The sequence below is a fragment of the Epinephelus lanceolatus genome, chromosome 1 (genome assembly GCF_041903045.1).
Source record: "Epinephelus lanceolatus isolate andai-2023 chromosome 1, ASM4190304v1, whole genome shotgun sequence".
Classification (NCBI taxonomy): domain Eukaryota; kingdom Metazoa; phylum Chordata; class Actinopteri; order Perciformes; family Serranidae; genus Epinephelus; species Epinephelus lanceolatus.
In genome coordinates this window covers 33391117-33454544 of record NC_135734.1, presented here as the reverse complement: position 1 = coordinate 33454544, position 63428 = coordinate 33391117, and the positions used below count along the sequence as shown (strand labels likewise).

At 40.2% G+C, this 63428-nt stretch overlaps 2 protein-coding genes across 6 annotated transcripts in view; one reads left to right on the top strand and one right to left on the bottom strand.

The window, feature by feature from the left end:
- Nucleotides 1–9808: 9808 nt before the first annotated feature.
- Nucleotides 9809–40999, top strand: soat2 (sterol O-acyltransferase 2). The gene is made up of 16 exons (XM_033626872.2): nucleotides 9809–9958; nucleotides 13721–13860; nucleotides 15409–15467; nucleotides 15644–15783; nucleotides 16274–16327; nucleotides 17765–17872; nucleotides 22081–22363; nucleotides 25743–25818; nucleotides 27658–27742; nucleotides 30015–30060; nucleotides 30353–30482; nucleotides 30914–31011; nucleotides 33780–33878; nucleotides 35175–35310; nucleotides 35772–35917; nucleotides 38275–40999. The coding sequence occupies exons 2-16, from the start codon at nucleotides 13782–13784 to the stop codon at nucleotides 38329–38331; spliced, it is 1596 nt and encodes a 531-aa protein (XP_033482763.2). The 5' UTR covers nucleotides 9809–9958; nucleotides 13721–13781; the 3' UTR covers nucleotides 38332–40999.
- Nucleotides 41000–45155: 4156 nt separating this feature from the next.
- Nucleotides 45156–63428, bottom strand: part of igsf8 (immunoglobulin superfamily, member 8) — a 19056-nt gene continuing 783 nt past the window's right edge. For 4 of the 5 annotated variants that reach the window (XM_033627286.2, XM_033627285.2, XM_033627287.2 and 1 more), the window contains exons 3-8: nucleotides 59386–59766; nucleotides 56569–57030; nucleotides 52799–52977; nucleotides 51346–51598; nucleotides 49723–50181; nucleotides 45156–48669 (exon numbers count right to left, since the gene is read on the bottom strand). In XM_033627286.2, coding sequence (XP_033483177.1) covers nucleotides 48542–48669; nucleotides 49723–50181; nucleotides 51346–51598; nucleotides 52799–52977; nucleotides 56569–57030; nucleotides 59386–59766 — 1862 coding nt within the window. In that variant the 3' untranslated portion in view covers nucleotides 45156–48541. The remainder of the gene's footprint in view (nucleotides 48670–49722; nucleotides 50182–51345; nucleotides 51599–52798; nucleotides 52978–56568; nucleotides 57031–59385; nucleotides 59767–63428) is intronic. The other variant, XM_078169676.1, reaches the window with a different exon arrangement.

Below are 63428 nucleotides of genomic sequence, written 5' to 3'. Positions count from 1 at the left end.
TTCTCTGAAAATAAATGAAAGAGGGAAGAAAGCGTGGGAGGCAACATTACCGTGAAACTGTCTCAGTCTAAAATTACACTCTAAGTCAATATAAATGGGGAAATTAGTCTTAAAAATGTGTTGTGTTTGAAAGATAAGGCTGCCATTATTCAGTGTTTTTGTTATTGTCCACAAATCTTATGAAAAGACCAAAACCAACAATGCGTTGCTCTGTCTCAGTGTTCCCGACTTGATCAGCCTGCCTGTGGCTCTCAGTTTAACTGAAAACGTATAATAAATCTTTAAAAACAGGGCTTGAATATATTGTTTCATTTGCTCACTAATTTCCCCAAAACAACACAACACTGCAGTTTTACTTCTATAACAGGAGTAAACAGCACATTTGTTTGGGACTATGTTCAGCCAAGGATTTACACACATTTGGTGTGCTAGTGAGGTTGCATTGTCACCTCACAGGTTTCTAGTTCGAACCCTGGGGTGGGGGAGCCCTTCTGTGCGGAGTCTGCATGTTCTCTCCTTGTCAGTGTGGGTTTTCTCCCACAGTCCAAAAACATGCAGGTTAGACTGTAGGTGTGAATGTGAGCGTCAATAGTTGCCTCTCTCTGTGTTAGTTCTGGTGACCTGTCCAGGTACACCACCTCTCGCCCAGTGTTGGCTGGGATAGGCTCTAACGCCCACACGACCCCTAACAGGATAAGCGGTTAAGATAAATGAATGAATGAAGGTAAAAAAAATGGAAATAACCACCATGATGTCATCCATTGGTTTATGTACTCCCATTCTGAAGCCTTTGGATTTGGTATTATGTGCATCGCCATCTTGTGTTTTTTTGGTGCCAGAAGCGATGAGAAGTGAGAATATTCGGACACAAGGGTGGGGATAACCATAACGCTAGCTGCTAGCTTGGTTAGCACAGCACATTTACAGCTATGGTTAACTGTGATAAAGCTAATGCCATGTTGTAAAAGTGATTTTGCCAGTGAAAAACAACCACCAAATCATTCATACAAAATGTACTCACCAGAAAAACTGAACATCCGACTGTTTAGAGGGTCGACCAAAACTTTCATGGACTGAAAACACACTGAAATGGGGACATCTACTGTTACATCTATACTCTCTGAATCTGGGGTTACACTATGGTTACCTTACCTTACTAACGTTATCACCATGGTGGCAACTTGTCAGCAGGTGTCACCCACCACGGCCGTGCCACATTAATAAAATTTAAACATTTATAAAAATTAACCCCAGCGCAGTTGTCATCAATGTTTAAACTAGCTATAGACACCAAAATGTTTTCTGCACCAGACTGTTGTAAAGTTGGCCATTTTAGCATGGGGATCTATGGGGATTGACTCGCTCTTGGAGCCAGCCTCAAGTGGCCGTTATAGGAACTGCAGTTTTTGATGCTCCTGCATTGGCCTCATTTTTCAGCCCTGCAGGTTGCTGCTTGGGTTTTACAGCAGCAGAATGGTGAACGAGGAACGACTCAAAATAAACTGCAGTGCCCATATTCATGGTAATGAAGAAATGTGTCAGCCAATGCAGCTGTGTGACTCACTGATGTGTTTTTGGAAACAATGGCGGTTGCTGGCACAGAGAAACAAGCTTCTATATATATCAGGTTTTACATACCATACCTGCATTGTTGGTTTGTGTCTTTTCGCAGGATTTTGTTGACAACAAAATAAAGAATATCACCAGACTTTACCCTTAAAGTGATACACTGGAAAGTTTCAACTTAAATTAAATATTGTTAATCTGCAAATGTTTCCCTTCCATCCCAAAAACATCAGGCTAATTACAATACTGTATGAATTTTTAGAAATAGTGTCAGTAGTCATAGTAACAATATAGCCCATAATGTTTTCTCAAATCTAGGCTACTGTTGCCACGTAGGTAGACCAACCACACTAAACTAAAATACACACACACACACACACACACACACACACCTGCCACAGTTAAAACTTGGCCAAGCCTTAATTTAGACAATAGATGATTTCTCACATTTGACATTTTTTTTTACTCAAATTAAGCAAAGAAAAATTAAGTTTATACAGGACTATCTTTAACTCCTCAAGACTCTTCAGGACACTACAGTTTTATATTTTGGTACCCTTGGAAGATATATTTCAGATCCTTACATTCCACAATGACAAAGTTTCTCTCTTGTTAGATTAAGATAAGTAGTCAAACAAATAACCCCTTAACCTATAAACAACTAGCAACTTTTAGATGACACTTTCACATCAAGACATTTTCAATCTTAAAGCTTCAGATGGCTCTGGTATCGCCACTATCTCACCAAGTGCAGGAAGAACCACAGCGCTAAAAGAGGAAGTTGGTTACAGCATTGATTAAAATAAAACATTCAAATATTCAGTGGTTAAAATCAGTCTGACTCACACTGATTTAAACCAGTCTGACAAGCAAACTTTGTCTGAGCCCCAAGTGAAGTGTAAAACACATGATAGCTGATTGTTTTTAAAAGACTGGCTGTGTCATAGCAGAGAGACTTAAAGCTGTAAATCATCCCTACTAAAAAACTGCCTGTCAGGGATCGTCTGTGAGACATTCAGTCATTGTCATGTCAGCCAAAAGCATGGCAGAGTGAAGAAAAAAAGAATTGTGTAGCAACTATTTTTATACTGCTAGTTCTAATTTAAAAGAAATATATATTATTTATCATTTGCTCTATTTTAAATGTATTTATTTGCTGTTTATTCCTAATTCACAGCAGTTGTTGAATGTGAAGCGTTTGCATTTGTTTTGTGCTTTGAATGTTCTGGGTTATAGATTTCCAATGTTTTGTCACTGAATGAAAATGCGTGCACGTGAGCAGCTGCCGTTCCAATATGAATTTGTTCAGGAGAGGACTAATCCTACGGCTCTTTATGAACCACCTCAAATTGAAACCAAAGCCCTGATTGTAGTGAGTCATTTAAAGACGTCTATATAAGCTCTGACGGAGGCATATACCAAGGGTTATTGTAGGTTATCAGCTGATACAGCCCTGTCTTATCCCTCTGACACACACACTCACACACACACACACAGATATCGCACCTCATCAGCTAATGAGGTGTTGGATCTTTGACCCCCCCCAAATACAGATATATTGCGTATACTGTGTTACTTGGGTGCAGCCTGAGGTATCTGATTGACTGTCAACACACACACACTGATGATCACGCCGCTCTTCAAACTCCCGTTGACCTCCTGATCAGCCAGTCAGGATGAGAGAGTCAAGGGTGACAGTGGATGGACTCTATGTATGTGTGTGTGTGTGTGTTTTGGGAAAGAACAGGAGCTGTATCCTCTTGGCGGGGTCTTTCACTCTTTGACTTTCTGCAATCCTATTAAGAAAACAGATCAGTAACACTTCAGATTACCGCCTGCAAATTACAGTCTAGATATTTTTTTAATACTGATGGAGTATTACAGGGTATGCATGAGGGAAGAAGTGTGCAAGGTTACAAATTTGTGTTTAGGGTGGACCTTAAAAGTGCAATATATGACATCTGAGTGTCTCTGTTTGTTGTTTTGGTAGATGGTCTGGCTGTGTGTGCAATGTTGGAACATGTAAGTCTCTCCTTTCATGTCCCGCTGGCTAGCTAATGGCTGCCACTCTGCACTGCGCTCATATGAAGCTGATAAAACCTTCCCGACCCACATTGGTAAACTAGCATTGTTACGGAAATAACGTCCACCCTCTGCCCCCCCTCCAGTGAACACTGTTGAAAACACTGTTAACTCAATCAACACTGTTGCCATTGTTAGCACTGTTGACGGTGTTAGCACTGCGTGCATGGCCATTGCAGTTCATCGCTGCCACTTCGGCTCAGCAACCCCCATGTTTGTCATATCGTGCACCTTTAAAGTACTGATTTAATTCACTGGTACAGACAGGGGATCTTAACGTACAGTCCAATTCAATTTGAATAGTAATGCCCAATAAAAACTCCCAAAAAAACACCTCTATAAGGGTAAAAACAGTAGAAATGTTTGAAATATATGAAAAGGAGCTTAATAAGGATGACTATAATAAATGATATGGTACACTTTAATAGTTCACACATCTGAAGAGAGAGAGAAAAGCTCATCAGGCTGTACAGTACTTTATACTGTTTGTTGTCCAATAAAATTCAAGAGTTGAGATTATTTCTGATTGAATATGCATGTATTTGGCTCCACAGTTGTTTTTGTTGAAGTTGTAATTGTCAGTCGGATTCCAAAACAATATTACTGTTCTTCAGTATTTTATCGGAAAATTAAAAACATGCACCTAAATATTTTACAGCTACAGATGTAATGGCTGTAAGGCATATGTTTCAGTGCCCATCGACATATAATGCACGGCATATAGTAAATAATAAAAGAAGACAAAGATATATTTTATTAATCCCCAAGGAGATTAATTCAATTCAATTCAATAATTCATTTGTTTTTCAAACACAGGCCTGAAATACCCACACATGCACAAACAGGACCTATTGCATTAAATGGAGAGATGTCAGAGTGAGGGGGGGGGCCCATGGACGGTCACGTTGAGCAGTTGGGGGTTTGGTGCCTTGCTCAAGAGCACTTCGGCAGTGCCCAGGAGGCAAACTGGCACCTCTCCAGCCACCAGTCCATGCTCATATTTGGTCTGGACAGGGACTTGAACCGACAACCCTCTGGTTCTACTCTGTATTTGAAATATCACAATATAATTTCCCAAACCAAATTTTTTTCAGATATACCATCATCACAAACCTGCCAGGTATTTCAGGATTAATCAAATTAATCATTTTGTCCATAAAATGTAAAAAAATTATAAAAAATGCTCATCACAATTTTTCCATAGCCAAAAGTGACATCCACAAATCACTTTGTTTGTCCAACCAGCAGTTTAAAACCTGAAAACTGAACTGAAAACATTTACGATCATAAATGACAAAGACAAGCAGCAAATTCTCACATTTAAGAAGCTGGACCCAGCTAATGTTAGACATTTTTCCTTAAAATATGACTGAAACTGTTAATTATAAAATTATCTGGCACTGTTACTCCTGCTTTCCCTCTTAAACATGAAGTGTTACCCCTTTATACCTTAACATCTTGTCTTCTTCCCTGTGCCTCCATATGTTTCCCCATATAGTTACCCAGTAAGTATTTCACTGAAATGATTACAATACATAAATTGTGGGCTGTAATCTGAAGCATTACTGACAGACCTGCTCTTCTCATTGTATTGAGGCTTATCAGAAATGCATGAAGCACTTTATCACATTATTTTCTTTGTGCTTTCTGTCTCTGTTCCTCTTCACAAGACTTTACACTTGGTATCTAACACCGCAGTTGGACTTTCTCCAAAGGGTCAAAAAAGCTTATTGAACTTGAAAAACATTATCATCGAAGTTGCGTGTGTTTGCATAACCTATAGAAACCATGTGTTGAATGTGAATGGCTTTTTTTTTGGTCAGTTTGCTGTGAAATCAATGAAAACCACAAAGAAAACAACATTTCTCCCGACATGCACTATGGTTGTTTACTGAGCTGTAAATGTTTGGATGACTGAGTGTAGAATTTATTTTCAGTCTTATTGTTCTGTTTGTCTGACAGTAATTGTAACCAGACTAAAAAAAATATTCTGGCAAGGTAAAAAATATGTGATACTGTAGCCTAAATATGCAGAAATATAACTATGACAAGAATGGTAAGGTGGTTTTAAAAAAATAATAACAACAGATGCAAAATGTCTGTGTTTGTTTGTACACGTGTGCGTTGGTTGGCTTGTTTATAGCGTGTGATTTAGTGCATGCAGTACTTTCTTCTGTAGCTGCTGAGAAACAGTACTGTTATCTCATGAGACTCCTTTCAATAAAGATGATCCTGTGTACATATCATTATCACACTGTCTTCTTATTGCGCTGCTGCTCTAATTATGTAAGATATTTGCCACTGAAGCGCTTTAGAGAGGCACATTAAACAAATGTTGCTGATTCTGTTATACAATAAATAAATAAATAAATAAATACAGACACACTGAAATTCCAATTTAATATGCGAAATTGAGTGTCTGTATTTTCACCAGTTTGTTGTGTTTGCCATGAATATATTGACTTAAAGGGTAACGTCCCTATTTTTCAACCTGGACCTGAACAGTGTTTAGAAATTGGACCAGTATTAAATGAGGTGGCAACAGCGAAACAGACTGCGGTAGAACCACAACCATCAGTTTACATCCACTAGAAGTGCTTGTTTTTGCCACTGACAGGCTCAGATTGTTACTTTAAGAGTCTGACGACATTATGGAAAGTATCCCTAAAGAGACCTTTATGATAAAGTGTAAGATCCTTCTTGTTCAACCAAAAACAGCCCTGATATTGCCATTGTCAAACCCACCAAGCTACATTTAATAAACAGTAATTTAATCATAGTAGCACACAAAATGAAACTTGCAGAAAACTGTTGCGGTTCATCTTTCCATTGTTCCAACAATCACCAACTCTGGTTTGATTGAAATAAACCCTTAGTTCACCCACTTAGATGTGAAATATGCTGGTTCTATGCACACTAAAGTTACTGTTTATTTAAATGGAGTCTGGTGGGTTTGGCGGTGGCGTATTTGGGGCTGTTTCTAGTTAAACAAACAAGATGTTACTGTTTAACAAAAAGGTCTGTCTCCATAGGGATCCTTTCTATGATGTTATCAGACACTTGTTATAATAATCAGAGACTGTCAGTGGCAAAAACAGCACTTTAAGTGGACGAACAGTGACAGTGTGTCATTGCCTCAAAGTCCTAAGTGCTACATCATTGCTTGAGTTTCCTGAAGCCATTTCACCGCTCTTCTAAGAGCCTTAAAAACTGAAGAAGCCTCTTGGATGAGAGGTGAAATGTCTTCAAGAAACTCAAGCAAATCCAGTTGCCAAAGATATAGCACTTAAGATTACTGAGACCTGGATGACTGAGAATCTTCACCCTGAAGGATTACACTACAACCTGTTTCATGGCTGCCGGCTGCAGCTGACTCACTCAATGCTGGACCAATTTTAAGAATGTTTTTTTTTCCCCATTTTCCACAAACACATGGAAAAGTATGGTTAAGATTGAAAAATACCACACTTTCAAGTGAGGACACCTTTGAAAATATTCAGGGATTGTGTTGCAGTTTTTTCTTTCTTCTACTGTTGCTCAGTAGTTTTTTTCTGAATAAAATATAAACCATTCATCTCCTACAGTTTCTTACCAAAGGAAAAAAAAACATGCATATTGTACAGTTTGCTATCAATAAATCCAGGTATACTAACAGGTTGATAAAGAACCAGCAGAGTAAAGGTATTTAGTATTTATGTGTTAGGATAATCTCTGGATATGAAACTATTTTTCTTCTGTGCTCTTCTTTGATGTAGTAAGTATAGTGTATTGTGAGTTGTAGGCTCTGAATTGTGAGAAGGAGAAAAAAAACAAACACAAGCCAACAGGGACATTCAACCAAAACAAATCAATAAGCAGAGCAGCACAGGACACAGAGGGGGGAGTATTTTCGGTCAACTCTCTGAAATAAGCTCCCAAAGAGGAGGATTTGTTTATCTTTCATACGTTGCTTTCTGCTGTGGCTTTGATTTTATAAAATCCAGTTGCATAATCGGTATAACCATATAGTTTTGTACAAATGACAAAGATCAAGACTGATGTGCTGTTATGTATTTTGAATTTGAGACCACTTTCCCACTTATACATTTCCATGGAAAATTCGTATGCAGGTGGCTCATTAGTTAACGTGCTGTTCACTGAAACACCCCATAAAGACTTAAAGACACATAAAGACAGAAAAGATTTTCTAAGTACAGCGTGACCTGTAATCTCTGACACTACATTTGCTTTGAGCTTACTGTGTTCAAACTACTGTCCAATTTAAACACGTTTTTAGAACAAGGACACAAAGCAAACTGATTGTACAGCCTGTTATTTTTTTTAGTCAAACTGTGAAAAGCATTTACTTATGTTTTAATCAAATTGTGTCATCTGTAGCTGTCAAATTGAGTATCTAGAAGTGTGTCAAACACTGTGTGGTGTTATCTGGCCACAGGGTAAATGACCTTTGCCATCAGTCTGCTCATCTAGTCTTCATTTCGTCATGCATGGCTGGTTTTGGTCGAAGCTGTGGCTTTATGGGGTGCAAACTATGCTGTGATGAACAAGTGGTTTCACACTTTATTTTCTCATCAGCTACGGCTATGTTTTTGAGACATGTTTGCACAAAGAGGAGAGTTTAAAATGTGTTTATTTCCACTGGATGGTGATCTTTTAATATCCCCTCTGGACATGTTTTAAAACAGTGGTTCGCAACTGGTGCTTAGCCGTCCAAAAGTGGGTCCTGGGTCCATTCTGAATGGATCGCACGTGACTCGGGAATGTGTCAAGTTTGTAAAAAATACACTTGATTCTTTAAGTACAGTGAATTTCATGTCACACTATCCAGGCACAGCTGCAATACGAGGTAACCTGCCAGACAGTGAAGCACAAAGGCTCTGGAGAAGAAGTCGAGTTAATGACATGCAGTAGAGCCAAGTTAGCGAGTTGCAGTAACAGGACATGAGTGTTAGCAAAGGAGAGAGAGAGAAGGAGAGAAGGTGCTCGGTGTATTATAGGAGGTGTAAGGAGGTCCCCCAGCATACTAGGCCTATGTCAGCTTACCTAGGGGCTGGTCCAAAACAAGCCTGAGCCGGCTCTAACTATAAGCTTTATCAAAAAGGAAACTCTTAAGTCTAGTCTTAAATGTGGAGATGGTGTCTGCCTCCCGGACCACAACAGGAAGATGATTCCACAGGAGAGGAGCCTGATAGCTGAAGGCTCTGGCTCCTGATCTACTTTTGGAGACTTTAGGGACCACGAGTAACCCTGCGTTCTCAGAGCGCAGTGTTCTGGTGGGATAATATGGCACTATGAGCTCTCTAAGATATGATGGAGCCTGACCATTTAGAGCTTTGTAAGTTAGGAGTAGGATTTTAAATTCAATTCTGGATTTTACAGAGAGCCAGTGCAGAGAAGCTAAAACAGGAGAAATGTGATCTTGTTTCTTAGGCGCAAAGCTTTTACTTTGAAGTGCTGTTTCCTGCTGTAGAGCCAGTGACTAATGGACAGCTACTTGGCAGAGACAGCAAACTAGCTTGACAACACGGCCAAACCCAAGTATGACACTAAATGTATTAAACTGTATGGACCCTGCACTAAGGACTAAGAAGAAATATGGACCCTGTGGCTGGACCATTGTTTTAAAACATACAGAAATACTCTGATTTAAATAATAATTTGTGTTTTTACATCTTATCCTTCTCCCTCCCTGAAAAAGCCAGAATCTGTGAATAACACAAGATATCTCGTATGTTTTCATCCAAAACTGAGATTTAAGGTGAGCACAGAAAAAACTTTTCTCCATCAGCAGAAACATTTGCAGACAGGCTTCTATTGTCATACTCTGCAGATGCATCGTTCTCCACAGGTCAAATATTCAAGTGAAGTGACTTTTGAAGTGCGGAGTAAAAGCAGCTAGATTTTATATTTTTGACCCACTTCTTGTTGAAAACCTTTGACCTAAAGAACCTAACCCTTACTTTTACAGCTATGCCAGGTGGAGAGTGCATAAAAAATCAATAATAAAATACATGCTATAAATACATTGTGCAATAAAAGTCCATCTCTTTGATCAGATGAGAGGTCAGGACAAACTTCACTGTTTTGTTGCATGACCTAATGCATCCAGTGGAGGAGGTGAAGGGGAGGACCTGTCCTACCCAGGGCCAGGAGCCAGAAGGGCAAAGTGCAACATAGCAGCAGAGGAAAGGAGAGGACACAGATCACAAGACCTGTGACGCAGGCTGACTTAAAAACGCTCCAGCAACTCGCTCTCAGCAGGAGTCTTTGATTGAATCTGCCTCCACTGAGCTCAAGGCTAGAAGACTGTGTGAGTATAAATCTGACACGATGACAAATGTTTGTCGCCCTTGTCTGCCTGATGTGTATCTGACATCTGTCTTTTGTGTGATTTTAATTCCACAGCCGTTTTAAAAACGACAAAAATGAAGAACAGAGTGATGGCTGAAAATTCTTAGGAGTTTAGTGGTAGTTTGTTCTGTAAATGTAGACACTGAAAACAGAGGGTGATAAAATAAAAGTTGCGAACTTACAGGGTGTGTGCAGGTCTTAAACAAGATGTCTTCAATTTAATAAATATTTATAAAAAATAAATATTAGGCCCTAAATATGATTTTGTGAGGGCTTAATTGTCAGAAACATTTTATGTAATTTCATTTATCCATTTTTAATTAATGTCAAAATGAGTCAAGTCCACATTTCTGATGTTACAAATCTTCAAACCTACCACTGAACCTTAAACTTTTCTTTTACTGTATACTTGCCCTTACCTGATGACACAATGTAGATTAACCAAACCTAACTTTAATAGCCATAATCCTATATAAAACATACCTCTGCATCTGACGACATATATACTTCTTACCTTTATACTTGCCTGAAATCTTTGAATGAGAAAAAGATTATTTGATGAAAAATCAGTTTTAAATTTGATTAAAAAGCATCTTAAAAAGGTCTTAAAAACCATTAAATTTAAGTGCCAGATACGTGTAAACACCCTGACCCATATATGAATTTCTATATACATATAAGAGTTAGGTTTATATACTTGTTTGATCAGTTTCTCAGTGTTTGTTCTCTGATGACATTAAAAGCTCTGAAGGAAAATGGTGATTTAATCAATTGATGTTGGGGAATATACAACAACACTGACCTTACAGTCATTACAGATAATGAACCAGTCAACTAAAAACAAAATATTAGGAAGTGACTCGAAGGGTTAAACATGACCTCAAACACATTTTATTCCCCTACAACAAACCTCGAGGATGTGTTTCTCAGCCAATCCTCACTTGATCCCAAAATGACTGATAACATTCATCGACATCATTAATTATAACTATTTAATTAATGCTTCAATACGGCTGTGACATCTTATTTGCATAATATGATTAAATTTGTCCTTTCTTTGATCTTTTTTACTGACTAAATGAATTTGGGTCATTATAGCTTTTATTTCCCTAGTAATCCATCTGCAATAGTGATGTGTTCGTCATCATCTACATTATGTTAGTTTAACAAGCTGTAATTAAGGAGGCAGTGATTGAGAAAGGGGTGTTATTGTGCTAATTTACTGATTAAAGCTTATAATCATAATTTCAAACCTGTTCAGTCCCCCTAAACAGCTCAGTGCTGTGTCACAATCTCTGTTGTTAGATGAAGATTGATCAAAAATAACAACAGCCTCAAGTTTTAAAACCTCCTCAAAATCAACAGTATACATCTTATACGCGTGTGGTAGAGTTAAGTTACTGAAATACTGAGGAGCCTGAAGCTATCATACCTCTGATCTCAGCTATTACCACATGTGCATCCTCCACTTTGTCCAAAATTGGATTTTTTGGCTCTTTTATCTGCCAAAGGAGGTGGAGATGGAGGTGAGCCATAAACCCAAGTTTCACAACCCAAGTTTAAAAATAACTCTGCAGGTGATGCACCCACATTCTGTTTTTCTAACAGGTCGGATGAGATTCAGTAATATTAAAGGCCTTGAAAATATATTCTAAATTCTCTTTAAAGGGCAATCTGATGGAACTTAGAGTGCTTATTTATTTTTTATATATATTTTTTGTCTTTTATACATTTTTATTTACATCTTGAGGCCTTACTCAGCAAATGGATTTGCCCAGAGACTGTTTTTTAATATATTTATTTATATTTTTAACAACCGACAATATAATACATAGTGAGAAACAAAACATAATAGCATACATAAGTGAAAACATAAATAAATTATGTAATAAAAAAATTAAACAAATTATATGTAATGCCAATGAATGAATGATTACTTTGAGTTATAAAATCAGTTGATTATTTTATGAATTCCCATAACATACAGTAACTAAATGTAAATCAGTAAGTAAGTAAGTAAATTGAAAGTCTTTGGCAAATGATAAATTATTTAAGAAACAATGAACATAAGGTTGTCATGGGTGTTACAAGATCAAATCACAGGACATTTTTCACTTGCATCCTGGCATACAGTGTCACAATTTTCTTAACGGCATTTAAACACAATCCATTTCTCCCAATATTTTGTACATTTTTCCATCTAAAGCCTTAAAATAAGTCTTTCCATGCAGTATTTCATTTATAATCGCCAGCTACTGGGCCAATGTTGGAGGATCAACTTGTAACCATTTGCGAGTTATGGCTTTCCCGCTACTTGCCAAACGTATCTTTAATAAATATTCATCTTGGTGTGGGACAGTTTCAGGTACAATGTATTTTCCTAAGTATAATATAACAAATGAGTAGACTAAATCTATCCCAATTATCCTAAGAATCCCAGCTGCAGTCTCTCGCCACTGGCAGGTGAGGTTCAGCATTGCCTCCAAAAAAAGCCCTGGCTCTGTAGGCCTCTTTGCAGTGCTGTTAGTCTCTGGGTGATGAAGAATCACATAAGGATTTTCCACCAAACTCCCTCAGGAATCTTAGGTGCTACGTAGGCTTCTGAAGGAGGTGGCTGGGGAGGATGGTGGGCGTACAGAGTGCCGGACCTTAAGCCAATAAGAGCATGATCCTTCACCCTCACCTTACCCAGTAACATGCATAATTATGGCATAAAGTCTCAAAAACATGTTCCTTTTGATCTCTTTCTCTGTCGTCTCATCATCTGCAGCCACATCATGTATAATCTGTGTATCTGTACAAAGCTGCTGCGTTGATGTTTCTCCTGAGGAATGATCAAACAGCATGGATTAGTAAATGAGGTCACTCTGTGTCTTTCACCTCTCCATCAGTCCTCTGTGTGTGTGTTATCTATAGTGTGAACTTGTGTGACAGGTAGACCGGCTTTATCACTTGTTTACATTGTTTTGAGCTTGAGCTCCAACGACTGGTGATAACACTCATGTTATTGCAAGGCACTGTAGGTAACTACCGTTCAAAAACCCCTGACCCACTCCACAGTATGTTTCTGCATTTAGATCAGGAGTTTGCGCACTTTTTCAGTTTGGGATTCACATGAGGAAGCTCACCTCCTTGGGACTGAGGCTCATCAGGAATATTAATGGTTTTTGGCATGAGGCAACCTGCCAGCAACGAGACGGTGACCTCATTTAATCTCTCAATTTATAGCTGAAGATTCTCGTCTCGACATCGTCAAGCCTCAGCAAAGGGTAAATCCGCAGTAAATCACGTAGAGTGAAAAGTTTTGCTGCACTGCCCTCCGTGGGTTGAATGTGTTGAGTATGTTGCAGCTCTGTCCTTTAACGGGTGAAAACAACTGATATGACTTCACTTACTGGAGTGTCTCTGTCCTTAAAGGGCAATAAACCAGTGTGTTTCTGCTCCAGTAGTCCAGTATGGCTTTACCTCAGCTTATAACCGGGAACTGAGCCAAGTGTGGATCCAAACTGTTGTGGGGTCAACGGGGTCACCGAGGGCGGTTATGTTCTCCCCTTCCTATTAGGCCAACAAACAGCAGGCTAGACAGAGCAAATACGAACCTGGCAGCATTAATCTGTCACGTATCATGATGTAATATCAAACGTTATTGGTTTTTAATCTCTAGCATTTAGGGAAGCAAATGAACATGTGTGAGACTCACCTTCAGCTCTGATATGCACAGGATTTTCCACCTGCGGCCCAGGAGATTGTCCTAAGTGTTGTGGCGTGGGAAGGTGGTAACCATGACGACTGCAGAGCCACCTAACGGACTGTGGCGCCGAAACATCAGAGCCCGTCAGTCAGATGAGGTCTCTGGTCAGGGTATGATCAATGATACATTTACATACTCATTTGTTTTTATAGAAAATGTTTTCATTTATGTTATTGAGTTGTGTTCTCTTATGACACTTTGTTCAGAGGTAATTGCATCTTTTCACAATTGTTTGTGTTATCACCTGTGTTATTACAGACAGTGTAAGATGAATGTAATTTGTGTGTATCTTAAAGCTACAGCTACATTCACACAGAAATACACAAGAGTGATAGTCCCTGAAGAGGCTCCCCCTCCCAATCTTTGTGTTCCTTATGGCATTTGCTAGAATCTGCCACGGCTCATTGAAAACAACCAGTCGGAACGAAGAGTCTCTAGTGAAGCTGTCCGTCATGTCAATCAATGCTCAAGAGCTGCAGTCAAAGGGTACAGTCACACATGAGTGAAATTAACACCCAGTGAATATTTGCCTCCCGTTTTCTTCCATTCAGTACGAGCGAAGGGGCGAATAAAACATTCAAATTGGCATCTTCGCATTGCATAGAGTTCAGTTTTGGCAAACTCTGATCAGCAAAGTCGAGTCTTAGCTTTCTTTTTGTGTCACAACCAGCACTGCAGCTGTGGCTCAGGAGGTAGAGCAGATTGTCCACTAATTGGAAGATAAGTGGTTCAATCCCCAGCTCCTCCAGTCTGCATGCTGAAGTGTCCTTGAGCAAGATACTGAACCCAATTTTGCTCTGGGTGGCTGTTCCACTGGTGTACGAGTGTATTAAAAACTGAGTAGCAGGTGGCACCTTGTGTAGTAGCCTCGGCCACCAGTGTGTTAATGTGTATGTGAATGGGTGAATGTGACTCATAGTGTAAACAGCACTTTGAGTGGTTGGAAGACTAGAAAGGCGGTATACAAGTGCAGGTCCATTTACCATTTGCCATTATCACCCTGTAAGCGATGGTCACTTTTGTATTTGCTCATGTGTTACTGTGCCCAAAAATGTTTTCAGAGACATATTTTAGTGTACTGTTCAGCTGTAAAATAAGAAAGTTTGCTCCGGCTGGTGGGCAGTGCTTAGTTGTTGGCTCAACTGCATCAAACATGGCAGCCAGATCACAAACTTACAGTCATATTACAGTTAAACAGTACACGGAAATATGTTTCTGAAATGTTTGAGGTGAGAAATAGGCAATGAACTAACAGAATCTTGATTCATGTTTGATAGGCGCTGCCTAGTTTTACAGTTTGACCACAGTTCATGAGCTGTGATCGACATGATTGACAGCTGCGATACAGATTCCTCAACTCTGACTGGTTGCTTTTGTTCACATGCAGTAATGCCATTAGCAGCACTAAGAGGAGGCAGAGCAACATGATTTTTCACAGACTGTCTCATGTACTACTGTGTGCATGTAGTGACAGTTTCAGCAAGTATGACAAAATGTTATTTTTTATAAAAGTTACCAACTACAGATTTAAGTCACTATATGTGGGATTATTGCAGAAATATGTGCAGCATCAGCATGTGGGATTCCCAATTATCTCCTAACTTTCCCACAGTACATGTAGGAAAGTTAGAAATAATCTTATGCTCTTCTCTCCACAGCTGGAGACCATGATAATTCACAAGAGGAAGATCTAAGACAGTGGCAGAAACATGCACAGGTGATCCATAACTCCACTTGCTCCTCTGTCTTACTCATGTGGAACGAGAAAATACAGAAGCTAAACAGGATACAGCATGAAGTTATGTTTTAAGAGTGTGTAAAATATATAACGGATAAAGTAAGCTTAAGTTAAGAAAGCTAAAACTACATTTTCTCCTGTGTGTCGTCTTGTAGAAGGTGAAGATGAAAGTCCTGGAGCAGGTCCAGGATCAGCTCAGTGATTTACTGGACAAAGCACTGACTGAGTCCGTCCAGCCTTTTACCCAACTACAGCCAACAGTTAATGGAAAGACGACAATAAACCCCTCATCCAGGTTTGTTTTGGATTTGTTTTAACCTTTATTTAACCAGGCAAGTCATTAATAACAAATTGTCATTTACAATGGGGCCCTGGCAAAAGGCAAAGCCTCTTATACATCTCATTACTTACATACCATCACAACAGACCGCATGTTAGCATTACATAGACAACATGCAGACTAGCACATACAGTAAATGGGGGCAGGTAGCTGGAAGAAAAAAGTGTCAGGCAATACAGCAAACAGGAAAAAAGTAGCATACACAAGCAGTAAGACAAACAGGCAAAGCAACAAAGAACAGCAGCAGTGAGAGAACAAGAATATGCACTGGAGAACAGCCAGCAGCAGACAGACAAAGGTCAGAGAATATTATTGGGTTTAGGAGGAGTAGAAGGAAAAATGTACTAGTGCACATATTATTCCTTAATTATCTTAATAAGAGATATTATTCTCTAATTAACTGCGGCAAAATATATATATTTGTGTTATTCTGTGTTTGTTGTAGATCTCAGAGAATGGATGATGGCAAAGTGTTCATGGCCAGACCGTCGCTGTTGGAGTAAGTGTGAAAAACAAGTCCATCGAAATTAAGCAAGTCTTCTCCAATACACCATATAAATATAAATATATGCACATTTATCATGTTGTCTTCAGGGTTTCAATAGATTTATGACAAGTACTTTTTTCATGTGCACTATATAAAGTTAAAGGAGCAGTGTTTAAGATTTAGGGGGGTTTAGTGGCATCCAGGTTTTTAATTGACAGGATCTGAGGTCTTTTCCTCTTCAAAACAAACACACTATGTGATTAAAACTCTTTAAAAAAAAACATCACAAATCTTTTTTTTTTCTGATGCTGTGTGCTCACCTTATTTCTGGTCCAGCCATTCAGGAAGCGGGATTATCCACAGAGGGCTCTTCCTCTTCAAAACAAACAGACCTGGTGATTTAAACTGGCAACAACACTGAATGAAGAAGTTTCATGTTACAAATCTGTGTTTCTTTGACGCAGATGGGCCACTAGCCAAGCACCTACTAATGTGTGCTCATGTTTTTTGCCTGGTAACTTGTCCAAGAGGTTGTTTTTTTTAAGATTTTTTTTTGGGCATTTTAGCCTTTAATTGACAGGACAGACAAGTGTGAAAGGGGGAGAGACATGCAGGAAATGGCCATAGGCTGGAGTCGAACCCGAGCCCCTGCGGCAACAGCCTTGTACATGGGGCGCCTGCTGTATCCACTAAGCCACCGACGCCCCACGTCCAAGAGGTTTTTATAAAGAGCCGAATTATCCACAGGTCTCCCCCTCTCTTCAAAATAAACAGATCCGGTTATTTAAACTGGTAAGAACACTGAAGAAAGAAGTTTCACATTAAAAAAAGTGTTTTTCCAACACTCATCATTGAAGGGCTGCTAATTATGGTGGCTGACATGAAAACTCGAGCGGCCTTATCTAAAGCCAGTGTTTGGTTCGTCCATTGTGGGCTACTGCAGAAACAACATGGCGGTGAAACATGACAGACTCCATGGACAAGGACCTGTTGCCTATGTAGATATAAACGGCTTGTTTTAAGATAACAAAAGCACAACAATTCTTATTTTCAGGTGATTGTACACTGAAGAAAACATGCCAATGTGTCCCTCTAAATCCTGCACACTGGACCTTTAACCCCCTTTGTGTGTTCTGTTCTTATTGTAATTTTTATCTGTTAAAGTCACTTAACTAAATGACTAACTGTATATAAAGAAAAAAACAGTATAACCCATCCTAATGAGGGCAAGACAGCTGAAAATGTTTGAGAAATATGGATATCGGCATGGTATGCTTGAGAGGAGTTATGCAGCTTGTGCTTATGCAGCTTGAGTCTACAACAGAGATCAATGCTTACGTGGTCCCCATGACTATGTGCCAAATCACTCAAATACAAACCATGTACACAGCACAACACATGAATAAACCATGGAGCTGTATTCATGACAGTTCTCCTCCTCTTCATCAGCGAACTGTTTGAGATCAACCACATCAGGACCATCTACCACATGTTCATCGCTGTACTTGTCATCTTCTGTTTAAGCACACTGGCTGTGGACTACATTGACCAGGGCAGGTCAGTGTGTTGTGTGCATGAATGTGTGTTTGTGTCTGTGTGTTGGAGGTGCGTCTCAGACTCTGTGACCCTGAACTAAATCTAACAGAAACTCAATTACCCCAAAGCCTTTAAAAACCCTCTTATCTTTGTTCTCTTCCTCATTGTGTCCCTCCCTCTGTCTCTCCCTGCCTCTCTGCTCATCTGGCAGCAGGAAGATAGAGCAATCAATCCCTCCGAGTATTTCTGCTGTTGCTTTGGGCAGTTCAGTAATGATTCGCTTGCTGTTTGCAGACGCAGGATTGCGAGTTTAATTCTTATGTTTCTCTAGATGGAAACTCGACCGTGTGAAAATTATTTGATACATCCACCCACAGTTAACATTGATTTTAATGTGGAGGAAACTGATGAAATATAATAATATTGCAAGTGGATGTGTTGAATTAAATAAACCCTGCAACAACATGCTGCAACGAGTGGGCATTCTAAATCTATTATTGTTATTACCAGAGGGCTCTTTTCAGAGAACATAACTGGAAAGATATTCAATGCATTTAACTATGCTCGTCATTCATTAAATCCAGTCATGCTTTAATGTAATTAAAATGGTTATTGAAAACCCTGTGAAAACAGACCACATTGGCAAATAGAATGTATCACCTTATGTCCAAAACACACCAAGCAGTACCAAAGTGCACCTTGCCACAATATTCACATTTTCCTATAGTCGGGAGGTGGGGCCATGTGTTTCAGGAGTGAAAAAAGTCTCTGCAACAATAGACAACATGTAACAGGTGTCACAGGACTCTGTTTACTGATTTGCTGCAGCTTTTTTCTGGCTGCAATTAGCCTCAAAAAATTTAACTATGCCCAACTTTTAGTTTGGCTGCACTTCACCATAGAATCAAACGTCTGCAGCTGCTTCCCAGAGTCATTGCATGGCAGCTCGCCACAGGACATGCTTTGCCCCCGCTGGGTGTTTTCGGTGTTAATGTCCTTATTTTCAGCCTAATTTTAGTCTTTTAATGCACATTATGTATTTTCTGCCACTGGGGGTCTTTCAATGAAATGAGCCTATCCCAGCTGACATTGGGCGAGAGGCAGGGTACACCCTGGACAGGTTGCCAGACTTTCACAGGGCTGACACATAGAGACAGACCATTCACGCTCACATTTACACCTACAGGCAATTTAGAGTCACCAATCAACCTGTGTGTCTTTGGACTGTGGGAGGAAGCTGGAGTGTCTGGAGAAAACCCACGCGCGGGGACATGGGGAAAAATGCAAAAGGTCTCCCCCACCCTGGGTTTGAACCAGGACCCTCATGCTGTGAGGCGTCAGTGCTAACTATTTATTCACGCTATGTCCTTTCATTCTGATGAAAAATGGCTCCAAATAACTTAAGCTAATGTGACACTTTCCATTAGATAACTCGACTACCCATATATACTACCATATATATACTTATATATATACAGTACAGGCCAAAAGTTTGGACACACCTTCTCATTCAATGCATTTTCTTTATTTTCATGAATATTTACATTGTAGATTCTCACTGAAGGCATCAAAACTATGAATGAACACATGTGGAGTTATGTACTTAACAAAAAAAAGGTGAAATAACTGAAAACATGTTTTATATTCTAGTTTCTTCAAAATAGCCACCCTTTGCTCTGATTACTGCTTTGCACACTCTTGGCATTCTCTCCATGAGCTTCAAGAGGTAGTCACCTGAAATGGTTTTCCAACAGTCTTGAAGGAGTTCCCAGAGATGTTTAGCACTTGTTGGCCCCTTTGCCTTCACTCTGCGGTCCAGCTCACCCCAAACCATCTCGATTGGGTTCAGGTCCGGTGACTGTGGAGGCCAGGTCATCTGCCGCAGCACTCCATCACTCTCCTTCTTGGTCAAATAGCCCTTACACAGCCTGGAGGTGTGTTTGGGGTCATTGTCCTGTTGAAAAATAAATGATCGTCCATCTAAACGCAAACCGAATGGGATGGCATGTCGCTGCAGGATGCTGTGGTAGCCATGCTGGTTCAGTGTGCCTTCAATTTTGAATAAATCCCCAACAGTGTCACCAGCAAAACACCCCCACACCATCACACCTCCTCCTCCATGCTTCACAGTGGGAACCAGGCATGTGGAATCCATCCGTTCTCCTTTTCTGCGTCTCACAAAGACACAGCGGTTGGAACCAAAGATCTCAAATTTGGACTCATCAGACCAAAGCACAGATTTCCACTGGTCTAATGTCCATTCCTTGTGTTTCTTGGCCCAAACAAATCTCTTCTGCTTGTTGCCTCTCCTTAGCAGTGGTTTCCTAGCAGCTATTTGACCATGAAGGCCTGATTGGCGCAGTCTCCTCTTAACAGTTGTTCTAGAGATGGGTCTGCTGCTAGAACTCTGTGTGGCATTCATCTGGTCTCTGATATGAGCTGCTGTTAACTTGCGATTTCTGAGGCTGGTGACTCGGATGAACTTATCCTCAGAAGCAGAGGTGACTCTTGGTCTTCCTTTCCTGGGTCGGTCCTCATGTGTGCCAGTTTCGTTGTAGCGCTTGATGGTTTTTGCGACTCCACTTGGGGACACATTTAAAGTTTTTGCAATTTTCCGGACTGACTGACCTTCATTTCTTAAAGTAATGATGGCCACTCGTTTTTCTTTAGTTAGCTGATTGGTTCTTGCCATAATATGAATTTTAACAGTTGTCCAATAGGGCTGTCGGCTGTGTATTAACCTGACTTCTGCACAACACAACTGATGGTCCCAACCCCATTGATAAAGCAAGAAATTCCACTAATTAACCCTGATAAGGCACATCTGTGAAGTGGAAACCATTTCAGGTGACTACCTCTTGAAGCTCATGGAGAGAATGCCAAGAGTGTGCAAAGCAGTAATCAGAGCAAAGGGTGGCTATTTTGAAGAAACTAGAATATAAAACATGTTTTCAGTTATTTCACCTTTTTTTGTTAAGTACATAACTCCACATGTGTTCATTGATAGTTTTGATGCCTTCAGTGAAAATCTACAATGTAAATAGTCATGAAAATAAAGAAAACGCATTGAATGAGAAGGTGTGTCCAAACTTTTGGCCTGTACTGTATATACCACCCATACACCTTATGTGGCACATTCCATTATGGGATAGCCTAGATCAAAACAATTATACTATAAATAACTTTATGAGTATGTCGAATGTTGCATGAGCCACTTGTCAAAGTAGCACATGAAATGGATTTATTTAGAAATATAATATCAATAAATCAGAATTACTTTGTTGCAGAGGAGTAGCTCGCTGAGTTTCTTCCTCACTCTCTGACATATCATCTGGTGTTTCCCATTGACTGTGTAAAATAATGGATGGAACCAGCGTGATTTTACCCCTTGGATTGTGGACTCCTGTTTTGTAGCCGCGAGTCTGGCATTTTGGCCATCACCATCTTGGATTTTTGGAGCCAGATGCGACCATGTGACCTCTTGGATGAGAGAGTGAAGCTAACCCTAACGCTAGCTGAGAGCTTGGTTAGCACAGTGTATTTACAGCTATGATTGACTGTGATAATGCAATTTTTTTGCCAGAAAAACAGGCTTAAAACCATTAAACAAAATGTACTTATCAGAAAAACTGATCATCCAACTTCTTCCAAGGTCTTTTAGTAAAACCAAACACTGAACAAGAACATTTTATAGATGACAAAAACATTTCAGTAAACTTAGACTCTGAATCTGGAGTTAATCTATGCTGCGTTACCCAACATCGCGGTGACGACATGTTCAAAGGATGGCACCCACCTGTCAATCAGTACCCTTAATTATGCATAACTTGAATCCTTAATGAAATTTAAATGGGTGAGTTATATAAAAATCAACCCTGTACAGTTGTCATGAAAATAGCTAGAGAGACCAAAACCTTTGTTTTGTGCAGGACTGTATTCATGTTCATCTCTGCTGTAATGCTGGGCATTTTAATATAGGAATCTATTGGGATTGAGTCACTTCTGGAGCCAGCATCAATTGGCCATTAGAGAAACTGCAGGTTTTTGGACTCCCTAGGCTTCAATTTTTAGCTCTGCAGATTGCCACTTGTTGTTTTCCTAAAAGTTTGAGCAACTACCATTTACAACTGACCAAATGAAACGCACCTCTGCTTTGAATGAAACTGCAAATTCCTCTGGTTTGAACATTGTTGGAAACATTTAACAATTCTTTCATTATATAATCTCAGGTTGGTCTTGGAGTTCGACATTCTGTTCTGGGCCTTTGGGAAGGTGGGAACAGTCACCTGGGCCTGGTTTGTGATGTTTGTCTACACCCTGCTCGCTCCGTACTACACGCTGGTGTTTTGGGGATGTTTGTACCACAGCTCACCCTCTAAGTTGGGGCTGTCTCTCGGCACAGGCCTGGTCCTATCTGCAGTGCAGACCTGCGTACTGGGACTGTTCCCCATCCACGTGGCTGTGCACTACCAGCTGCCTCCGGCCTCGCGGTTCATTGTGATACTGGAGCAGGTGAGTGTGTGTTTGAGGAGTAAATGCTGTCACATTTATTATGAACAGGGTGCAAAAGTTACAGCCTGAAGTCTCACTGAATGAAAATGTCATTCACATTAGAGCGTTACTGAAACATCAGCATGGACTATATGATCCGATTTTTACTGGTCACAGATGTAATGTATTGAGATGTACACTGGCTGATTCGTAACGAGAAAATGCAGTTATCCTGTATTAACTGATGTCTAATCCACACTTTGCACAAGAACTATAGTAGGTACAGGTGAGCTGATGACCTGCTGTAGTCACCTGTGTGTAAGACATCACATCCGTCAGTCGACTAGAATGTAATAGTAGACATGGACAAGAGGCATGAATATAATGAGGCATAAAATTGCACTGAGACAACATTAAAAGCACAAAGGCCCTAAATAAAAGGAAAACAAACAGAACACTAAACTTAACAAATAAAAGTGTAAGCTAGTTCACTCCTGCTATTTATGAGTGTTGTTGCCTGAATGTTTCGGGAACAACACTTTGATAAGACAAAGTGTTTTTGGAGGACCGACTCAAGGGAACAATTAGGCTGACTACAAAGTAAACAGAAGAAAAACTATAAAACTTTGGTTCCTCCTGCGTCTCAAACTCTGCCTCTCTTACAATCAGACAAATAGCATTTGTTGGGGCATTATTTATAGTCTGTAGCAAAGCCTGTTAGCAAGCTCAGGCTGCCCAACTTTATATTGCTTCTACATTCACATGGTGTACTCCTCTCACTGCAACAAATATCCACACTAATTTGTAATTTCAGTCAGAGACATGTCAGGGAATTGACTATTTATTATATATATATATTTGGAGGGAAAGACTCCGCTCGTCTAGGAGCCTCTCAAAGAATCCGAGCGGTGTCGAGGATTCTGCTGGGAGAACTAATCCCCTGTAACACATACAGTAATGGTACAGAATCAGAGATAGCTGTGAACACGCTCGATGATTAGAACCTGGTAAGACGACAAACTTTAATCACATGAGGAGGAGGGTTGGGTGTTGAAGGGGGCTGTGCCAGCAAGCAGAGTTCAATGTGAGGGATCAAGAGAGTAAAAGTGAGAGCCGACAGACTGTAAAAACCACCGAGCAGCGGTCTGAACTCAAGTCACAAATTTGATTACTTTAGTCTTGACTTGACAAAATAAGAAAAAAAAAACAGCAACTTGACTTGACTGAGAATATTTGATACTTTACCACCGGCCTAAAGATTAAAAGTTGCTTCTTTTCCTGAATCGGCTACATTAACGCTAGACCCCAGCACTTAAATCCCCACATCCACTTTGTTTGAACCAATGCAACAACATGTAATCACGTTGCAGGAGATCAGCATGAATAACTAACATTATGTTACTGAGAAAAATAATACCAAAGATAATTTATTCTCAAAAACAGCACAGTGGTCAACCAAAACGTCATGCAGTACACAAAATGTACGGGTCTAAAATTACAGACAGAGACTTAAAAACTTCCAACAAACGTGTCTTGACAAATAAAAACAAAATTAAGAAAGCATTCATTATTTATATTTACATCTATTATTTCTCTGTTGTTAAAATGGCATTACAATTGGTGAAGTGGCACTTGTTTAAGACTCAACACTCAAAGTTTAGGACTTGGGACTTGACTTGTGTTGGTCTTTTTCTTTTAATACTTAGATTTTTTATTTTTTGTGTTAATGTAGAACAGGACAGGAGTGGGACAGTACGGTTTTAATCAGTGAAAAGGGAGGGAGAGAGAAAAGGAGGCACAGGTGCAGTTCATAATGCCTATAAGGAGTTCAGAAAAATTATTGTTACAAGTCCAGATGATTATAATAATCCCATTTTACCCCGCATTCATCCCCCGTCTCCTTCTGAAGTCAAAGAGTGAAAGTCATTTACTCCATTGAGTGGATAGAGCTGATTATGTTGATAAGAAGGTTAATGGAGGGAGGGTTCCTCTCGAGCCAACATTTCGTAATCGTTTTTTTACCTCTGGCCATAAAAGTCTTCAAATGGCATGTGTCATTATTACTGAGGCCTTTAGGAATATATCCAAGGTACAATTAGATTTCAGGCCAAATGGCCAGCTCTCCAAAAAGGCTTAACATATGGACAGAACCAGAAGCTGTTGCATGGTCCACTGAAACTGATCCACACTCCCTGCAGCAGGTGGGCTGAGACCCACTTAATTTGAGTTGCTGGTTCAGCTTTTTGAAAGTGGACATCTCACCAAAACATGGAGTTAGTGGAGGTCCACTGGGTTTTCCACACATGGAGTCACACATTTAGAGTCACCGATTAACCTTTGAACTGTGGGAGGAAGCTGGAGTACCCTGGGAAAACCCGTGCTGACATGGGAAGAACATGCAAAGTCCACAGAAAGGCTCCCCCACCCTGGGGTTCAAAACCCCACCAGGTTCAAACAAGGAACCTCTTGCCCTGAGGCAACAGTGCTAACCACTGCACCACCTGAGGTACATGATGCCTTTAGTGTTTTTATGGCAGTATGAACTGCTGCTCAGCAAAAAACTAATAGAATATAAACCAGCATAAAAAATGATAATAAGGAATGACCTGTTCCAGACACACTGTGGACTGTAGATAACGTTATATTCTTTGGTAATCCAAATTATAAATGCGGCCCTTCACTGCCATCAGCAGGAACATTTTGATAAGAAAATTCTGCTGGCCAGGTATGGGAGACTTCCAGCTGGAAAGGCACCAAAAGAGACGGTAGATCTCAGTGCTGCCATGGTTTGAACATCATGGGCCCGTACTGTAATGCCTCCTCATCCTCTTTATCTGGTCTACCCCTGCTCTCCCAAAACCGTCTTAGTACTGCGATCATTTTAGCGCCATTGGAGTGAGATAATCCCGGTGCTTAGATGCTTTTGGGAAATCCGGTCCTGATCCTCACCTGACATGGATCCAATCAGCATATTTGTAATTCTGATGCTGTCCATCCCATATATAAACGCTTTATATTGATTTTTGATGCGTCATTGAATGCATCGGATGCCCAAAAAGACTAAGTGGTTCCCTGCTGTATGCAGATTGATGACGCATAATGTCTGAACTGCAGTTTATGGCAGGCTAAAATGATCAACCAGTTCTCCAACTGTGCCCCTGTCGTGAGATACACTTCCCTTTTGTTGTTCTTCATTCCAATTAATTACAGAAGTGAGCTAATATAATACCTCACTGAGTCAATATTTACACACACAGAAACATGAGATTGAGGTCACAAAGACGTAGGCTGTCCACTTCGGGCACCTTGTCAATCCATGCAATAAAGGCAGCCAATTAAGCTGCTCATACTGATACACTGTGTCCCACTCCAAATAATAACCGTATCAATTTTCCCTCAGATTCGATTCCTGATGAAGAGCTACTCGTTCATAAGAGAAACCGCTCCTGTTATCATGAAGAATCCACCAAAGGAAGGTACTGCGCTGCATTGTATTGATGTCAGGTGTATTTTCTCCTCAGGCAGTATCATTAGTCACGGTGACACTCTCAGACACCGGAGAGAAATGACTAAAACAGACCTCAGCAGGTTACCGTCTAATGATTCATGCTGAAGTTAAAACTAACAGTGAATACACCCACATACAATAAATAACTTCAAGTATGTGCAGCCCCGTGGGATCCTATTGTAAAAGTCTGTTAGAGGAGGAAGAATGTGTCTCTAGTACCTTTTGACTGTAAAAGTCAAAGTAGTAAATGTGAATACTTGCTGCAGTAAAAAGCCTCCAGGAGAACGCTGAACAGTCACGAATAAAAGGGTAAAATCTGACAGATAAAAGCTTCATACTGTAGAAGTGTCCGTGGTTTGATTGTGGGTTTGAAATGAGTTGAAAATAAGTTCCTTTTTTTAAAAAATTTTTTATAAATTCTGTGAAATGGTAAAACTGCCTTGTGATCCATTTTCCAAGACCAATCGAAATTGTTTTCACCTCTGTGTTTATGGTTTGAGAACAGGTGACAAAAAGGTTTTTGCCAGGATAATCCCTACACATTTCTTTTTTCCTAAATCTGTGGAACAGGTAAAATATAGGTTTAGGCAGGAACATCCTTCTAAATTATCTTTTCTATATCTGTGAAAACAGGTGGGAGAAAAGTTTGGCAGGTCAATGTTCTTTTTAAAGGTCCAGTGTGTAGGATTTAGGAGGATATATTGACGAGTTTGTTTTCTCCAGTGTATAATAACCTGGAAATAAGAACTGTGTATTTTCTACCTTGGAGTAAGCCGTTTATATCTATCACCTTGTTGCGCTGCCATGTTTCTACAGTAGCTCAGAATGGACAAACCAAACACTGCCTTTAGATAGGGTATTTGCGTTTTCGTGTTGGCCACTATAATTAGCAGCCCATCCAATCTGCAGTCCTTACCGCTAGATGCCACTTAATCCCCCTAAATCCCCCTTAATCTTACACCCTGGACCCCTAAGTAATTAAAAATAATTACTTTTTTCCAAGTGTTTGTAAGTGCAGCACTACCCCATGGTCTAAATAGGACTAATGGGGCATTCATGTTTTCTTCCAGGTGAGTTTTAAGTTCTTCTGCGCTCTGAACACAAGGTAATGTTACATAACTTGCTATATACACCTTGTGTTTAGAGTGCATGGAAGAAAATATGAATGCTTTTATTCCTATTTAGAACATGGGGCAGTGCTGCACTTCAGCCTCCTGTTGCCAAAATCAGTATTACAAATTTTCAAAATAATGCCGACAAAATCAACACCTGTCAAAACTTTTTCCTACCAGTTTTCACAGATAAAAAAAGGTAATTTAAAAGAACCCGGCAAAACTTTGGACCAGACTCTCTTGCCTCTCAGGGCTTCCTTAGTTTCACCATTTGTACATGCCATTAGTAAAAACTTGGAGCTTGACTGGAGCACAGCTAATAGTTCAGCAAAAGAGATTAGAGTCTTTAAAACAGACAATTTGACATAATGGCTTAACGATTTTGTGATAAAATCACTGCTGCTTTATATTAAACAGCCGTTTGTTAGCAGGCCCCTACATTAAGGCACAGTAAACCCTGAGTGTTCACAAATGGAGCTGCTAATGGCTCGTATTATTCCACACAAGAAAATGAAATGAGAACCACATGTCTGAACCACAGACCTGAAATCAGTTATTTTTCAACAGAAAACCTTCTTTAAAATCACTCAAGACAACTCGGACTGCTAAAAGATATTTTACTGCCAGGTTTTAGGATTCAAACTGGACCTCTTCTCTTTGATGGTCATACTTATTGAACTGTGTTTGTTTTCCAGGAGAAAGTCCCAGATTACCAACATTTTCCAGCTATCTGTACTTCCTCTTCTGTCCAACACTCATCTACAGGGAATCATATCCTCGGTAAGATTGTGGCTTTGACAGGGATCCCTTTTGCTTATTCTTCATTCTTTTACTTTACTTAGTGATAGTACTGTATAATAATGTGAGTGCAGCTGATATGTACCAGAGTGAGCATCATATTTATTTTATTACTGGTGCCTGTGGCTCAGGAAATACAGCAGTTTGACCTCTGGCCCCTGCAGTCTACATGTTGAAGTGTTGTTTGGCAAGATACTGAACATTAAATGGCTTGTATCAGTGTGTGACTGTGCATGTGGATGGTTATCGCTCTTGAGGAACAGGTAGTACCTTGCATGGTTGTTGTGCCAGCAGTGCATGAATGCGTGTGAATGGGTGAATGCTGACGTGTTGTAAAGCACCTTGAGTGGTGGCTAAGACTAGAAAGTGCATTTATTATTGACTTCGTGCCACAAACTAAGAAAATGCTAAAATTTAAAGCAAAGTCAAAGTAGTAGCATTTTGCATTGTCTAATAGGCCTTTTTCAAGTAATACATTTTGGCATGTCGCAGTCTCAAAAGCGCAGATACATTAAACGTAATAATGGCTGAATTCCTTTCAGCTGTTTTTATTTCAAGGTCTTAGTATCCTGCAGACTCACTGTCACACTGATATGTTACACTTTACTGCAGTGAACAGTAACTCAACTTATGGCCAAGCCTGGCCTGCGACAGAGTGCTGCTCTCATTCACAATGAATTTTTTATTTATTTTTTAATATTTTGAATGCAAATGGGATAACAAAAAGCATGCCACGCACACCTAAAAACCATGTAGGGTAGGTGCTGGACCAAGAAAAGATTGCTGTTGTGTTTTACTGGGATCATCTTGTGACTTTCATGTGACCAGAGCATGTGTATTTAGAAGATGCCAGTCTGAAAAAGAGCATTAGCTTGAAACATCACTTGTGGATGTGCTAATAAATGACACTTCAGGGAGCTATAGTATGCAGGCCTTTCTTCATGTTTTATTTGACCATAAATGAGGTGCTAGAGTACATAAACAAGCATTTAAAAAGTGCCTGGGGAGGATACCTTAACAGAGGCTGGGGCGAAACCCAGAGTGTTCTTAAAAAGGGTCCAGTGCGGCCCTCTAGATGACTTTGCACACCTATGTTGATGCACATGAGAAGGCTGAGAGGTTTCAGGAGAAATTTTAACAGTGAGCAGATACTTCATGTTAAAATGCTGCCTTAGAGGCTTTTCCACTCTGACCAGAATACAGCTCTCTGAGACTTTAAGATACTGAACAATGAGCAAAATATTGTCAACCAGCAGCTTCAGTATAAAAAAATCTGTATCAGACTTCTGTCTTAAAACAATACCAGTGGAACCCTGCTGTTGAGCCTCGATGAAACTTAAGATTGTAAAGTAGGGGGTTACTTAACCTGCCTCTTCAAAAGCTTCCAAATTATGAAAAAAAAGTCACGTGTAATGAAAGTTAGCAGTAGACTGACTGAATTTTTCTAAAGATATTGCGGGCTGTTACAGTGTACTTCTTTACACTAAAAGCAGGGACAAATTTAAAGGGGTTGATATTTATAAGTTATTATGCAGTGGTTTTACTGGTCCAGCCCACTTGAGATCATATTGGGCTGTATGTGGCCCATTAACTAAAATGAGTTTGACACCCCTTCCTTAAATCCTAGTAACACCCCTGTGCACAACTGACCTGTGCGGGGCTGCTGAGATTGGATTTGCCTCTTGGTAAAGATGAGTGAGGACAGCAAACGTCAAAAGGTTGAAAAGGGGCATCACATTTATTAAATTTACTGATAATTATTATTAAACGTACTGTGTGTAACTCTGGAGAAAAATAGCTGATTGTTGAGTCTCATTCCCAGGTCATCACATACCTACGCTTTGGGTTGGTGCTTTGATCCAACTACCAACTCAAAGCATCATTTGATGAGCGTCATCTTTCTCTTGAATCACATACTGCACCTTTTATGTTTGCTTATTAACTGTCCCCCACCCAAAGTGAGTTGAGTATCCCTGGTTTATTGAGACACTTGAATAAAACAAAGCCATAGAGCCGTTAATGTTATAAGTAAATCCTGAGCTTTTCCTACAGTGAAAAGCCCAAATGTTTGCTGTAAAAAAAAAATGCCAATTTGTGCCTAAAAACTAATGCTGAGTGGAAAATCTGAGCAAATTTCACATCATATAACACACTGTAAGAAAAGCAAAGCAGGCCACACAATACAGTATTTACACTGTTTGTGTAAATGCATAGTGTCATAGTACTTGTGACATATTCTGTCTGTTCTTTACAGGAATACCCACATTAGATGGAAGTACGTTGGCATCACACTTGGAATGGTAAGATAAAACGGTTGAGAGTTCATTTTCGGATTATGTAACAGAATACCATGACGGTTTATGTTGGGGTCAATGACCTAGAAATGATCTGACCTAGAAGTTGCTCATGGCACTTGTGAGTTGTGTGATAATGTGGGGCAGTCATAAACTACAGCTGCTCAAAAGCTTTAATCTCTGATATCTTAGATGACACAGCTATCGCCAGTTTTCCAGTGCTGATTCTCAAGTGTGCTCTGTATTCAATTTCCTTGTCCTATTGTAATGTTTTTATATTTTAACGGTCAATTTGCAGATCTTAGGATGCCTGTTTTATGGCTATTTCATCCTGGTGCGGCTCTGCGTGCCCGTCTTCAGACCTGAGACCAACCAGCCGTTCAGTAAACGAACGATGGTTCTTGCTGTGTTCAACTCAATATTACCAGGTACTGGACTCTCTACTCTCTACGTGCATGGAGCTTGCCCCGACAGATATTAGTAGGAAGTCACTAGAAAACAAACAGAGGCCTATGTATTAAAGTTCATCTTCATTTGTAACCTCACTTCTGCTTACAGCCTCTATTATCTCTTACCTGTATGAGTCAGCGCTGGTTAATGTATCACTTAATATGGAAATGGAGGAACTAAGTCTCTAGTGTTTTGGAGTCAGTGATAAGATTAAAGATGCTATTATGCAATCAGATACAGGTATCAGAGCCTGACAATGTTTATTACTCTCTTTAAGTGAATAGCCTTTTGAGTAAGTGCTGATATAAGAGCATCAGTGTCAAGTTACAATTCTTATGAGAAAGCTGGGAGCGATGCCCAGAATAAAAGCACTCCTCATAAACTCTCTCCCTCTGTCTGTCTGTCTCAGGTATAATGCTCCTTCTGTTGTGTTTCTTTGCCTTCCTGCACTGCTGGCTCAACCTCTTCGGGGAGCTGCTGCGTTTTGCTGACAGAATGTTTTACAAGGTGTGTGGCATGGCTGATTTTCTGTGGCATCATCTCTCCTGTGAACACGTTTTATTCAAATATGCTCGCTTTTCCAGATGGGGAAATTTTGATTAATAACATATGGAATTACAGCAGGGTGGCCTGATGGTCCCAAAACACTTTAACTTCTTCATCATTATATTCTGTTGATACAGTTTGCTCTGGTACAAGCTGTGACTTGGTTTTTTGGCTCATGTGACTCACTGTTTTGACTCATGTGTTCCTGCATGTCCAAAGTTGTGATTAAACATAAACGGGCAGATATATTTATGTACAATAACAGTGAGGTGGAGGAAATATCTCTGTCTGACGTCAAGAAAACTGTCTTGCCCACAACTTTGTGGTTGTAACTTTCAGGGAGTAACATTAGTCGGCAGTAGGTGGCCAAATCGTTTCTGACCCAGGGAAGCATACATTTAACATGGATCTCAGCCAATGTTTTTCCCCAGGTCAGAACATAAGAACGATCTACTTAACGAGTCATATTAAGAGGATATTGAGCTGGGGAACCTGTGAACATCTATACGCTCTCAATCAGCATCCAGTGGCTGGTTTTCAACCCTTGTTACAAATGTTTAATCAGCCATTAAATTACAATTAAGCTCAGGAGAGAAAGATCACTGTGTTCACCTGTTGTTTAATAAGTGCTTTAAAGCAGTGCTTCCCAACTGGTGGGTCACAGTCCATTCTGAATGGAGTGCAATTGACTCACAAACATGTCGTTTGTAAAAAAAAAAACAAAAAAAACACACTCTATTTTTAAGGTCAGTGAGTTTCCGACACAGAGATTTTATTTTGAAGCGCTGTTTCCTGCTGTAGAGTGAGTGACAAACGCACAACTTCTTAACAGAGACGGCAAACTAGCTCAAAGACATGGGCAAATGCAAGTACTACGCTCAGTGTGTCAAACTGTGTGGACCTCGACCTAATGAATGAGGAGAAATCTGGACCCTGTGGCTGCATAGAGATCACTTTAATGTCTGTGGGGCAGGAGGCAGTTAGCATATACTAGTTTAAAAACAGCTTGCCTAAATCTTTCCGAAGATCAAATATCCACCTACTAGCACCGCTAAAGAAGCACAAATAACTTATTGTATCTGTACAAAAGCCAGAATGTAAAAACATTAATTAGTGGTTTTAGGAAAGCAAAGACGCTGCACAGAAGTGCTGGGTGGAGCGATAAACTGTTGTTCATCAAGAAATAGCAAAAGAAGAAGAAAATTACAGCATGTACTATAAGTCAGAAAGTATAAATTGCACTTCAGTCAACACTTTAGTTAAAGAAAACTTTATTTCCATTTGCAGTATTATATTTGGTGGTATGGCTCTGTTCTGGGGCCTCTGTTCTTTCCTAGGGTCTACATGGAAAGCCTAAGGCAGGGAGAGTAGCAGCAAAGACCCTCCGGGAACAGAACAGAGCAGCATCAATGATAACAGAAATTACATAAGTCAGACACAGCATGAAAAGGAGGAGCTGGGGTGGAGGTGGGTTGCAAAGCGGCTTGCAGAGGAAGCAGCAACAGTAGGCAGGCCAGAGCAGTTTAAATAGGGCACCCTGAATGAGATTTGCTGATTGGTTGCATAGAAAGGAATCATGTGATCTATCAGCTGACTCCCCTCCATCAATCAGCTGCTCCATCAGTTGACTGGGCTGTTTGAGATCAGCTGAGTTTGACGTCATGTTCCGCCTGAACTAACACTATGATTGATTTTTGAGCACATTAAACAAATATGTTAATTACTGAGCTTTAAAGGTGTTGATAGGTTTTGAAGTTTGGAGAAAGCTAGGCTCACTGATAACAGTCTTATTATGCTAGGCTCCTAGCACATCCTAGCTGCAGCTCCATAATTAATACCCAGACATGAGAATGGTGTCTTAAGTCATTTTTCTCATTTACGCATGCAGCACACAACAGGAGATTGTCTGTGTCAGAGGCATTCTCACCTACTGGAAATACACCGTTAGGAGTGAGGGGTTGCGCCTGGGTAGAGCGTGCAGGAAGCAGGACATGACGCAGATTACAACATGGTCCCATAGCCAGTTTGTAATTTGGTGAAAACACCAGTTTATTGCCAATAAATTTAAATTTGCGTGACAGTTTCGGCTTCAGCTCTTACTGACGGAAGTTCCTGAATTGTTTTCCTCTGGTTTTGCACAAGCCATAGAAATATCATCAACATGCCCACTCACTCACTCACTCACTGTGACTTCTCTGAGCAATTACCAACTATTGGACATCACACTGACTTAGTATACTTGGGAGCTGGCAGAGTAAAATCCAATCAATGTTTGATTAAGACATTAAACGGACTCACATACAGCTCCTGCAGGAAATGTCTAGATAGTTTCAGGTTCTGCTCATCTATTTAAAAGAGGTTAGACTGGGACAGTCACTGAGCCTTCACACTGATACAGACAACACATATACAGCAGATGAGATCTTCAAAAGACTCCCTCTCATCTGCTGTATATGTGTTTCTTTGAAAACACAAATATTTCAGCTGATGCCTGCCTCGGTGTCCAAACTGTTTACCTCTGCAGCAGTTGGAAGCACAGTGTGCCATCAAAGCTACAAATACTAAAAACGTCATATTTAGCTCTCACCAGTATACCTTATAAAAACCAGTATGAATTATTTGACAGCAGTGGTTCTAATGTTGTTAAGATGCCAACGCTGAACTGATCCTTCTGTATTCTGTTTTTATTTTGATCTACACTCGTATTACTACTCTGTGTTAATTTTCAGGACTGGTGGAACTCGACATCTTTCGCCAACTATTACCGAACCTGGAATGTAGTGGTTCATGACTGGCTCTATTACTATGGATACAGAGACTTCCTCTGGGTAAGGAAAACTACCCATCAGTGTTCTGATATGAGGACATTACATTTTTGGACCTTATATTTCATTCTGATTAATTTAGACCAGTTGTTCTCAAACATGGACGCATTTATGTGCCGTCTAGTGTTAGCAAGACCGCAGTACAATAGTCCTTGGCAGCCATCTCTGCCAAGTTGGTCTACAGCTGATCCCGACACTAAAGTGGACAAGGTACAAACTCTGATCAAACTTTATGTTTGACACTTGTTTATTTGTGCTTAATAACATTTGTAGTTTGACATGGCATACAAATTTGACAAACTGTAGTGATAGTAACAAGCTAAACTATGCTGTTAATTAGGAAGTACTCATTTGAGGACATCGGGAATCCATAATTTGCTTCACCACCATGGGTTGTAGAGCCTTCAGCTGCCTCTGGAACTCTCTCCCCAACGACATTCGCAATATTGACATCCTTTCCACTTTCAAATCCTGTCTGAAAACACACCTTTTCAAGCTTGCATTTTCGGTCTGATTTAATGGTGACACACATATGGTGACCTGCACTGATGACGACTTTATGAAGATGTTTTTATACCTAGGATTTATAATCAAAGGTGTCCTTGAGTGCTTTTAAAGGTGCCTATAAATAAAATGCATTATTATTAATTGCAGTATTGCAACACTTCACACATGTGACAGACTTTTCCTAGAGACAAAAAGACATTCATAGCTTAAGTACGCAGCAGAGAAAATCCATACAGAGTTATAAAATGAACAGATCATAGGCTTTTTTGGGTTTTTTTGTTATGCACAGCCATATTCAGGCATTGAAATGAACAGTTTTGAACAGTTTCAGACTTGAACAGGGGCCCCCTTACCTATAGAGTTACAAAATATTGAACAAATATTATGTTGTTTGTAATTTTGTTTTTACACAACAATGTTTAGACATTGAAATAAACTGTTTTATACCTTTTTACACACTGGTTACTATTTAAAATATACCCATCGTCCCCAAATGAGGACTGTTAATGTTACTGCTCAAAGACAATGATTAGTTTTTTTTACTTAGCAGGTCCTACTCGAGGAGAAATTAAAAATGCATGGCAAAAACAAAAGCTGGCATCTTAGAGTGTTAAATAGAACAACAATGTGCCAGTGGATCTCGTCTCTGCACTTCCAAAGCAGCATGTCATGTGATGAAGTGTGTATAGCAGTCTAACACTCATCCTGTAATTCTAGTGACACAGATTCCCCCGCCGAACCAGCTGACCCCTGAACTTTGAGCCAAACCCTCTCTTTCTCTGATCCCCGCAGCTGTTGAAAAGGAAATTCCGAACAGCTGCCATGCTCTCTGTGTTCATCGTCTCCGCTGTTGTCCACGAGTACGCCTTCACCATGGGTTTTGGCTTCTTCTATCCCGTCATGTTCTGTCTCTTTGCCATCTTTGGAGGTGAGGGTTGTACTCATTATTCAGGGAACAAACTTCACAGTGATATAAACAGGAATTTTTGGTATCCGGTGCTCTGACCTTGCTGCTGGAAACATACATTGCTTTCAAATAATGATAAGATAGAGAGTTAAGTGTTTCATGTCTACCTCATTACTGAAGCTCAAATACGACTCTGAATTTAATAGCTTGTTAAAAATATGTAAATGTCCACTCCCACATTCTGGACTGTGCCTACACGCCTTGTTAAAACCTGTAATTAGTCACTCTAACAAACATTTAGTAGCGGTTTTCACAGGATGACTCTCGTTATAATTAAACAGAGTTGACTCGTGCATTGTGTCCTTTTCCTCTGGGACTCAGTCATCAGATAGAACGTTTTACTTTTAACTTTTCATGCCCTTATTGTTTGTCCCTGTCACAGTTTAACTGAACAGTCATCAGCTCATGTCTTCTTCTCTTAGTGGTGTTCAACTTCACCATGAACGACAAGCGCCAGAGCCCTGTGTTCAATGTCATCATGTGGGCGTGTCTCTTCCTCGGTCAGGGTGTCCAGGTGTGTCTCTACTGCCAGGAGTGGTACGCTCAGATACACTGCCCTCGGAAAGAGGTATGTATTTCACCTATATGTGTACTGCTAGTACTGGGAAAGCTTTAAGGAGCAAAGCCATTATCAGGCATATTGTTTGATTACCTTTATATCTGGATGATGCTTATTCTACTCTAAAGATAAACTACTTTTTTGCAGATTCTGCTCAAGCTATCAGTCATGCCATCAAAAAGCTTGGCAAGACAGACATAACTATAATTTATAGTGACAGAAACATGCTACATATTATACTTCAGTTTCCTTGGCTACATCTGTGACAATAAAAATCAATAAAACCTGACAGAAAGTGCAATTTGTAACAGCAAAAGGCATGGAGACATACTTAACTATAATGTGAGATTTATTATGATGTTTGAAGGCTTGAACAACGATCCCACTGGACTGTGTTTTAAGCTCAGCAAGGAGAAAAACATCAAAAACCTATGCTTTAAATAAACACAGCTGCAAACATCTTTTTGTTCACATGGATGCCATTTAGAATTCAGATCTTTTGAAGTGAGGTTGTTTGAGGTACTTATCCATAGTCAGTGTATTACATACAGTAAATGGCTGTTAATGCTCCCAGTTTGGAGAAATAGGCAGGAGTACCACCACAAAAGTTAATCAATGTACTGCTGTCGACAAAACGTGTTTAGCCACCTAAAAAAAAAAACAAAAAACAAAAAACAACAGTTTAAGTGTACGCTATCTTGAGAATATCTTTACCACCTTACCTTCCTGCAGACAGCTCTTTCCAACAGGGAAACTGTTAAAGGCTTCGATCCCCCATCCATGCTTTCATCAGAGGCACCAGACTCCATTGGCAAAAACAGTAATTTTAGCTTGCTGAACGTGGGAGCTGCTGGTCTCCTGCTGCCTCGATCAGTTAGTCAGTTTGTATCATTGTATGACTTTGGTGAATCCGTGCATTCCCTTTTGCGCCAAAGTCACACAATAACAGAAAAAAACAGACTAATTAAGGCTGCAGTAGACCCGAAGCTCCTGTGTTAGGCGATGTTAAATCACTGTTTTTCTCGATGGTGGCTTTGAAGAGAGTGATGTAACACCTTCAGTTTCCAGTTAAAAATTGCTGACAGCAAGGTAGAGCCATAAAAATATTCTAAATACAGCATACACTTAAAATGATCTTTATTTTTCTAAGGCAAGATTTTTTTTAGGTGGCTAAAATACGCTTTTCTGCTGCCGCTGTCGACAGCAATAGATGCTTAGCTTCCATGTTGACAGTCCTGTGTGCTTCCTCCAAACTGGTGGTGTGCCCAGCGCCATTTGCTGTATGTAATATACCAACTATGGATAAGTACCTCATACAACCCCACTTCAAAAGATCCCAATTATCCCCTTAGGTCAATGTTAAATAAATAGTTATGAAATAAAGTCCCCTGAAATAAAGTAGTTCTTAAAAAACATCCTTAAATACAAATCTATTTATGTATTTATTTATTAATCAAACTTGATTAAGTTATTTATTTATTATATTTATATTTGCATATTATTTCAGATTTATTTCATTGATGTATTTATTTATTTCATAGGCTCATATATTTTTCTATTTATTTATGTATTTAATTAATATTGACTTAAACAGAATTCCATACGTTTGTAGTTTGTAGTCTGAAGTGTCATCATTTGACAGCACTTTGACCTCAGTTTCTGAGATATATTAACGGAAAATAGGTCAGCAGGTGAATCAACTAAAAAAAAAGATATATACTACATAAGTACATTACATGACTTGCGCTTGAGTACTTACACAGACGCCACTAACCAGATGAATCTGACGTCTTTCCTGTTTCATCATCCTGGCTTTGTCGTCTGTTCTTATCTCCACTCATTCATGAACATCTGTTACTACACAGACTACAAGTCTATGTGTAGATGCACGTATAAATTGCATTAACTTGTTTTAACAGAGATGACACACCCATCTTACACACATAAGCACATGTAGAAAATCCACATGCTTTGAGTAACTGTTTGTCTGTAAAAAATTCTGACATGCATTTAACCCTTAAAAGACCCCTCCCATTTCAACCCAGAGCGTTTGATGAAGTCACAGATGTGAAGGATTTGCACGACAGATGGGCGTAGATGTACTTAACATACTTATTCCACCACCAACGACTGCATCTCTGCATCTCTGTGCAGCCCCAGCGAAGGCATCCTCTAAAGCCAGTCGCATCATTCACACACACAATGGCTTAACACAGATCACTGCTGTCTAAAAATAGATATGACATTTATTAAATGAGATTATTAAGTGATGATAAATGGATGTTAAATCATACAGATAAAATGTGTAAAAGGATTACAGATAATGTTTCCATATTTAGACCATTTCTCCCACTCTGTGTCAACAGAATAGCTTCTGGGAGTTGGTGACGCCGCGATCGTGGTCGTGCAGCTACCAGAGATGATGCTGCCTCCCAGCTGGGCTGATAAATCATGAGAGGGTACAGGGTCAGAAAATGACAAAGGACTGAACACAGGAGAGAAAGAAACTTTGAAGACATGTAAATATGTACGTTTTTTCAGTTTTTAGTGTGTAAGTTTTTCTTTGGGTCAAGATTTGACTGTCCCTTTTTTTCTTTATGTTGTTATTCAGGGCTGATGTTACCCAAAATATCACCTCTGAAATATTCCAAGTTTGTGTTTGTATGATAGTGTTAAATAATGTTTAAAGGAGCTGTATGTAACATTCAGAGCATATCTATGATTCAGAATCTGAGCCGGGATTGTTTGCACATGGGTCTCAACATGGAGACGGCTAAGCCGGTGGCTAGTAGCTAACAGTACTAATAACACAGTCAGTGGGAACAATGGCAACAGTGCTGACAATGGGGTTCACCACTGTGGGTCGGGATGGTGTTATCAGTGGTAACCACCGCAGTGTGTGAACTAAAACATGGCTTTCAGGGGAGCTCACTTTTTTTACGGAGGGTGGGGGGCACTTGCATATGCCTCAAAGAGAGGACTGATTGTGACTCTTGTTACAAATAAAACATTTTCAACAGCTGAAACCATGTAGGCCTAGTTGCTCTAGTATGTTTGCACATCTGATCTGAGAAGTTGTTTTGTTTTTTTTCCGATGTTTGAGTTGAAGTGAGGGAGGTTAATTGTGCCACCACGCTTTGGATGTGATGGCATGAATAGCATGCATGTATTTAATATTTTTATTAGAGCAAATTAGTGATGACTCACCCTTGTGCTTGGACCACACATCAGTAACAGTAATTTTATGAATTTCCCATGATGATGACGATATGGAAATATAGCAGTGCTTGGCAAAATAGCATATTGTCAAAAAATTAACAAATCATGTTTACGGGTGAGCTCATGCCTTATTAAGAGAAGCCAAGCTCCTCCCTGGCTCCACTGTAGTTCGCACCCTGAACCGCAGTATGAGCGCAGTGCAGAGAGGTGGCGATTAGCTTACCATTGGGACACACTCACAGGGACTCATGCACTAACATGTACGTGCAGCTGAACCAGTTTACCACAAAAAAGAACAGGGAAGCTGGGATTACAACACACAAAGGTAGTGTGACTTCATTTTCTGCTCAGGACACCATTACTCTACTATATCTTCACATGGCAAATAGCTGTTTGCTACTTTATTAATGCTCTGAACGTCATATACCAGGGGTGTCAAACTCATTTTAGTTCATGGGCCACATACAGTCCGATTTAATCGCAGGTGGGCCTGACCAGTAAAACCATTGCACAATGTCCTATAAATATCAAACACCTCTGAATTTTTACCTTTTTTTGTTGAAAGAAGTACATTTTGAAAATGCTCATCCATTTACAACACAGCTGACAAACAACCTGTGATGTCTTCAGAAGAATAAATGCAATTTCAACAATATTTCTCACTCAGTTTTTCCACATTTAGTCAGTCAACTACTCACTGCCATTACATATGTATTTCTCTATACATTTCCACTCCACTGTAGTAATCCTGACAGCACCACACAAAACTAAAGTGAAAGAAAAGCCTCTGCAGCAGCATTTTACATGAAGAAAGCAACTCACTGTTTAACTTGCTCCTGAAACCTGGCACCTCTTAGCCTTCACAAGTTCATCACTATTAGGTGTGCAAGGTCAGGGCCGGATTGGACCCTTTGGCGGTCCGGATCTGGCCCCCAAGCCGTGTGTTTGACACCCCTGTCGTATACAGTTCCTTTAATAATTCAAGCTGTGTAAAACTTTCTTTAAAAACTGTTGTAATTAACAGATTTTTTTTTAATCAATTGCTGATAAAATATCATACTGTAAGCAAACTGTTGCACATTAATCAACCAGTAGCATGTTTACCGACAGACAAGGTCTTAATGAAGTACAAAGTTTTAGGAAAATTTGTCCGTTTTTTAAATACAAATCAAACAAATAACATACAACATATTAATTATTGAGCTTTAGAGGTGCTGGTTGGCAGATTCTTGACCTTTGGACATGGCCACGCTAGCTGTTCCCCCCTGTTACCAGTCTTTATGCTAAGCTAAGCTAATCACTTCCTGGGTCAAGCTCCATATTTAACCCAAAGTCATATACAAAATAACCTACTGGTGGAAAATATGTACTGTATATATTTTTAACAAACTCTCTTTAGCTTGCCTTATTTCTGCTGTATTTATAGTAAAGCTGGACGTGGTTGTTTTACAGCAGACAGGTGACATCAGTGACTCCCAACAGGCTTTGCCACAGCGAGGGCACCTGCCCTACAGTGTGTGTTGCATGTTTAATCCTGCCTCTGTTGACGTTCAGCCAACAGGGATTGGTTGGGAGAGCACGTACGTTAGCCAACCAGCAACAGGCAGAGCAGCGTCTTATCAATCTGCCACAAAGCCTCTGTTTGCCTGCCTGCCACATCCCTCTGAAGTCATACAGGAAGGAGAGGATTAACATTGGTACAGTGTTTGCATTAGTGATGTAATGCTCTGTAAACTGATATACTGTAATACCATGGCAGCTCAGAGAGCCACGGCAGCACAGGTAATTTCAGAGGCAGCCTCAAGAGTAGAATGAAATGTATTTGTGTCTGACATAATTCATTTTGAGCTTGAAAATAAAATCATGTTTTTTGCATTATCATTCTGCACTTTCTTTAATTTGACATTATGTGTGACATCATTTTTATCTCTAGCTTTTTTCAGACTTGAAAGCAACTGTCACATGTTTTATTTCTTTGATGGATGCAGTTGTCCTTGCCGGCCTTTAATGAGCCACATTGCTGATCCAATTTGAAATGACATCTTTGCTGGATGAATACAGAAATAAAACCACATCAGTTAATGTCCCTCATTAAATCAGAATTTGGCCACTGAGGAGTCAACAATGACATAAATCAACATACAGTGGTGGAAAGTTTTCGGACACCCCATGCATTTGTGAAATATTGCATTAAGAATCACTCTTAGGTCTTCAAGTGCAATTTCTTTTAGTACAGTCACAGCTAAAATACTAAATAAATCCTAAAAAAGCCATTAAATCTTAAAATTGATTGGTTCCATAAAAATACGTAAGAAATTTTGAGTATTGGGTCATTTTGGTACCAGTGATAAAGGTCGTTCTTTTTATTAAAAGACACAATTTTTGTTGCCAAGCTTCGTGTCTACATAAAGCCAGCATATTTGAAAGTTCTTCAGACACAAAAATGGCTAAAACAAGGAACCTAACGCAGGAAACACGCCTGAAGATAAAGATTCTCTGCCAGGAAGGATACAGCTGCCGCCAGATAGCCAGGAAGTGCAGATGCAGTCTTTCAGCAGTTGGATACACTCTGCAGAAATACAGACGAACCAACAGCTTGGAAGACAAACCAAGATCTGGGCGTCCAAGGGTTTCTTCAGCAAGAAATGGCCGCATCCTGATCTGCATGTGCAGGCAAAACCGCCGAATGACATCACAGGAGCTTCAGCAGCAGTGGTCAAACCAAACTGGTGTCCGGTGTTCCACCCGCACTGTACGTGGCCGACTTTTAGATCATGGCTTAAGGTCCTACAAGGCTATCAAGAAGCCCCTGATCAATGAGAGACAGAGGTTAGCCCGGCGTCGTTGGGCCCAGGCACACAAGAACTGGACAGCCAGGAATTGGAAGAAGATTTTGTGGTCAGATGAGTCCAGTTTCCAGCTTTATCTTCCTCCTACTAATGTGAGGGTACGCAGAAGGCCAGGCGAAGCATTATCTCCAGCATGTACAGTACCTACTGTCAAGCATGGTGGAGGCAGTATCATGGTTTGGGGATGCATGAGTGCTGCTGGTGTTGGTCATCTCACTGTCTGTGATGGCACATTGAACTCTACCAAGTATTGTACCATTCTCGAAACCCACATGCTCCCTTCTGCGCATGCACTGTTCCGTTGAGGTAAAAACTGGATGTTTCAACAAGATAATGCCCCTTGCCACACATCTAAGGCCAGTAGAACTTGGCTGCAGGAGCACAGTATCCAGGTCTTAGAGTGGCCAGCTCAATCCCCAGACATGAGCCCCATTGAAAATCTGTGGTGGATTATCAAAAGGTCTGTTTCAAAGCATAAACCAAGGAATTTAGAAGAATTAAAAGCAGTAATTCAAGAAGAATGGGACAAGACTACCCCTCAACAGTGTGAAAGGCTCGTGGGGAACATGCCAGCCAGGATTAGAGCTCTACTACGTACCAATGGCAGGACTACTAAATATTAATTTGATGATGTGATGGTTTATTTATTTTTTGTTCAGTTTTGAACACATTCTCTGTTATTTGTTGACTTTGATACCAACAATGTTGAGAACTGACATATTGAAACTGTCAAGAATTTAGTTTTATTAGTTTTTCTTGTAAACAATGAACAAAAAAATATAATTTGTATTTGTTTGTATCTGTCTAATGCAGCCACACCTTTTGAAACACAAAAAAGATTTTTCCACAAATATTTCATGATAATATTTGAGATTGTGTAAAATTTTAAGGGTGTCCGAAAACTTTTTTCCACCACTGTATAAAGTTGTTTCAGAAAATTGTTGCGTTTTTACACATCCAGCAGAAATAAGAACAGCTTTGTAATTTATTTGGAGCTGTTTCTGTCCATCTGACAAATGTAAATTCAACATTTAATCTCCTTTTGGCTCCGTTTTGGGCTCCACCAACGTCTGAGAAAAATATCTGGCTTCTTAGCTGCTCAGGTTTCATTGTGTTCACCAGTTGTTTGGTGATGGTCAGGAAGCACACAGTGGCTTCTTTGCTGAAAACAGCTATCTGCTGCAGCTAGAAACAAGGTTGATGAGATCAGTTCGAGTGAACCAAAACAGTGAGGTTGCAGGCCGTGAGCTGAAAGACACTAAAATGCTCTGCAGAGCTGAGGGTAAACTGCAGTCCAGTGAAATCCAGAGTTTGTAACTAAGCAACCCAGTCAACAGAATAAATGTTGGCATTGTACTTTGCAGCAAACTACAATATGTTACATTTGTACATTATTATGTAGCAGATATGTTGAAACTTTATGCTTTTAGATGTTTTACAAATGCTGTGGTTGACGTATGGTTATGTTTAGGTGCAAAAAAACTTTATGGTTAGGAAAAGACCATATTCTGGCTTAAAATACCCACTGTTGGTGACACAATCACAGCTGAAAATGCATTGCCTTTTGTTAAAAAAAACAATCTGGTCTCACACTCAACTCGACAGGCGGCGGCATTTCTCAATGCTTCTGGCAACTACCGTGGTATAATGAGTGAACAAACTTTGGACTTTCACCCGGGAGCCAGCTGTTTGTGTCCTGTGTGAAAACAAAACTCAACTGAGTTATATTAATAACGATGTAGTGTGCTGGTCTGTGTAGTATGTTATGCTAGTGATGTATGTCAGTAACAAACATGCTTAGTTTAAGCCGAATCAGTTTTTTTCTAAACTTAACCGTGTGCTTTTGTTGCCTAAACCTAAGGAATTAAAACTATAAATGGTTTTTACCTACAGTCTAAGTTAATTTTGAAAAATACTGTATGCATTTAATGAGCAAAAACTGTGTATTTCCCACGACAATCTAAGTTTATCCTGAAAATAGCTTAAAATGATATGCTGTTCATTAATGACAAAAAATAACCCAGTGGGGTTACCTAGAATGTTGTATTTTGATGTGACAGGCCACTGACGAAGGAAGTGTCTGTATTTGACGAGTTGGGAGTGAGAATGTGCTGCAAAACACACCCCGTTTTGTTGTTTGCTGGTCTCGAACTGTGGTCTGCAGTCGTCTCAGGCAGGTATACGTAATATGCATCATCCCCTCCACCTCCCAATGACAAAGTCAGCTCATGAAACATTCAAATGTAACGTCTGTATTAACATGGTCTACAGATGTGTACTGTGCCAACATTTTCTTTTGGCGACTGGGCTGTACTAAGAGTGACCCCTTTAACTTTGCACAGCCATTTCATCCACTGTTGATACGAAAAATATTGATCATTGCAGCTTTAATTTAGCTTTGCAAATGGAGCGTAATGATCTAGCAACAGACTGAAAAGTGTTTGGTCAGTATACTGATGGGTACTAAGGGAGATAATTTCATTTGTTAATTGAGTCTGCAGCTGTGATGCACTCTAAATGACATGATAAATGGATCAATTACACTGTAAATGAATTAAATGAAAGCTGTCATATGAGATACTGAACGTGTTTTGCAGGCTGTATAAATGCATCCAGATTTATGTTCAACCATCAGGCTTTCTCTATCTACGATACAAGGCTCCAAGAGTGTGGCTCTATCTGAGTGAAAGTGCAGTTTAAACCAGTGTATTTGTCTGTGTTTCATCAGGAATTTCTAAACCAAGCAATAGCCATGTAAAATATATTCATTTAGACCTCATAATTACGCTATTATTTGGAATGCATGAGTGCATCTTATTCTGTGCCAATATAAAACAAATGTTCTGCCTGTTTACCTCTATAACTGCGTCCCAAAGTGCTGAGAGTTTACTTGAGCTGAAATACAAATCTCTGCTTGGCTGCTCCTCGCTTGGAAACTGCAGCAACCACAAGATATGTTTTGTTTTTTTCATACTATATGGATGGAAAATATGCACAGCTAGCTCATGAACACTTTTTCAGACAGATTGGATTATTTCCTTCCACGCACAATGTCCTGCAGTAATACCTCAGCTGTCTCCTGCGGCCTCCGATATGAACATTTCTTGGTTCTGTGCTTAGAGCAGACTTTTGTCATCGTAGCAGAAAATAAAGGCATAAATAAAATCAAAGTGACAAAATGAATCCAGAGTGGTTTATTGGTTTATCAACTGGCAGGTTCGCCAAAGCACCATAAGAAACAAACTGAGCAATAACCCGCCTTTATTTCAATGGCAGCATGATGCGGTCAGGAACAGTGGTATTAAAGCATGAGTAAACAGTTTGAACAAAACGTAACACCTTCATGGAAAGGGTTTAATATAGTCTCAAACAGAAGCACAACTTAAGGGACAGTTCACCCCAAAATAAAAAATACATACTCTTAACCTCCAGTACAGTTTATTAATCTAGGTTGTTTTGGTATGAGCTGCAGAGTGTTGGAGATATCGGCCGTAGAGATGTCTGCCTTCTCTCCAATATAATGGTACTAGATTTCACTCGGCTTGTGGAGCTTACAGGGCTAAAAAAAAATAGATTTGAAAAACTCAACAGCAATGTCTCTTTCCAGAGATCCTGGCCCGGTTACTAAAGATAATCCACAGACCTTGTTGTGAGCAGTTTCATGTAGGAACTATTTTCTTTCTACCAGACTACACCCGCCGACCATATCACCCCTCAGAAGGAAGCAAGCATCTGCTCATGGCAGAGAAGCTTGTGCTTGTGCCGTCTCCCTAAGCTGAGCTGTAACGTTAGCTAACTCAGTAGTGCTAGAAAAGCTAGCAGAGGATGCAAGCTTCTGTCTGCACAGTGATGCAGTTGGCGGGTGTAGTTTAGTAAAAGAGAAAATGGTTCCTACGTGAAACTGCTCACAACAAGGTCTGTGGATTATCTTGAGTAACCAGGGTCATGATTTCTGGAAAGAGACATTGCTGTTGAGTTTTTCAAATGTATTTTCTTGGCGCTTTGAGCATCACAAGCTGAGTGCCATCTATCTCGATACACTCTGCAACTCACACCTTAACAATCTAGATTGATAAATAGTGCTACAGGAAAAAGGAAAGATATGTATTTTTGATTTTGGGGGTGAACTGTCCCTTTAAGACAGCAGCTTTTACACATTGCACGCTATGTGCTACACTTTATACAGCTGGCTGTATTTCTCAGGGCACAGAGATTGAAATGAATCGAATGCGAGCCACACTGAATCTGTAACATACTGAGAGCGGGAGGGGGGAGGGCAGCAGGACACAAACTGCAGCCATAAACAGGGATTAGAGATGAACACGCAGATACTCACTTATTTTCATCTGGAATACCAGCCAGCCAGCACTGTGCTGCTGCTGCCGCGGCTGCTGCTGTGTGTTCACGTGCATCTGTCTGTGTATGTGTGCAAGTATGTAATCATGTGGTGGGTGGGTATGTGGGGGAACAAATCAGCTTTGAGTAGTTGATCTGGAACAAAGTGGCTCGGGAAGCAAGCAGAGCTGTGATTTTATTCGCTAATGTTCATGAACGACATTTATAATCGGGGGGTTTAGAGCGCACAGGTTAGGGAGGACAGGCAGATTTAGAGAGACTCTCACATCAGAAAACCCACCAGACAGACAGACGGTAAAGACAGACTGAGACTGTAAAGTATAGCTCAGTGCAAACAAATTTAGACAAGCAGGAAAAAATGACCTGAAATAAATTCATGAGAGCCACGAGCTGGATAACAAGAGATTTTACGTTTTTCCTCCTTTCCATGAACATGTATCTAACTTAAAGTGATCACACAATGCGGGCACGCTCGCATGACCACTTTTCTTAAGTGATACTTTGGACAGGAAGAAGAGGATGGATTTCACCCATTATAAGTGCGCAGGCACAGTCAATCTGTCCAACAGATTGCTGCGGGCTAGCAGCAGGGGCTATATTCATAATAAGCCTTGGCTGCAAAAATATGTGGCCTGAACCACATGATGACGACGGCGATAGTGAGACTTCACTTAACTATCAGGTCATATGACCGCGCTGCTTCTGTGATTTTCACCTCGGGGACAAGTAACCTAAACAGTGTGAACAGTGGTTTTTGTGTTACTGTGTAACAAATAGTGGATTCTTTTTCACAGTACTGTTTTTCTGTCTCAGTCACAAGAGCGATGGAGGCATTAATCACACAGAAAAGAAACAAAAAACACTCAATAGTATTCACTCAAGTACAGCAAAGAAGTGACTTTTCAGCTGGAAGAAAATCAAGTAACAGAAGGATACAGAGGGGCTTTGGTCCCAGTCCCATTTGTGTCCAAGTGCTTCAAAAGAGCAGAACAGACTGCTGCAGAATGTTAAACACAGGTGCTTTGCCAAAGACAGCATAGTCTCACTCACATTAATAAAAATAAAACAGCTAAACTCCGTACAATATTTACATATTTTTAGCTCAGTGCATAATGGATATTTCTTCCATTTCTGTTTTGTCAAATCTATACAAGTCCGTATAGAAAACTCACTTCAGCGCAAAAGCATCACAGGCTAGGAATGCTTGTATTTAAGAAACGGTACACAATTGGTCTTGGCATCAGAAAGCCCCCAGCCAGCCGTCTTCCTTATTAAGTAACAGACAGAGACTTTGTTTACATGCAGAGCGGAGCTGGGCTGCAGGCGGTGGAAGGTCCCTGCTCGTATTGAGTTTCTGGAGGCTGAACTGCTCCCATCAGCATTCATGTGACTGTCAGTGTGGCAGTGTTAGAGGCTTAACCATGCACAGACATTTAGACGTGTTTTTGGAACAAAAAGAAAAACATGCAGTTTGAGGGAAGCAACAGCTGGAACAGTATCAACGATTTGTGAAAACACTGAATACTCTTTGTGTGAAAATAGAGCCATTTCTAAATGGAGGATGATCCACATCCAGCATCATACAAAACATCCGACAGGCTGAGAACCATTTAGTACCTTCATACTCGTAACAAACTATGATTTCTGAGGGGGAGATGATCTTGGCTTTCTCTGTAGAAACAATACAGCAGCTCACATCTGAGAGACTCAAAACAAACCTGCAGTACCTTCTTTACTTTTCACCTTGTCACAAAAATATTGCGTATCTTATGCATTTTTTACCCATTTGCATTTGAAACAGAATAAGCTGGGGCAAAAGGATTGCTAAAAAGGTGGGTTTAGCTAACATGGAAACAAGACTCCAAAAAATTGTGAGTCCTGGCCCACCTGAGAAGTGGAGAGGGGTCATTAGATGGTGGCTTTAAAAATTAAGATTATTACGCCTACTGGTGCGTACTGCAGCAATCACTAAAATATGTTCAGAGAGGGTCTGGATATAAAAAATACAAGAGAATATAAAACAGAAAATTTTGGCATTGATTGTTAAACAGGTAGGTCAAAAACACGGAAAATCATCTAACAGGGTGGCAGTCACTTTTCACTTAATTTTCATCTAAAGGTTATTTCTCATCCATCGTGTTCTGTGCATCACCTCATTTGGGCCTCTTTATGAATATTCAGATTTCAGACATGTGTCGAGAGTGGACACCTATTTTTGAGCCCGCTGCCTTGCCAGTCGCTTCATGAAGCAACAGGTTACTGTTGCGATGATGACAATGCCCACAAACAAGGCGGAGGAGACTCCAACAACCAAAGGGATGAGGAGGAGGTCAGCAGCTGGGGGGAGAAGAAATGAGAGAGAAGGATGTAAACTAACATCTGTACAAGAAAAGTATTTAAATTGTGTTATAATCCACTTTCAGATGGGGAACTGTCGAGTACAGTGCATTAGAGGGTCATTTATACTCACTTTATGTACAAAAATAGATATGTTTATTTCAAACTTTCACCTCAAACAAACCATCACTGCCCTCATACGTCTATGCATCCTTTATGATAACATAGATACAGCCAATGAAAGGCACTAGAGGGCGGAGTCAAAGGCTCCTGACAACAAATATGGAGACAGTGGAGGAGATGGTAATATTCTACCTTTAAATGGAGGCACTGTAAGAGATGGCGGTAGTCTCTGAGGATATTAAAAACATTGTAACATCTGGATGAAGATCTTTTTCACTGTATTACTACAGATGTATAATACCTGGATACTGGACCCCAAGATGGCACCAATAAGTCCAGAGGAATGACTCATCTGGTGCATGCGCTAAAGAAAGTTTCTACCTTCCAGGTTAACTTCCACCATATGTGGCCAACTGAATATGTGCAGTAGTGTTTCTCCAGCTGGCCGAACACCTCTAAATCGGATCCCAAGACCCACTGAGGACGCACTGGGAACATTCACATTCTGTATTTAGAGCTGTCCACTTGTGATCCAATCACCAACGATGCATGTTAATATCCAGTGTCATGGTTGCCATAAAGTGTACACACTGTGTTCATATTTCAGGTGTAAAAACACGTGAACTGCTAGGGAAGGATGTAGAAAAGAATCAATCTACTTAAAATGTACAGACACTTCTCAAGGTCAAGAGTAAATGTTTGATATTTACTCTTGACGTTTACACAGGCTAGCCTCAGGCTAGTGATCGAAGGTCACCGTATAAATTCCCGGACCAGCAGGATAAATCTGGAGCTTTAAGAGGTGAACGTGTTTAACTGTGAGTGTGAAGAAGAGCCGTGCTCTCAGCAAAACTGCGACAAAAGTCTTTTTGTAATCTGTACATAATCACTATGATTATTACAGTAAAACAAACCCAGGGAGACTCTTACCTCTGGCGTAGAGGTAAACTGTCACCGTGTTTGACTCCGCTTTGGCCCCCGTGTTGTACCAGCCTCCATGCGGGTCCTGACCCCACGCCTGGGCATGACAGGCATACATGCCCTGATCATCCATTGTAGCCGAGTGAACCCTCAGTCTGTAGCTGCCAGCTGACAGGCGGTCGATGCTTATCTCACTTCCGTTGGTGTAGGTCTTTGCGACACCATTGTACATGAGGACGGCTACCAGTGTGGGCTTCTCCTCCACAGGGGGAACTGTCACAGCAACATCAGATGCTGGGCTCTCATCCTTCTTGATAACTCGTTCAGGGATTGGCCACCGCAGCCACTGCACCTGGGCCTGGGCGGGACCTGTGGTTGTCACGGTGGCGTTGCAGATCAGTGTGATGGTGCTGCCTCTTTTTAACAGAGGGCCCCGGGGGAGCTGAGCCACAGCTGCAACGAGCACATCTGTGGAACGAAGTGGTCATTCAAAGAACAGTTTATAGAGGGTAAACTGAACATATGGTGTGACTGTCAGTTTAAAAACAAAACTCAAATGCATGATTTCCATGTGTGATGAAGCAGATGTTTCCATTTTATTTTATTTTTTTTAACAATCATCCTAATAAGGTGACCTGAGTTCACTGAAGTTTAGCTAACATGCTTTTCTGATCAACATGAAACCACTGAAACCACAGATTTCAGCTTTGGCAGCCTACCGCTGAGCACTGGAATACTAAACTAACTTATTATTTATCCCTGATGTTTTGTTTTCATTAAAACCATTTCTCAGAAAATACACAAAGTTTTATGAATTTACTTAAAACTTTAAGACAGATTTGTAAAGCTGGAGCCATTTGAACTCAGCCCCACTGTGGCCAAATGGCTCACAGCCCAGACCTCCAGACTGGGCCACTGAGGCACTGCATGAATTCGTACTTTTAAATCATTTCTCACACCAAACCAATACACAGCAGAACTGTAATCAACAATGGAAAGAAAGGGTAATCACTAATAGAGATGAAGGCTGTGCGGGATTCCTACAGCTTTAGATTTACAATGTTTTTTATGACACTCGGAACAAAATTTAAGACCAATTTAACAATAACTAATTGGGGGAAGAACCAGAACAATTTCTGAGGGTTGGGGACAATTTTGTCCAAATGTTTATTGTAACATAAAACATGACTCTTTTTGTCTTGTGGTGCAGATGAGGTTAAAGCAGAACTGGAAAATAGCAGGGGTTTGTTGGAGAGTCTTTTTGAGGGATTTTGTGTTTCTCACTCTACATGTGGGATTCCACTGCACTGATTCCCATTGTGCCGAGTTTGAAAAACTTTATGCAGAAAAATACAACAAGCCCAGTATGGATTGCCTTACACCAGTTTCAGCCATGCTGCAAAACTGTGATTAAATGTTTGGCTTCTCTGCACCTCCCCATGTCATACAGGGTACAGTGGCAACTAGCTAACAGACAGTGAAGCATCAAAATATTAGCATTGTTGGTTTTTCTATCCTCATCTGCATGACTTTAATGACACAGGCATTTGGTAAATCATTTCTAAAAAATAGATGTTACCACTTACTTTGATGTTTTATAGTGCAACAAGAGACATGAGTAGCGCTTCTCACCTTTGCTCTTGAGGTTCACGGTGACTCCCTCTGACCTCTGGGTGATTGTTGCAGGAGTTGAAGGGCCAGGGTTACTTCTTCCAGCGTACACACTCACCACACACCGATACACCCCTGAGTCTAAGGGCCGGGCTGAGAACAGCTTCAGAGAGTACTTCCCCTCCGCCACTTTCTCTAGAGAGCCGCCGCTGGCTCGGCTGAGGTCGTCCCCCCAGCTCACAATGCCGTTTGGGCTCAACCGGGCCACCTCCACCTTAATGTTAAATACAGTGTGTCAGTATGTGTTAGATTGAACATTGATATGTGATTTATTCTCTGCAATTTACTAGAAGCTGTGAATTCTTTATATTATTGCAGACTGTTCCCTAAAGCATGCCATGATGTCCATCAAATGCTAATGTCATGAAAACCATAATGTCAATTTCTGGCTGCTGCTGCTGTTTGAGAGCCAGCTCTCAAGTGTCATTTATCAGAACTCTACCTCCAGCACTTAATGCACCACACCTGAAAATATTTCAAACCCATCTGGAATTTCAGCTCAATAAACGTGCAACATCAATGTCACTTTGACAGAAAATAAATTAGGGTTAAGGGTTACTGTGATGGATCACCCATCCACGCCTGCAATTAAGTTGACTGATAATTAATCTTTATCATTAGCATTATTTATTATTTACACTTTTTATAATCACTTACATCCTTTTGTCCAATTTGTGGTCACATTTTCAAAACTCTAAACACAATCTAGAACATCTGTCTGGTGTGGACCATGTCATTAACACAGTTCATGTTTTTTTAACAGAATATGCTGTCAATTACCCCGTTTAGATCCCCCACCCATTCCAATGGACATTACTTTTTTGGATGTCTTAATTCTTTGATTACTGTCACCTGAGCCAGCAAAATGCAAATTTATTTAATGGGATGTCTGTAAGGCAATCACAATGTTCCACATCATCTAAAATTGATTGCCATGCCCCTTTTTTTCTACAAGTATGGCTGACTGTGAGGCAAGGAGGAAGCACAAGGCACATTACAGTCTATAAATCATATTGCTAAAGTACACAATTTGTGTTTGAATGGTTTTAAAGTAAACAAGAGGTGTTATATTACTTATGTCAAAGCTAACAGAAAAATATTAAAGACAAAAGATTTACATCACAAAACTTCACAAAATTTCACCACCTCTAATTTGATAGCACTCTGAAGTGCAGTGCTAAAGCTCACACTAGGTCAACTGAGCAGTGAACTAAGAAGAAAGGTCAATTTGCATTTTGCAATGTTGGGCTATCAAAAGCAAAATCAAGCAAAACTGATATCCCTACTTGAATCATAACCCCTGATATGTATCATATCTCCAGACTCTTGCCAACACACAGCCCTACACTAAGCTATAACCTGCAAACAGCAAACCACATTAGTTCAAATAAGTCCACAGAATGAGAATAAGCACCTCGACTCCTCCGCTCCCAGCGACATCACTGCTTACTGATCCCCTCTTCATCCACTGAACCAGAAGGCCGGAGCTCACTTCAGATGGCAGCCCCAACACCTCACAGGTCAGGATGAGAGGGGAACCGACCTGCAGGGTCACCTCCCCTCTGGGTGAGGATGTAATACTCAGAGACTCTGCTGGTGAATGGAAAAGATAAAGACAGCTAAGTAAAAGTGAAAAGACAGGAAGTCCTCTGTGATGGAGGACCTCAGACAAGCACTTAGACTGTGACATTAAAAATCTTCCCAGGAAGCAATATACTGTATCATCTCTGTGGGAAAGCGAGAGTGACCTCTCTGGTATGTTACATATTTAATGATCAGGATAAAATGGATTACCACCTCAACCAGAAAGCAAAAATTAGCAAAATGGCCTTGAGCATCACACAATGATGATTATAGTGTATAACAAAATGGAACACAATAAGAAAGGGATTAGAATAATTATATTTTCTGTATACTGGATTCGATTTTCCAGATCAGTGACCCCTAAGAAGAGTCGTAAAACAAATCTGAGGGCTACTGTGATGATTAAACAAACAGAGAAGAGGAAAAGAACATATTTCTGCTACATAGATAATGTCAGGCTTTTCTGTAATCTTTCTTTTTTGTCATGCAAGTTAGTGGAAATTCAGGCCTTTACACACAAGAGTAAACATTTATTTGTTTTAAGTTGTCACCAGTCAAACAGGTTTGGGACCATTACATGCTTGCTGTATCGTAAATATCAGTGCATACATGTGCCAAACCTGTGTCCTATACAAATATCCACCTATTAAAAGATGTGTTACTCATTTGAACTACTGCAGCTGTTATCGACTAAAACGCCACAATCATATTCATCAGTCTAGTATTTTATAACCTGAGGTGCACTCAGCTTTGCAGTAACAGTGAATTTATACTGCAATTTCCTATTAATTGCTCGATTACTGTGTCGTATTCAGAGACACAAATAACGCATAGCGGCAACTTTGATTAATGTCTTGAAGAGGTTTCATATTGGAGGTACTAATAACCCTCGTATAACTGGAAGATGAATACAGTGGTCCATTGTGTTTGCGCGAAACCTAATTTAAGCACTTCCCTAAACACAGATCTGCTCAATAATAGATACATTATTTATGTAAACAAAAGAAGACACGTCAGACTATTGTATTAGTCAGACAACAGAGGCCAGAAAAGACAGCACTAAATAGTGCTTGTCAGTGAGTGTCGGGGGAAAAAACAATGCATGCATTGATGAGATTCAATGCTTTAACTTCAGCTTCAGTTTTATTGTTTAAGAGAAAAAATATGACCTACATAACTTTTAACTCCCAATACATAGTTTCTTAGTATTAAGAGGCTGTCTGTGTCTCTACCCAGCACCAAAGGTTCATAAAAAAAGAACACTTATGGTTTGAATAATTCAATATTTAACTTTTTCCTATGAGCAAACATAGAGAATATATATCAGGTTAACTCCCTATCCAAAGTGTTAAAAAAAAAAAAAGTGTTTAAAGAGCCAGGTAGAGCTGTCCTGACAGTAATGGACATATCACTCTGACAGTAAGATAGTCATCCTCTTTGTGGGATATAAGAGGCCAAGGTGGGAGGAAAGATGACTTAATCCTTTAGATCTACACAAGCTCTTTAGAATTTAAATTGAGCCAAGCGACGGGGCAGCAGACAGTCATTCAGCTACTCGGCCAGGCAGCTATCGACCCATCAAATCCAGCTGGATAATCGGCAAGGGAGCTGAGCATCAGGCCTGTCAGTCAGGCGCTGTGACAGGAGACATCCTGAACACATACTGAGTGGTACTTCAATAGTTTCAGATTCTAAAATGTGAGAAGTTGCCGCCTTTCCTTAGTCATACATTATAGTATAGTAAAAGAAGACACTTGATAAAGTCACCTTGGGCTAGACATGGGACAGTGTGAAAATTTCATGTCATGAGGATCCTGCTGAAACTAATTGCAATTCACACTATCATCCCAATAATCATTAAAATATGCTTAAAACTCTTAAAATGGCTCTAAAACAAACTGGAATCACTTAACCTTACATTTTGTTAAGGGTCTAGTGTGTAGGATTTAGTAGCATCTAGCAGTGAGGTTGCAGATTGGAACCAACTGAAATCTCCCCTGTGTATCAAGTGTGTAGGAGAACACGACAGCGAGCGTCAAAATAGAAATGGCCCTATCTAACTACTGTAGAACAACATGGCGGACTCCGTGGAAGAGGAGCTGCTCTGTATATAGATATAAACAGCTCATTCTAAGGTAATAAAAACACGACGATTCTTAGTTTCAGTTGATTATAAACTAATGAAACCGAAGTTGGATATAATACTACATTTTTGCCAATATAGCCTCCTAAATCCTAAACATCAGACCTTTAATAAACAAACACTTAAACGCTTATTGTGAATGTTTTCATATCATGATCGGCGCTAAGATTGTATTTCGTCCCATCCCTACCCCGGGCTCTAAGAGCCCTGGTGAACCAAGCCAACAGCTGGCTGTCAGGCGATGTTGGGCCATCGGTGAGTGTCTCTTGCCCTAGTTTTTGCCACATGTCCTGCACTGTTGGCAGTAGTCTGCTTTTTTTCCAGCCAATTTAGCATACTGAATTGGCATTGGAGCTGGCAGAGTCTGGTGGTGAGAGAAATCACTCTGATTGGCAGTTAAACTCAGTGCAGAAGAAGAGAAATGGAAATTGAGGGAAGAAAACAAACAGCTAAAGTCAAAGGGGCGTGGGATTAAAACAAACTTTTTTTTTTTCCATTGAGCTCTTTAGCAGAAATGGTACGTAAATGTTTACGCTATTGTTTACTAGGGCGCAGTTAATATCCTTTCTTCTTTCAACATCGGGTTGTGTTGTTAATGTGCTAACTGGCTAACTAGCATCTTGAATCGGTCCTGTTCGTTTTCCTGTTTCCACCGCCTGTTGGAATGGAGAGTTATTTCCCCTTACTCAGGCGCAGAACATGGGTGCTAGTTGGCCATTTTCTCTAGTCTTTGCAGTGTGTTCAGGTGCAACTGCCTTAAGATATTGTGATGGACATCTTTCACCGCTTTATGGACCACAGGATTAATTAATTAATCAACAGATAAGTCGATAACAAGAAAAAAAACGTTAGATGCAGCCCTGATAGTAAGATGTTGATCCATCCACTCAGTAAGGGAGGAAAAACCCAGCCATCCAGGCAGCTAATCGGAAAGCTCAACACTTACTCAGCCAACAAACAAGGCAACAAGCTGACTACAGATGTGATTCCAGTTACGTGTTTAATCAGCACCCCTATCTATCCAGTCAGTAAACTGCTCAGTCAGCCAGCCAGCAAGCTCGACATTCAGTTAAGCTGTGAGTAACACAAACATCCAGAGCCTTAAATCTGGAAAGAGTCCAATGTACTCAACAGCACCACAAGTCCAGGCCAGCTGACGGCACTGAGAGAGAATTAAAAGTCTTGAACTGACAAGTAGAAACCAAACTTTTGCTTTTATTGTCTCTGGTTCGTTCTGTAACTGGAGCAGCCTATTTTATTTTATATCTTCTTCCCTCAGTTTGCTGCAAGATTTTATTACTAACCACATCATCTTTTAAACGTCTGTTGTTTGAACAATGATCGCTGAACAGAATTATTGTGCAATATTCTTGCTGCAGTATGATCATTGCTACATGCTGACATAGTTTTAGCAAATGTCACTACAAATACTGGCACAGTTTCTCAGTTACACTGACCTAGTTGTTGAACAGTCAAGTTGCCAATATCCAGCGTCCTCTGTGCAATCTTCTGCCATGATCGATCAGGGTCCAGAATCCACTGCGCAGCCTCACAGAAATACGAGCCTGAGTCGTCTGGCTGCACTGCTTTCATTTTCATCACGTACACATCCTGTCCGGCCTCCCCGTTCCTCTTTTCCAGCGTGATCTCGCCGCTATCGTACCGCTTCTTGTACAAATGTCCGGGGACGACCCCCAGCAGCTTGTCAATGGAGATAATCTCTCTAACGGTGCTGACCTCCCCTCCCACTCCGCTCCCCATACCCTCTCCGCCACTACGCTTCCCAAACGTGATGGACAGATGGGTGAGCTGCTCCGATTGGATGCCGGCAGAGCATGTCAGCGTTAATTCGGCTCCCTCTGGCACGGGCTGGCTGGTGAGGGAGCGGGTATAGCTGATTTGGAGTGTGTCAGGGATCACTGCGGGTGTACAAACAGACACAGACAGACAATTACATTACAACAGGAGGCTACAGGAGCCAGATGGGAGGAGAAAATATGCTAAATTTAATTTCTATTGCCTGCTTGCTGCTTAGACGTTTCCATGTTTAGAACACTACAGCGAATCATGAAATTGGGTTGCTGAGACTGCAAGCCGTTTACCACCCTTAGCTTCGGGCACTGGCTTTGCCAAAGAAAGGAGGATTAGCTGGCTATTATGAAGATAACACACTTCAGCTGCAAAACTAACACCCAGCATGCTACAAACATAAACTTTGTGCTGCACAAAGAAGATGATGTAAAGATACAGAATTGGTAACTACGTGGATGGTCTAAAATTGCCAAAATATTTTGGATAGCTTCAGCAGACGGATCTTTGTAGAATGAAAGAGAAACAGTATAAAAGAAAACTCCAGATGGTAAGTATAAATAACTGCTTACACATGAGGAATGTCATCACGCACCAAGTTAAACACATAGTATGATTAATAAATGTCGTCCATCTGGCTGATGCAGTGCAGACTTTCTGATAAAATCATCTCATACAGTAACCCTCAACCCCCATAACAGATCTGGAATTTGGTCTGCTGGTTTCCACTATACGTCATAACTAACTATGACTGTCATCCAGTTGGTGCTCGGGCTGGGTATCATGTGAAATCTTGCAGTCAGGGATGCAGCAGCTGGATTGAATCCAATATTTAAAGTAACAATTTAGCCATTAGAAGAAACTGTTTTTTGTTGTAATTTATTTTGTTTTTGTTGTTGTTTATGCCGCCTTTTGTGCCAGGGACACAAAGAAATCTTCCTTATAAAACAATAACTGAGCTGTCATTCAGCTGTACATTACGCTATCTTTGAATGAGCAGAAATTCAACAACCTTCTTTCACATGAAAAACAGCGTTTTTTTTCAAATGCTTAAAAAGCCCTTTTACCATATATCATAAATATTATTTTTCTCTATATAATAACTGTTTTATATTGCCGTAAAAAACGTCAATAAATTTCTCCTTTAAACAGCTGTATAGATTTAAGTTTCCTGCCAAAAACTTTTACCAGATTATACTTGAACACATCATGAGAACGTTATAATTTACCTTCACCAAAAACTAATTTTGACTGAATAAATCATAATCTTCATAATTTAACTAGATGCAACCTCCCTTAGCTGTTAGTTAAGGTAACTAGCTCTCCTTCTGCCGATGTCGACATGGATTCGTTGTTCACAATGTAGCATTATCAGGGAAAAAATGGGGTGTGTTCCTGGACATGTGACAGTGACTTTTCTATGTCCTTTAGTCCTGAAGGTGTGCCAGGGAAGATGTCTTTTCATACCAAACATATTTTCTATTGTCACTGGGACAAAAGGATACCGTTACTTTCGCACCCTGCTTTTAAGGCTGTGCAAAACTGATGTGGCAAAACAGAAAAACGTTGGTCACTGCCATCGGTGGATGTCAACTTATTTGCCGATCAGGTCAATGGCAGTGAGGGCAAATAACGGCCAGTACCGATATATTGGCACATCCATATTTGTAGTAGTAGTTGGTGATATAAAACAAGGGTTTTAGTGCCACAACTGAAACCCTTCTTTCCAATGTCTTACTTAAAGATATCTATTATTGTACCATTATATTTCTACAAAACCCTTTTAGCAATCAACAAAAGAAGCCAGTGATCTCAGACGTTCAATGTTGTTTAAGCACAAGCAGCCACACAAGAACTCAAATAATACACCAGAATAACAGTTGCAAAATTTAAATTCTACTCAGGAACTGTCTCATCAAAGAATAAGTAAACAAGATTATAAATCTGACCAGAAATTCAAGGGCAGCATTTGATAACTGACATGTTTCAATACTCTTTGCGACAGGCACATTTTCTGGTAAATTACAATACTGTCACACCATCTGTACCAAAGTTAGTGGCTTAAAATAAGAAAAAGAAAAATCAAAAACAGAGAGAGGCTGGAGGCTGATCTTGCTGTGTTTCAAGATAATTGTACTCAGTCAGACTTCTAGGATATATTCCAATCATCAGGGTTATGTTTTATTCATGCACTGCACTCTTCTATTTCATGGATTTTAACATAATCATTGCATCTCTGTTTTCATATTTTGTGTGGTACTTTAATATTCTTACAGTTACTTTATCCTTCTGATCTCATCTGTATTATTAGACCCTGATTACTTTATTAATCTATGTTATGTTTTTATGTTGTAAACTCTGTTATATGTTACATGTGATGCTGCTGCTCCTTTTGTTTAATGTTGGTGATGTTCTCTAATTTACTTATTTTCAAAACTGTTAAATACATACTGTATATCTCTTACCTTTTACAGTCACTTTCCCGCTGTAGTTTCCCTGGTAGGTGCTGTCCGTGCTGGGCGTGTAGCACTCATACATCCCCTGGTCTTCAGCCCGGAGCCTCTGGATCACCAGCCGGACCTTGTCTCCTGAGTCCCTCTCCACCCTCACCTCCCCGTTCCTCACCCGGGGCTGGAACGGGGCATAAGGGAAGCCCTTGTCCCTGGTGGACACCACTCCTATCTGCCTCCCAGCAGCATCATCTCTGTACAGGAACCACTCAAAGTGCTGCGTGCGTGGGCCTTCGTACCCTGATACAGCACAGGGCAGGGAGAGGGGGAACCCTGCAACACGGTAGAGGGTCCCGATGGGAAGGGTTATGTCGCGACACATGGCGTACTGGAGCACTGCGAAAGAAAAATGGAGACAGCAAAGAGTGTGAAAGACGGTGACAAACAAGCAGGAGAGATTGGAAACGGAAACGCAGTCAATTTCTGTCGGTCACAGTCTCGCCTCGCAGCATGTTTGGTACATGGACTCACCGATCAATATTCTGAGCTGATGACTGACTAACAGGGAATCAATATTTTAAATAGCTTGGGAGAAAAAACACTAGAGCTGGGGCTGGGCCAGCTTCCTCTGAATACAATGAAACATTTAAGAAATGAATTACAATCATCTCAGTGGGCTTTTTAGCTCATAATATGAGCATGTTTGGGTAATTTAAAGGAATGATTCACTAAAATACTGAATAAGACTAGTTTGTACAAAGAGTGCTACAGTTTCAGTAAGATTTATTTAAACTGGCTGCAGCTCACTGCCATTAAAACTGTAGTGCTATAAATAACAGTTATTTTGAATTGTTGATTAAAATGCCAATTAATTTTCACAAATAATCCATTAATCTTTCTATAAAATGTCAGAAAATGGTGATTCATGCTAATTTTAATATCCCAAAGTGTTACTGTGAGCAGCTATGTTGTTATATTTATTCAGATGTTGTTATTGAGTTGCACAAATGTAATTTTTCAGTGCTCTAAGTAGCAAAAGCTGAAGGTCACTGGGTGCATTGTGTTGGAATGTGCTAAATTTGATATCTCCAAATTGCAAGTCACACCTCACTGAGTGAAAGAGACTTCACTCGGGCCAAGAGGGAAAAATAAAATGTTCTCTATCCACCTCACTGTTTAAGAGGAACCTGGTAACATGGGACATTTTCTAGTTATGAGTAAAATATTCATGCATATATTCAGTACGAGTGCCTCGGGGGTTTCAAGCTTCCAGGTTGAAGTGTAGTTGTATCTCACTGAATCTCATTGTCTGGCAGCATACATCACTTCCCCTAGAACCCCTCTGAAATAGTTACAGACACAGACTGAGCTCGGCTATTTAAATACTGAACCTTCTTTCAGCCACAGGCACTGAAACTTCTCATGCCATTACTATTCTCCCATGGTGAGGGGACTTACGTAAAGTAATATTTCCTCCTTTAAAAGAGGGAAGCTGGAAGGAGTGAGACGTCATCAAGCATGTTTTGTGACTGACTCCACAGACTGTATTTCTTTAGAGATTTGTATTATCCTTTAATGGTTTGAATTCACACTGTTTTTTTGCATCAGCGGGACCATTCTTCCAGGTCATTTTAACCAATTGAGAAACAAGCCAAATGCATGAAGGTAAGACAACTAAGATTACAATAATGAACATTTCAATCAAGATGAATTTAAGAGGAGCTGTACAACAAACCATGGAGGCTGTGTACAGTAAAAACTAGGAATGCAAGCATCTTTTTCTCTCCCGATACCGATTCAGATGGCTAAACTAGGAGTATTTGCTCATACCAAGTAGCAGTGCTCTCTTTCCACCCAAATTTAAAATCAGAAAATAGAAACCTGACAAAGATGCTGTATTTACTGTGGACTAGTCACATTAGAGGAGAGTATCAGCATGCCAAATAAAAACATGGTGCAAGATAATTGAAACTCAATAAAACGCTGAGGTTGCAAGCAGTAATGGACGGGCCTCGCACCTTCCCGCACATCCAGGGTGCTGATGGGATGCCAGTTGCTGCAACTGTGCATTCCCTTGACAGTCGCACACTGCACGCACGACTAACAAGTTTACTTCTTGGAGTGTGTTGTGCTAGAAATAACATATCGCAAATTGTGTATCACTTCCTGTGTCCAATATTTGGCACAAGAGAACACACACTAATTATATGTCACGTTGCTGTATGTCACGTGTAGACCACAGCATGCAAATTTCATGAAAATCACATTATGCTTGTCACATTAGGCTGACCTCCATAGTTGTCAGTACACGGTGCCATGACTGTGACTCAATATGAGCCTGTAGACGTCTTTAGACCAGATTTGACCATATGTAGTGGAGTAACAAACTACTTCCTGTCTTGTGGCAAAAACAGAAATTTGATGTTTCACCACGGCCACACTGTTCGACAAAAACTTGCTTGGGATGTAATATGTGCCACCCAATTTTTGTGCATCTAGGTGAAATGCACTGCAGGGGCTACTTTGTTGAAGTTTTGTTGGGGGCGCTACTGAGCCATTTAGTAACAACTGATGATGACACCTCTAAAATATCACATTTTTTCACCAGTTCTGATGTGTGTGGAAAGTTTTGTGAATGTTTTTTAGAACCTTTAGCCCTCAAAACTGTGATTCTTTTGCATAAATACTTAAAATTCCTTGCATTACAATAGGGGCCTTGCAGAATTCGCTGTTTCAATATGAAGTTAGAAAACCTTAATAGCTCACTTAAGTTAAGACTGATTTCGTTACATATTTACTGACAAGAGTGGATGTTAAGCCAAAGGTCAGATCGATAATCTCCTCGATTACCTGATTGTAAAATAATGTTTGATAGGAAGGGTGCACATCATTAAAGACAGTTGTCGACCAAGTGATTGAAGTTTACAGGTGGGGCCAAAAGCTGAGGAATAACTCATCTTCTAAGTAACCCAACATAACAGTCAACAAACATACACCCACAAACTGACACTGAACAAAGGCTAATCACCACCTCACACACACACACCCTTTAACCCTCACCTAAAACTGATAAAACTACCTGATCAACTAGAAATACTAGATGGGTGTGTTCTGGCACTCCCCGCCTGTCTGGGTGTATGTGTGTGTCAGACCTCTAAAACAACTAGAGCTTTCTCACAGGCCGCGCCACGGCCTGATAACAACACGCCCATAGACAATGACATGGGAGACTAGTGGAAGGCTTAAGCGGATCAAGTCCTAATTAACATTGGGCTCGGACTGATAGGGCTGGGGGACACGCGGCTCGTGACCATGCTCAATACCGTCTGGATTAGACGCTGTGCAGCGCGGGGGGAGCCCCAGTTTTCTTATCAAGAGATGCAAGGAGCCCTGTCTATTTGGTTATCAGATGATAAGATTCATATAATTAATAATACTGTGAGAAGGGAGATAAAGACTGTCTCATTCAATCTGATGAGTTCTCCTTAATTCTGAAGTGTTATGAGAAGTGAAAAGTTGAAAACAGAAGAAGTCCTGATGGGCAGACATATTCATGCATTTCAGCTTTATGCACTTCTGCTTGTCTGGGTTTTGTGGCTTATTCTTACCCTAAAATAAAGTCTTATTTTAACCCCTAAGCACTTTGCATTTCTTTGGTTATCTCATCATATTTTCCCTTTGCAAAGAGCATCTTCAGAAGGAAAAAGCATCACTTATGGTTAAGTGCAGCTGACCTTTTCCGGCATCTTTCTTAGGTTTAATGTCAATATTCAAGATACAACACATTATTGCCATTGTAGCTGATGGGAATTTGCTTTTGGGGAAGTAACACAAAAAGAGAAACACCCTGAGCAGTTAAGACCGTGCTCTGACAATAAAACATAAAGGGCAAAACTGGTGTTTCTGTGTGGTTGCTATCAGCACCATGTAACAATAATGATGTTTACCATTGTGTAGATTCAATTGTGTTCTACTGATGGGAATACCTTTGCTTGGGACTTCCTGGATGCCACCAGGAACTAATTTTTTGACCAAACACATCTGTTTCTCAGACACAA

Coding starts and splice junctions, on each gene's coding strand:
- soat2 (XM_033626872.2), top strand. CDS start 13,782: ATGACGACTGCAGAGCCACCTAACGGACTGTGGCGCCGAAACATCAGA. Junction 15,468..15,643: donor AGTGGCAGAAACATGCACAG/GTGATCCATAAC, acceptor GTCGTCTTGTAG/AAGGTGAAGATGAAAGTCCT. Junction 35,311..35,771: donor TCTCTTTGCCATCTTTGGAG/GTGAGGGTTGTA, acceptor TTCTTCTCTTAG/TGGTGTTCAACTTCACCATG.